Source organism: Pleurodeles waltl, chromosome 11 (assembly GCF_031143425.1).
Source record: "Pleurodeles waltl isolate 20211129_DDA chromosome 11, aPleWal1.hap1.20221129, whole genome shotgun sequence".
Taxonomy (NCBI): Eukaryota; Metazoa; Chordata; class Amphibia; order Caudata; family Salamandridae; genus Pleurodeles; species Pleurodeles waltl.
This window is the reverse complement of record NC_090450.1, coordinates 435,691,998-435,764,086: the sequence shown is the minus strand read 5'-3', so window position 1 is coordinate 435,764,086 and position 72,089 is coordinate 435,691,998. Positions and strand designations below refer to the sequence as shown.

The window sequence follows — 72,089 nt, the reverse complement described above, 5'->3', positions numbered from 1 at the left end:
GGGTGGGAACCAGGGCTCACTTATAAGCCACACCCTGTGCCTCTGTAGTTGGGCCATCACATTTGGGATGCTGCTATTCCTTAGGTCTAAGGCATCCTGCACCGACCCAGGATACTTAGCATTGACATGGGAGATGTACTGGTCCACCAAGTACACCATCTGCACATTCATGGAGTGGAAACTCTTATGATTCCTGAACACATGTTCATTCTGGCAGGGAGGAGCAAATGCAATATGTGTTCCATCAATTGCCCCAATTATATTGGGGATATGACCCATTGCATAAAACTCGGTCTTCAGAGTGGCCAAATCCTCAACCTGGGGGAATGCAATGTAGCTACACTTGTGTTTTTATCAGGGCAGACACTACTCTCGTCAGCACTATTGAGAACATTGGCTCTGACATTCCTGCTGCCAAACCTACTGTCACTTGGAAAGAACCAGTTGCCAGGAAATGGAGTACTGATAGCACTTGCACAAGAGGGGGGATCCCAGTGGGGTGACGGATAGCATATATGAGGTCAGGCTTCAATTGGGCACACAGCTCTGTGATTGTGGCCCTGTCCAGTCTATAGGTGAGTATTATGTGCCTGTCCTCCAGTGTAGTCAAGTCCACCAGGGGTCTGTAAACGGGGGTATGTCTCCATCTCCTATTCGTCCACTGTGGTAGGAATCTATGGGACAAAAGAGTGACGAGCCTGTCACAAACTGAACAATGGAGCCACAACAGTAGTTTGTATTCTGTAAACATGTAATGGGTCAGTGTGATTTGTCCAGTATGTGCCTATTTCTCCTGTGACGCAGCATTATTCCATAGGGCTGCTCGCCCCTGAAATGGCGTCCGCCTGTCCTCTATGGAGGGAAAGGTGGAAGTGAGGTAATTCCGCTGACGTTGTGCGCCGTGGTGGGAGGCGGTCAGGAACAACTCCTCTTTGGTTAATATTGGGCCCTGTGGGGTACAGTGGCCAATGGTGATCTACGCCGGCGATGACGGTATGCACCACCACGAATGTGACAGCCTTTTTCTATCATATTCCTCACTTGTTACCTGACCTTCCAGAGGAGAGGACCTACACTGCATGTGATGCTGTGACCTGTGTCTGGAACCTACCATGGCCCGTGTGACTGGGGAAAGGGCCCCAGCCTTCCCTGCTGAGGAGTTGGAGCGACTGGTGGATGTGGTCCTACCCCAGTACTGACTGCTGTATGGCCCTCCAGACCAACAGGTGAGTACACTGCGGCACAGCATGTGGCATGGATGCATGAAGATGTGTGTTAAGGCATTGTGTAAGGGGGGGAATTATCTGTTGGCGGTGTACATGTTGTGAGCTGGGCTATGTATGTGCCATTGGTGATGGAAAGGGGTATGGTGGGCCATGTGTGTCAGGCTGGACTGTGTAATGGTGTTCTCCTGTCTGTATTGTCTCTGCAGGTCAGCACCCATCAAAAAAGGGGTATATGGCGTGCCATCGCTAAGGAGTTGCGGACCTTGTGGGTCAATGGCAGGTGGAGCACCCACTGTCATAAACGGTGGGAGGACCTGAGATGCTGGGCAAAGAAGACCGCGGAGGCTCAGCTGGGGATGGCCTCCCAACGAGGAAGGGTGCCCGTCGAACCCCGACCCCCCTGATGGCCCACATACTGGTGATTGCCTATCCAGAGCTGGATGGGCGCTTAAGGGCAACACAGAAGCCACAAGGGGGTGAGTACAGTGGCTATCATTAAAGCTTGCGACTGGTGGGGTGGTATTCGGGTGGTGGTTGTGTCGCAGTGGGTGCAACTAGGTCAGGCCAGACATAGCAACGTAGGTCCTCTGGTGGCTAGGGGTCTGAAGGGAAAATAATGGCTACCTGGCTTGTTAGCATCCACTACTCGCCAGGGCTGCGTGGGTCCTAGGTGTGCTGCAGTTGGCGGTGTGTGCCCCTCCTCATGACTTGGTGGCTAGCAATATCATTGATAGTGCAATGCATAGTGCGTAGGCCTGTTTCATGTGTGTGAGGGTGCTGTGTACGCCAACGGTGGTGTTGGTACGGTAATTGACCCAGGGTATCCTTTGTCTCTCCCCACTTTCTTGTTTTGTCATCCTGTCCTTATGTGCATTAGCATCATCTGGCGGAGGAGCAGAGGCACAGGCAATGGAGGGAGCTGCATCCCACAGGACCCAGGAGGCAGAGTCCACCCACGCTGAGGGCACCTGTGGGTTGGAGGGCGAGGGGAGCACCACGGCGGAGACTGGAGGAGACAATACAGACTCAGATACCTCCTCCGATGGGAGCTTCCTGGTGGTGGTGGACACCTCTGTGACCACCCCAGCTACAGGTACAGCTGCCACCCCCTGTATCAGCACCGCCCTCCCAGCAGCCCCTCAGTGAGTTGCCCGTGCCCGCTCACCGAGGAGGGTGGGCGTCTCCTTCGCCCCAGGAACCTCATCCCCTGCCCGAGTAAACACTGCTGCCCTCACGGAGGAGGCTATTGACCTCTTGAGATCCATCTCTGTAGGGCAAATAACCATTGTGAATGCCATCCAGGGGCTGGCAGCCCAGATGCAACAATTTAATGCATTCCTGGAGGGCATTCACACTGGATTGGCGGCCCACCAGAGATCGATCCAGGCTCTGACCTCCTCTCTGATGGCAGCCATTGTCCCTGTTTCAACCGTCCCCCCTCCACCTTCCACTTCCACTTCAAGGCCCATTCTCCTCAGCCCCAACCCATCCCAAGCACACAGCCTGATGAGCATGCACACAAGACAACACCCAAGAGTGTCACAGGCAAACACAAGCACCACACTTCATCCCACAGGCATTCACACAAACACCATCTAGTTGCAGACACAACAACATCCACTATTTCCACTGTCTCCCCCTCTTCCTCCTCCTCTACCTCCCACCCAGTTATATCCACACTCACACGTGCATGCACTACATCATCATTCACTACCTGCATCATCACCACACCAGGCAAAACACACACCTCACTGGCTTGCACCTCCACAACAGCCATGAACACGTCCCCTGTGTCCTCTCCCACTGTGTCTGTCCCCCACCCCTCCTAAGGTACACAAACGCAAGCACTCAGATTGAAAGGATTCCGGGCCACAAATACAGAAGGGGAAGGAGCCTGCATCAGTCAACAGAAAGGGGAAGGAGCCTGCACCAGCCAGCAGAAAGGGGAAGGACCCTGCACCAGCCAGCAGAAACGGGAAGGAGCCTGCACCAGCCAGCCGAAAGAGGAAGGAGCCTGCACCAACCAGCAGAAAGGGGAAGGAGCCTGCAGCAGCAAGCAAGAAGGGGAAGGAGCCTGCACCAGCAAGCAAGAAGGGGAAGGAGCCTGCACCAGCAGCTGTCACAAAGCCCCCACCACCAACCGTGGTTGTGCAGCCATCAGTGAGTGCAGGGGCTGAGCAGGAGCCTCCTACTACCTCAACCACCTCCACAGTGCAGCCATCACAGGGTGCAGAGCCTGAGCAGGAGCCTCCCACTGCCTCAAACGAGACCACAGTGTAGCCATCGCAGGGTGCAGGGGCTGAGCAGGAGTCTCCCACTACCACCACCACCACCACAGTGCAGCCATCGCAGGGTTCAGGGGCTGAGCAGGAGCCTCCTTCTACCTCCACCACAGTGCAGCCATCGCAGCGTGCAGGGGCTGAGCAGGAGCCTCCCACTATCATCACCACCACCACAGTGCAGCCGTCACCACCTGTGGACGCAATATGATCCAGCCTCCATGGGCTGCTGTGCGCCTGTTCCCTCCAGAACCAGTGGGGAAGACACCCACCTGAGAGACTGTGGCCTTGCACTCCCCAGGACCAAGCACAGGGCGTGCTGCCCCCTCTAGAACCAGTGGGGAAGACACCCACCCGAGAGACTGTGGCCTTGGACTCCCCAGGACCAAGCACAGGGCATGTTGCCCCCTCCAGAACCAGTGGGGAAGACACCCACCCGAGAGTCTGTGGCCTTGCACTCCCCAGGACCAAGCACACAGCATGTTGCCCCCTCTAGAACCAGTGGTATTGTTTCCGCATACAGCTGAGGTGCCCCCCTCCCCCTGAGGTGCCTGCCTATTTGCCAGCTGATGCCCCTGCAGTGTTCTCCACGTATTGATGCAGGTAACGAGTGGGGCCTTGGACTTTGCCCTGTAGTCATGTGGCCCACGCAAACTGAGGACTGGGCAGTGACTCTTTTTTGTACATTTAAACATATTTGTTGCACTGACAAAATTATTATTAAGATTGTGTTGATCTTTATACAATCACTTTAGTCAATTCCGGTTGTCCTTCCATTTTTCAGCCGATTTACGGGGATTAACTTGTTTTCTTGTGCAACTGGTTGTGTGTATGGTGTGTGTGTCTGGGGTGTGTATGATGCGTGTGTGTGTCACTGTTGTTTTCCTCCCACCCTCCCTTGTGTGCTAGGTGGCTGTACTCACCGTAGTCGTCTTCGCTGGTGTTGTTCGTGGTGGAGCATGACATAGAATATAATCGGGAAAACTTGCAGGTCTGTTTCCATGGCGGTGTGGTTCCTCCCTGTATCTCCAATGGTGAGTCCCTTCACTTCTGTAAAGTGTTTCCGCCAGGCTTTTGATGGCATTGTACCGCCCCGGAAAAGGTGGCTTATTGTCTTGTCATAATATGGTGGGCGGAACCTTGACTTCCGCCTGGCTGTAGGCAGATACCGCTGTGGTGCCTGTTGCTTCCGCCCTGACGGTTAGTGTGGTGCATTGGCTGTCTTTCGGAGATCTTTCCACCATGGTCAGAATTTGGCGGTAGTTACCGCCTGTTGGTGGTATTACCGCCACTTTATCACCGACCGCCAGGGTTGTAAGGAGGGCCGGTGTCTCCATTCATTTTGGGTAAGGGCATGGCCATACGCATGGTGGGCAGCCTCCACCCCTCTTTAAAAAAAAAAATGTATATATATATTCCATGGCATTGACTAGGCTTTGTACCCCCCACCCCCGGAGGCAAATCGTGAGTAATTAACCACCCTCTCCCGGTTGGGGGGGGGAAGTCTTTGGTCCCCATTTATGTGGGGTGGAGACATGGCCATGCCCATGGTGGACAGCTCCCACCCTTCCTTTATTAAAAAAAAGGAAAATCCCTGCTGTCTAGTGGGCTTTCTGTCCCACCGGGGGGCATATCGGGGGTAATTATCCTATCTTCTCCCCCCACAGGGAGGTAGAAAGACTTTTGTCCCCATTTATATGGGGCACGGGCATGCCCATGCCCATGGTGGACATCTCCCCGCCACTCTTTTTTAGAGTCCAGGGAGGGGTAGCTTGTGTGGACTCCCCAACATTTTCTTACCAAGAATATCCTGCAAACCTCAAATTTAGCTAAAAATCACATTTTCCTTCACATATCTGTGTGGTATCACTGCACCAGCACAAAATTCCTACCACCCAGCGATCCCTTCAGTCTTCTGATAAAAATGATACCTCACTTGTTTATGTGGGCCAAGGGTCTCCGACAGGGAAGGACCAAAAATGTGTAGACATTGAGGGGGACCAATGGAGTCCACCACTCTTTTACAAAAAAAATAGATCCCTGGTACCTAGTGGGCTTTATGCCCCTTTATGGAGCAGATCAGAGGCAAGATAGCCTCCTGAGGTTCGAGGCAATGCTGAGCACTGAGGCAGTGAAAGTGAAAGTGAAATGAACTTTCATTTTCAGTGAAATGACATCAGTCCGCCGTGCACGCTGATCGTCATTTCACTGAAAACCCAGAACACCATCGGGAGCTGGGGAAGCTCTCCCCTAGCTCCAGAGGAAGTTTTGGAAAATCCCTCTGGTGTCCGCACCAGAGGAATTTCCAGTACCATGTGCACGGACGGCCGGGAGCCGTCTGACTCACATGAGCACTGATGCATTGGACTGCTCCCAGCCATCCGACACATCAAAGGGGTTTAATAATTTAAAAATTAACATATATATACATAGATATAGGCACTGGTTATGGTACTTCCCAAACCAAGCCAAGACCCATTGGCGGTACAATAAGTTAGATCCCTTTCCCTCCAAAACACAGGTTGTAAAATACTAGGGAAATCTATAGCCAACAGATTGATGTTGTGCTTGAGCAAGCACCCTGACTCGAATGGCTTAATCTTGGGCTGTAAAACATACCTGACTCTAAGACACCTATTCCATTTAATGGCAGAAGCTCCACAACAGGTGCACTGTAGACAGCGATATTGCTCAACATCAAGAGACCCTTTGCCACCCTAAGGTGGCCTTACTTTATAATGTTGCTAGAGAGAATGGGGTTGGGACAAGAAATTATGGGAGAGATAGGGCTAATTTACTCTGATCTGAGTGCAAGACAATGAGAAAAGAGATCTTGGACACCTTTGTCATAGCCAGAGGCACTAGACAGGGGTGCCCACTGTCCCCAATCATTTTCACCCTTGCCATGGAGCCTCTAGTTGGCCTATTCCAACAGAAGTGTTCGGAATGGGGGCTACAGAGTGGCAACCCCTGGAAAATCGTATTGCTATACGAGGACGGCACACTAGTTTACCTGTGAGATGTACAAAGGTCCTTTTGTCAGGTGATGGAAATGTTGAATGAATTCAGCAAATATTCTGGGCTCAGACTGAACTGGGCAAAAACATGCATATTCCAACTTAGGAGTTGCCTGAGGCTGACCAGGAGTCCCTGCCAAATGTAGATCCTGAATGACGACCCAACCCATTTCAATACTTGGGAGTCAATATATACCACACTGATGATGATTTCTTCCAGGGGGACCTTGGTTTGGTAATGACAAACACACAACATTCCTTGGCTTTCTGGAAATCCATGCCTCATTCCCCAATGGGTAGGATGGCAAATGCCAAGATGCGCATATTCCCCAGACTACTGTACCACTTTTCAGCACTTTTTAGCACTCCCATTGATACTAACTAAGCGTGTTTTTTTACTGACCTAAATAGAGTACTGACTGACTTGATCTGGAGGATGTGTTGGAAAAGAGTGGCTGTGCTTCAGCTATACAATCCCCTGTAGAGAGGCGGGCCGAGCGCTCCGCACTGTGAACTGTACTATGCAGCAGAGCAGTTGGAATGGCCCATGCTGTGACTATCGACTTCCCCCAAACCAGAGTGGACAGGTATAAGGAGGGAACTTAGAGGACAACCACTGATTGGTTGGTTGATGAACCTCAGCAGAGCAGAGAAAGTTGCAGTCAAATTGATCAGAGTGGCCACACATTGCTAGCAAAAATATGCAGAGCCTAAGAAGAACATCCCACTGTACTCCTTGTGACTTCCACTATGGGCACTTCGAATCTTTCACAAGATTCCTTACCAACACATTAGGTCATGGACAGAAGTGTGGGGAACACTACTGGGGAACATATACATGCACAGCCCACTAATGACCTTTCAGGAGATTAGGGATCAGTACAACATCAGAGGGGAACAATTCCTGACATATAATTCTCCGGTGAATACAATTCCTGTGGGATGGGAACTGGGACATAAGAAACAACCAGTAATCAACTCTCTCTTTTTAATTCATAGCCATGAGGGCAATAAGAGGTTTGTCACATTGCTATATGGGGCAAGACTTGGGACACACACAAAAGACTACGTGACACTTAGGGAGAAGTGGGTTCACTGCGTTGAACAGGAACTGACAGATAGGCAGTGGGTGTTCTCATTGGAATATGTTAAGAGGTTGTTGATGAACTCCCCTCTCAAATATAGTCAATTAAATTGTTTCCACCACACCTACATAACCCCTAAGTGAATCAACCACGTGTTTCTTGGAACCATGCCTAAATGCCCTTGATGCCCATGCCCAGAAGTGGACTTTGACCACAGGGTGTGGACTTGTATGGAGGTTGTTCTGGATTGAAACAGTAGCAACAATGGTGGAAAAAACCTAGAACAGTAGACCCAGATTCATGCTTACTATGTGCATTGCCACACACACAAAAAGAATAAATATGCCATGAGCTTCATAGTCTTCGCATGTGACCTGATCAAAATACAGATAGCAATGGCATGAAAGTCCCCCACGTCTCCTCATATGAGGAATTGGTTAAGGGACCTCTCTAAATAGGCCACAGCAGAGCTCAGTACAGGGTACCAATTAAGCAAGAGGGGAGAAAAAGGACCACTAAGACATGCCTGGGACACATATGGAAGCACTGGCAGCCAAATCAGGTGAAAAACCACCTTGAGCTTTCCCCACTAAGGGTAGCAAAATGGCCATTCATAGCAGGGAAGGAATGTGGTCTCAAGCAAGGATTGAGGTGTGGGTTTACGCCATGCTGGGAAGGGGCTAGTTTCAGTAGGATTGTGGTGGCAATGCCAGATTGCTGCCTTTCCCCTCTCACCTTGCTCATGATAGATCGAGGAGGAACCTCACTGCTTTTAACACATGCACTGGGAAACTGAATGTACCCCTCTCAATGTGGGACCCAGACCTCCACAGTACAAGATGGGTGAGACCAAGGAAATCACGGCCAACCTGCCATTAAGGTCTGGGATATGAAGTCCCTATATTTCAAGTTGGGCCCTAAGGCTCAGTTAATGATTATAGCTAACCTACACAAGTGGTGTCTGTAATAAGGTAGGACGAAACCCAACCTCATGCCCCTCAAGTAAACAAGCATTGCCTAACGTGGACAGGAATGATGGAAAATGAACACAAGAATACGTACAGGGTGAAACATGTTGGGGAAACCATATAACTGTACATTGTAAATGAAATGCTTATCTCTCCTAACATTGTTGTAATGAAAAATCACTGAAGAGCCTCTTGAAAAAAAGTAGGGAAAGTTTTGGATTTTGAAGGGGTAATGTTTACTATTCCCACTTCAACGTAAGCAACAGCAGTTAAAGTGCTGGTTTTTGGAGAAGTTAGATTTTTTATTCCCACTGTATTGTAAGCAAAAGTAGGGGAACTGGTTTACTTTGGATGGGTAGATGCATTGTTCTAACTCTTAACTCCTACCATTTTTTAAAGATCGAAATAAATAAAAAATAGCAAAATTAAAAATACTTTACATTGAAATATATTAAATAAATATAAATCAAATACAATAAACTACTAAAGAGCAATTTTTATATTACAAATAAATAAAAAATATAAAAAATAATACATATTTCAATAAATACATGTCTCCCCACTAGCCGAAAAACCAAAGCAAACTTTCCAAAATTAATTTTCGATAGTATTAAAGTGAAACATTATTAATATTAAATTAAGTATTAAAAAATAATTAAAACAATAAATATAACCTTAATGTGATCAATCTTATGATTCAATTACCTAATAAAAAATTACCACTTCATTAAAAAGTAACAAATAATTAAACTAATTAATCAATTAATCACATCACCATTCATCATTAATTACAATAAATTATACTGACAATTGAATATTGATTAAAACAATAAATTAGATTTTTAAAGCCTTCCCATTCTAATCACCTACAAACCTAACAACCCACTACTAAATTAAAAATCTCTAATTATACGTTCACATTTTTTAATTTCACATTGTGTGTTTTAATCCAACAGCACTTTTCACCATGTGACTTACAGTTCATCATTCTCCAATAAATATGCGTGCATCTGAAAACTGCAGCAGGCAAGGCAACTAGGTTGGCTAAAAAGGCAGAACTTGTAGAAAGAGTAGCAACACGTAGAGACGCATGGCAACTATATGTGAATACAGACTAATTTATGAAATTATGCATCCAGTAATAAACTCCCTTAGATGTTGTCCATAGTTCAGCTAGCTCAATTCCACCAAAGATGTGGCAGTTTATGAGGGATGTTCATATATATTGGGCCCTATTCAAAAAGGTCAATCAGCTGTAAACGTATGTAGCTTTTCTACACCGACCGGGAATTCACAAAATGATGCCCAGTAGACATAAGTCTATTTATGGGGCAAAGATCTCCACCATTACCTCCCGTCCCTCCCTCGCCTTACTTGTAACCAATGAGGCTCCTTGCCTCCCCATAGACCCATCCCTTCCCCTTAAAACCCCCTCCCACCCCCACCACCTCCTGTTCTTTTTTGTCTAGCCCCGCTAGACTTACCTTCTTCTTCCTCCACGGCAGGGCCTGGGGGTCATCGGCTTCACTCTTCTCGAGGCGCGGAGCTCCTCGTGGAGAGTTCCCGGCGGTCGCGTCTTCAGGAGGCAGGCGTTGCTGCCTTGAAAACGCGTCCTGGGAGTCGGCTGACGAGGTCGGTCAGCTCTTTGCGGCTGGGGCTGAGCTTCCGGATCTTTGGCTTGCTGAGACGAGCTGATGTGCCGGCTGTGATTTTTCTGCGTTCTTTGCGGTAGGACGGGCGTTCTGCCCGCGTTTTAGTAGTTTGGGGGCTAATTGTTACTGGTTTTTCATTTGCTGCTATTTTTTTTAGGGGTGGCTTTCTCCTTTATTTAAGGGGGTCTTAGTCCTCTGGCTTGCATTGTTTATTTGAATTATGCCGAAGGTTCCTGCCAAGAGACAGAGGATTGTTTCATCTTCCTCTTCTTCAGGGGAGGATGTTGAGGTTCCCCTCTCCACTCCTGGTGGTCACCAAAGATCGGTGGGGGCTTCTACACCTCTCATGTCCAGAGAAGAGGTTCAGGACATGATTGAGGTGGCTGTGTCTCGTGCACTCCAAGCAGGGGTGGCCAGGCCTGGACGTTCTTCGGCTGCCCGTCCTCCTGGGGCTGCGGAAGGGTCCTCTTCTTGTGATGATAATGATGCGCCTTCTACTTCTTCTGGTGGGAAATATGTCTCCAGGGAAGAGATGTGGGAAGTGATGTCTCATGTTCGGGACAATTTAGGATTTCCTGTTTTTCAACCTACAGGGCCGGATTTGCACTGGTTCCCTCAGTATCAAACGCCTTCAAGGTTTGCCATGCCTTTTCAGGGCCCTGTGAAGGATATGGTACTCCGGGAGTGGAAGGATGTGGACAAGTCTCAGGTTCCAAGGTTCCTTCAGAAATTATACTTGCTGGAAGGGGATGATGTGTTGCCACCCTCAGTTAAACTAGATTCCATTCTGGCAACCCTGATTGACAAGACGGCGGTCAATCCAGAGGATTGTGTGCCTGCTGATGCCACTGACCGTAAGGTGGATTCTGGTCTTAAAAGGGCATTTGTGGCGGAGAATTTGGCCCTCAGAGCGGGCATTTTTTCTGCTTATTCGGCACAATCTTTGGTGTCGGATTTTGACAAGCTGGCGGTGGCTGTTCAGGAAGGTTCAGAATGCTCGGAACTTCTGGCGATTATGGAGCAGCAGGCCAGGTTACTGGCGGACATGTCTTCTGATGTGGTCTGTACTTCGGCTCTGGCATCAGGAGCTTTAATTGGGGCTTGTAGGTCCCTCTGGTTGAGGATGTGGAAGGCGGATCCTGGGGAGAAATCTGCTCTCCTGAGACTGCCTTCTGAGGGGTGCAATTTATTTGGTGATCAGTTACCTTCCATGCTTTCGAAGGCCTTTGAGAGGAAACACGCCTTGCCTTACAAAGGTGGTTCTTCTTCTGGCAAGGGTTGGCAGAAGCATTCACGATCATCTCCCAAAATGGATTTCAAATCTTTTTCTTTCATGAAATGTTGTTTTCAGCCCCGTTTTTCTCCTAAGAAGTCAGCTCCTTCGAGACGGGGTGGATTCAAGAAGGGGTCCTGACAATCATTGTGGGCCTGGCATAGGGCCGGTTGGGGGACGGCTGAGGCACTTTCTTTCAGTTTGGCAGGAGAGTGTCAGTGATCGTTGGGTGCTGGACATTGTGGACAATGGCTATGACATACACTTCGAAGTGGTGCCTCCAGATTCCGGGGTGCGTCCCACTCCTCTGCCTACGGACGGGGCCCAGAGACAGGCGTTGTTGGAAGGGGTCCGGGACTTGCTTCTCAAGGGGGCCATCTCCCAGGTTCCTGTGGGAGAGAGAGGTCTGGGCAATTATTCCGTCTTGTTTCTGGTTCCAAAGGTGTCAGGGGGTTTTCGTCCTGTCCTCAATCTAAAGGGGGTGAATTCCTGGATCAGCACTGTGCATTTCCGTATGCTTTCTATTCAGGGAATCTTTCCTCTGGTCAGTCCAGGGGATTTCCTGGCATCTCTGGATCTGCAGGATGCTTACCTGCATGTTCCAGTGGCTCCGTCTTCTCAGCACTTCCTACGCTTTGCGGTGGGCCTGGACCATTTTCAGTTTTGTGTTCTGCCATTCGGCCTCAAGTCCTCTCCTCGCATTTTCGCCAAGGTGTCGGCCCCTCTGGTGGCTCATCTACATTCCGAAGGGGTGTTTATTCATCCTTATCTGGACGATATTCTAATCCAAGCTCCCTCTCAGGGGATGTTGCGGGGGCATGTGGCCCGGGTTCTGTTGGTCCTGCAAAACCACGGTTTTTTGGTCAACTGGGGGAAGTCAGATTTGGTTCCTTCCCAGGATCTAGTTTTTCTCGGGGCTCGATTTCTGACTCTTCAAGGCTTGGTGACTGTGTCAGAGAAGCGGTTAATGGGCCTCCAGTCTCTGGTGAGGTCGATCTTCTCGCAGCCTGCTCCCAGGACCCTTCAGTGGTTGCGTCTGCAGGGTCATTTGGCGTTGGTGATTTTTCTAGTGCCTTGGGCACGGTTCCATCTTCTTTGCCTGGTAAACTGGTTCCTTGTGCATTGGTCTCGGGGTCGAGTTCTCTTCGGCGCAGATTCCAGTGTCGCGGTTGGTATGCAGGGAGTTGAGTTGGTGGCTGGTGCCTGCTCATCTTCATGTAGGAGTGTCTTTGTCTCCTCCTCTCCCGGTGGTGGTGACGACCGATGCCAGCCTCTCAGGTTGGGGAGCATGGATGGGGTCGGCTCAGGTTCAGGGGTTTTGGTCACCTCAGGAGGCCAGACGTTCATCGAATTGGCGGGAGTAGAAGACGGTACTTCTGGCTCTGCTTCATTTTCAGGACTCCCTGAAAGGTTTAGCGGTTCTTATTCGGACAGACAACTTGGTGACCAAGGCTTACATGAAGGTAGTTTTAAGGTAGTTTTTAGGTTGATGCTAGACAGCCCGCATGAGCTGTCTCTCGACATGCTGTAATCTAATTCTGTGGGCTTTCACCATGCCCATCAAATGCCCATCACTTTCATTTGTTCCTTGGCATGCCTTTCAAAATTCCTTTTGTTTGTTAGGTAAACCCGTTATTTTTGTCCCCCCCTTCAGACTGTTTTGTTTCCGTCCTGGAGACTGACTGTGTTACATGGATTAGTACATGATCGGCCACATGTATATCGGCCATACACCTTAGTGTCGGACGACTACTTTTTTCTTTTGCCTCTCTGCTTCATGCTCTTGGCAGTGTGTTGTTTCTTCCTCTGGCATTTTGCTGTTTCTTTCTGGTGTCTGCTTCAAACAAAGGCTGCAAGCTGGAGAGGGATTCTTTTTTCTTTATTTATAATAGCTCGAACTCAACAGGAAGATTGGAGCGCTTTGCATGAGCACCGGTTAAATTTGCAGCCCGATTCCTAAATTCTTCCCAAGTTTAGCAGTTGAAAAATATACAAACTGGTGTCTTTTAAATGGAAACACACATGGGAAACCCACAACACATTTTTGCCCGTAACTCAGTCTGTGGTGGTCCTAGGACAATGGGACCAGCACCAAAATGTTCAGCACAATGTGCTCCTTTTGTTCAGCTCATCTTCTGAGTCCCCACACTAGGTTGGTAGGACCCCAAAATCATAAATCATAACCTTTCCCACATTCAATGCCTTTTTAAGCTCTCTCATGGCTGGAGCTTTTGCTTTACCGCTGGGAGTATTTTATGTGACTAAGGGCCAAATGTATCAAATGATTTTGCATTCGCTAACAGTGCAAATCGCAAAATTCCACCATTCGCGAATGCAAAATCGCCTTTCATGATTTATGAAAGGAATTTGCTGTGCAATTTTAAGGAATAGTAAAAATAGCGATTCCTTAAAATTGCGACTCCATTTAGGGAATCGCAAATTGCGATTCTCTGAATAGGAAAACGCAAATAGGGAATTCCTATCTGCGATTTCCAAAGCATATGTATCAAGCATTTCCTAAATGTGAATTGGGCATTTAGGAAATGCAATTACCACCAAATCCAATTTGGTGGTAAGCATGTACAATTTTTAAAAATGCATGATAAGTGCATTTTTTAAAATGACATTTAGCGCACACATGTCCCTAGGGCATGTGTGCACTTCACATGTCCACCAATATTTTGTGGGGGTGTATCAAAGGGGGCTATAGGCCCTCAGCACCCTGGGGTTTGCATTACCTAATTCGCGAATTCCTAACTTGAATTCACAAATTAGGTATTGCAAAACCATTCGCACCTATGGGCCTACAGGCCTACAGGGATGAATGAAGTCCCATTCCCTAATTGCGATTCGGTAATAGCGATTGCAAATTTTAGGAAAACGCTATTACCGACTCGCAATTTTCATACATCCCATTTTGCATTTCTTAAATAGCGATTTCTTAAAATTCGCCGTTTAAGAAATGCAAACCGGGAGCTTGATACATCTTGCACCAAGGGCCTTGTTTGTAATAATATTCTAGCAGGCCTGCCAAGCCTGAAAATGTGTAACACACTATGCCCTCCAGGGGCTGAAAATATGATTATACTGCAATGCTCTTTGTCCTTCTCTATTCATGTGGTTATGCCCTCTAGGGGCTGATTATATGGTTACATGACCATGTTTCTTCCAAATGCATTTTTATTGTGGTGCCCTCTAGGAGATGTTCTGACCATTAGGGTGTAATGCCAAGTGTATGAAGGAATGCACAAACACAGTTTATTTCTGATAAAGTAGTAATGTGCTGCATAGCTAAATACTTATAAGGTCCCAAAAGCAATACCTATTGGCGATGCCAATGCTTGTTACAGTAAGAGACCAATCAATGTTTGGAATTCTCCTTTCCTTTTAGGGTTGTTAGCTCTTCTTTGGTGAAAGCATTCTATGACTATATGTTAGGTATTTGGACTGGAAGGAAAGACGGCTTGCACCAAAAACATTCTGCCACCCCCATTTTGTCAAAGATAAGTTGTTCTGTGGGTGGGGAAAATGAGAGCTGGGGGATGGATTCAGAGGAAAAGAATGAGAAATGTCAAAGCTTATACATGATTTACTCAAAATATTCATGTGGTTTAGTACTGATAATTATGGATGTTTTGTTAAATGAAAGAAACATGGGTGCTTTATTACCTTTACATGAAATTAAAGACTGAAATTTATATTGTTGCAGGAAGCGTAGGTGTGTGAAACTGAAGGGCATAAGATCAAGTGGCAGAAATTGACTAAGAGATCTGTATACTCGGTGCTCCGTTGGCTTGTCAAGGGCTCACTATTATTTTCTGGGGCATAAAAAGTCTATTATTTGTAAAGTAGGAGACTGACAGATTATATAGTTAGGATGAAAAAATATGGTTCCTATACCTGGTTTGCACTATCTCATGGTCCTGTCATTGATGACTCTGAAGATTGCCTTATCTGCCCATATCTTCCCATTAGTAGTTACAGGCAATTATAATACAACATTAAGCAATCTGGACTGCTCAGGTGGAATGTCTTAGTGGTAATCTAGAAGTGGAATTGAGGGAATTAATGTAAGGTTACCATCTAAAAGAGTTTTGATGTAAGTTACATACTCAGAAATTATGTGCCTTATTGAAGAAAGTTGTGTGATATTCAGCCAGTCCAGGCATAGCTTCTTTGAAGTTTCTGATGATGCTCAAGGAAAGAAAGAGAATGCTGAGCTAGAAATACTATTTGATCTCTCATCACTGTCAGAAAGCCTGGGCCCACCTTTTATGTAGCCATTTTAGTTTTAGCTCCATGCACGCTATTTTAGCACACTAGGGGGCTCATTCTGAGCCCGGCGGGCGGCGGGAGCCGCCCGCCTGGAGGGAGCCGCCAAATGACCGCACCGCGGTCAAAAGACCGCGGCGGCCATTCAGACATTTCCTCTGGGCCGGCGGGCGCTCTCCAAAAGAGCGCCCGCTGGCCCAGAGGAAATGCCCCTGCAACGAGGACGCCGGCTCAGAATTGAGCCGGCGTAGTTGCAGGGGTGCGACGGGTGCAGTTTGCACCCGTCGCGGATTTCAGTGTCTGCATTGCAGACACTGAAATACACAGTGGGGCCCTCTTACGGGGGCCCCTGCAGTGCCCATGCCATTGGCATGGGCACTGCAGGGGCCCCCAGGGGCCCCGCGGCACCCCCTACCGCCATCCTGTTCCTGGCAGGAGACCCGCCAGGAACAGGATGGCGGTAGGGGGTGTCAGAATCCCCATGGCTGCGGAGCGCGCTCCGCAGCCATGGAGGATTCCCCCGAGCAGCGGGAAGTCGGCGGGAGACCGCCGACTTTCCGCTTCTGACCGCGGCTGAACCGCCGCGGTCAGAATGCTCGTGGGAGCACCGCCAGCCTGTTGGCGGTGCTCCCGTGGTCGGTGGCCCTGGCGGCCACCGGCCGCCAGGGTCAGAATGACCCCCTAGGTCTGCTTCTGTGCACTTTAACCTAGATATATTTTATACAGCTTCATTTTAACAATAGCCACATTTGTGGCCTTGTTTTATTTCTCTCTATCTAGCTGTTCTCTGCTTAGACCAGTACTGTGTTCTTAAACAAGCACTCTGTGCTTCTCTCAAAGCTACAGTAAGATAGGTTGCCGGTGGACGTGGTAACGCTTTGTCTCTGGTATTCATAGAAATGTACGCATCCTTACGTAGGGACATTTTCTCAGACCATCAGCTGTTTTATTATAAAAACACTTCCCTGTCCCATACACATTAGAGGGAGATTCCAGCCAGATGACCACGACTGTATGCTGATTGCTGAACGCTTCGCTACAGCTGCTTATGCAGACTTTCGGCCTTTGCTCAAGTATGGGGGATGATGTCTTCCCAGGAGAACCTTAAGGGCAGAACTAGAGCTTAACATGCTGTGTTCTATTATAGCCTAGGTAGGAATTAGTCTATTGACTCTAGTGACAATATGGTAGCGTTATTTCTATGCTTCACTCTCCTTGTCACAATTTTAATTTTGTCAAGCTTTATTGTCCTGGTTATTGAAGTACACGCTTTATTGTCTAGAATACAGTCGCTTCATTAAAACCTTATTGAAACATATACTGTCTCTGCTTCTCATTGTATATATGAGACTAATATAACTGAGAGAAACAGATGAGATCTGAGTGACCACAATGTCCCTGAAGAGTCAATTGTGTCATGTGCTCAGCTGCCCAATCATCGCTGCTCTTGTGTAGAGATGAGGCACTGCTAATTACCCAGAGCGAAACCCGGATTAGGGCGACAGGTGTCACCTGTAGTGGGTTAAGACTCAGTCTCCCACACTGCAGGCGATTCTGCCACTCAAACCCAGTAGTCTCATTAGAATAATGAGAGCCTACGCAACACACCATTCATATTTCTTTTGAGGCTTTACCCTGCCCTCTGCTTCATTGTTTGTGATTCCGTCAATTTCAGCTCATCTTGTAAGTGTCAAATCTGGATCTGATGCCTAACTGTCTTTTGTGCCAATCCCAAGCACAGATTTCTACCTTCTGACTTAGAGTCTGATTTACATGTTGGTGAAGAGGGTACTCTGTTGCAATGGTGATGGAGTTCTTAGTAGTCCGACCCGCAAATTTACTTGTGGACGGGCTTTAAATTTGGTCACAGCAGAGGCTACTCTGCCACGGCCAAACTTCAACAATGGAGTAAAGGCCGTCGGACAAATGGCTACATGGCCTCCCACCTAATCAGGATGGGTAGACATATAGCCATTTTATTTACTGTCTGTCACTGCCAGCGTTTGCTAGTAGAATGTAAATTATGGTCCGTTCATTATGGGAGATGACTCTCATGGTGAGGGGAGCATGAATATTTTATTTTCAAAAAGAAAATTCTTCAGGCACAGCCCTGCACCAAACAGTAAAATGCATTGACAGGAATCAATGTGATGGCGGTTCCTGTCAATGCATTATAAATGATCTCCTGATGTGGTCATTTGTAAGTTTGGTGGGTGGCTCCTCTTCCTGGCTAATCCCTAACCAATGGAGAAAAAGTTCCCAAGGATAATCCTACCTACGTTTGCAGCAGTTCTTGTGTGCCCTTCTGCAAACAATTTTTCAGTGCCCCTTTATGTCTAAATCCAAAACGATGAAGCCCTTCTCTCCTTGTTCATACCCCTTGTGACCATCCCAGATGTGTGCCCAGGGAAATGAGCAACCCTTCGTCTATGATAATTTCAACTCAGTTCTGGGACTGATCTGCCCCTTCTAAGACCAAAACTTGTCTGACTTAGCGAAAATAGAAGTGGCCTTTGCAGGTGTCATCTAACATCAGCCTGAGACAGGTAGGCCCCTTTGAAGGTAATCAAGTTCCTGGGCACTACCCATGATACCATCCAGCCAGAGGAATGGAAACATCTCCTCACACCCAGATCATTGTCGCTGCTCTGGGAGCAGTTTTCACACCTATTCAGGGCTTGAGAGCTCAGGTGGCTGCATCTGAGACTAATGCAAATTAGCCTTTAGAGGCTTTAGGCAAGAAAATATAGCTTTCTAAATGTACCTTTTCCTTAATATTTATTAAAAAAATCTAACTTCATCAGTCAATTGAGCTTCTAATAAGTATTACAGAGTCTAAGAACGACTTTTGTAGCTGTCTTCTAATTGCAGGTAGCATTATTAAAGGTAATAGTGCATCCCAGTGTTTCTCAATGGAACAACCAGCCTTGTTTCAATGAAAATAGCTTATTGGTGCTAGCCATTGTAAGGATATTTTAACTTTACATTTCTTCCCTGCCTTATGGGCTACACATCTTACATAGAGTGATTTCATTATATTTAAACAGGAGGTTTCCTTCTGTAAAAAAGGAATTATTTTGAGAGGTAAGGTTGCAGTTTTAAACTGAAGCTGCTAGGCTGCTGTGATATGCCTGGGTTAATGTTTCCCTGGTCACACTAGTGGATGGCACTGTAATGCAGTAGTCCATTGGTGACATTTAACTTTCCATGCCATAGACATACTTTAGACACCATATACTATAGACTTATGGAAAGTTAAATTGGCCGATTAAACATGTTTTCATGCCAGTTAACTGTTAACCGATTTGAGAGGTTTCAGGGGTTGGAGCAGTGTGCCCTGGGCCTGGTTAGCAGTATTCCAGTTCAAAGAGTCAAAAATCCAGCAGCATCAGTCCACAAAAGATAGAAGTGACCGTTCAAAAAGTAGAACATTCTCACTACATATAGAATTATAGATATGCATTCCATTAAATATATATTCCTTTGACTTTTTTAGAGAATTTTCAAATTGATAGCTAAGATTTCTGTCACTGGGCTTTCTTCGCAGTGCTATTTGCTATAAACTTAGTAAGGAAGCACCAACAAATGTAGTGGTTGCAAGCCATGTTATTGAATCCTGGCAAAGCAAACTCAGCCTTCCGTCATGAGATGGACTAATAGTGTACCATAAATTGGATAATAGTAAAACTTGTCATTAATAAAGCTTAGAGATTGAAAAAGTATGGTATTCATTCTACATGAAAAATATTTAAAATATTGTGATTGCTATTATTATTATTATTTATTTGTTATTATTATTATTATTATTATTATTATTGGACTGCAGCATCTCAAGCCACCTTATGGTTGTAAACAGACTCAACCATGTAACTAGATTCTTCCAGAACACATTTAACTGCTTCCAAACAGGATTCCATTGTGTTATCACCAGAAAACATGGTGTCAGGAATATGGAGGGGACCTCACTTCCCACTTCACCTTTAAAATGTCTTTAGCCTCCTTTCCTTGCATCAGTGGCATTAATGGTGCGAAAACAGGATTGGTCACTCCTAACTGGAAGCATCCCTTAATAAATTCTCTCATGTAAAACACTCTCAGCACTTGCCACAGCAACAGAATATTTTTTATAACTATAATTTCACATCAATAGCAGTAGTAGTCAATTGAAAGTCTCTTAATTGCTTGAAAGCTAGCTCCATTAAAATAAACACATATGTGGTAGCCATTCGTTATAGATTCCTGTCCAACTTGCAATTTAACTGAAAGTAATCTCAGGTTTACTTTTGACAATCTTACTTGTTCATGCCAGATTGCTACGGCGGCATCCACTTGCTTTTACTACATTAAGAGCCTCATTACGACTTTGGTGGTCTGTTGACCGCTATGGCGGTGGTGGCAGTCCGACCGTGGTCAGGATGGCAGTTGGGCAGCTGTATTATGAGTCATGTGGGCCTATGGAACAAAGACCGCTGCAGTTCCGCCGGCACCAGCAGGCAGTTCAGACCGTCATGGTCACGAGGCAGCACAAACAGGCCGGCGGAGCCTGTGTTGCAGCCGGACACTTAACAAGGTTGCACACCACTAATGTGACTGTGGCAGTCCAACCACCACTTCCCAGCAGGTTGAAACGGACAGAATAAAGGGAGACACTCACTTGCAGGCAGCTTTACACGTTCAACGCTGCCAAGGAACCCATCACACATGTCCTGCTGCTTTTGTTGATCATAGATGGAGCACAAAATCAAGGCCAACGTCGGCGCAACAGACCATAAGTACACATGCCTACCTGTGTAATTTCCCATAACAACAGATCATACCGCCATCGTCCACAACATATGTCGTCAAGCTACGGGCACCACATACAAATGTCATTGTGTACACAGTCCAAATCATACATAAAGATGGACACATTCACAGTCACAATACTCCCCTTTTAGTAAGGTCACTCACAATCCACAGCAGCAGTACACAGAAACACATCACCAACAACACACAAACATCACATATATAGACCCAACTCACACACTCACATTCCAAACAGGCTATGGACTGTTGTCACATACAACACACATATGTATGGATATGGCATGGAACACAAACACCACTCCCATGAAACAGGCCTGCAATGGACACACACATCACCCATATCACAGCACAACTGCATTCAAAAACCTATGTAATCCCTGTCACATGTATGTTGGGTATCCAATACTATAACAATAGTTGTTTGATCAATGTACCAAGGGTCTGCACCTTATGGTGATGGCTCTCCATATTCCCTTCTTTTGATGGGTATTGACCTGCATTGATGCAAAAGACACATCAAGAGATCATCTTCACAAGTCTCATCACAAATGATTAAATCACATATGTCAGTAACATCAAGTTAGACCTGCCCCATTTTTTAATACTCCCCAAGTGTGACACATACAAGCCAATACATACAGGGACATTACAACAGACATTAATTTCCCAATCTGCAGAACAACCCACCACCATGCTCAGGCCCTATAATGACAAAGCAAGCTTACTGAACATGTTGGACATGCTCTAGCAACCTGGCAGAACTATGAGCCACTGTGAGATACTTCACACTTATGTGGCTTCTAAAGGGTAAACTCCTCAGGCATGCATGAACAACACAGTCACATTCTGTGAGAATGACTGTCTGCATAAAGTCCCTACAGGTAACTTCCAGAGTACAAACTCAAAATTCACACATGGTTAACAATGAAGGGACTGGCATGGTGGGTTCAGAAAGTGTCTACCCTGTCCATGTGTTTGCAATAACAAATGCAGACTCATTCCACTTCAGGGGGTGTGGTTATGTACGATGTACCTGTACCACAGGACACTCCTTTGGGCATGTGTATCCATCCTACAGAGATGGCATCCAAATAAAAATGCCTGCATTGTACAGTTTCTGCTATGTAACCAAGTTACCAGGTCACATATCATAGCCTCCCAGGAATCAACACAGTGCCTTACTGTAGGAATCTCAGTTATGCAACACGCCTGCGCATGACAAATATGACCTGTGTGAAGGTGACAACAGGGCTGTGGACTAAGGGACCTGTCATGAGTCAGAGACACACATTGACAATGATGCTATGTGCACATGTGTGATAGAGCAGTAACTCACCTTTGTACCCATTCTTAATCTAATAAAGGAATTAGGCATTCTGGGCAGGCTATTACACCAGAGCCTCAGATTGCCCACATGACAGGATCTGCTGGGGTACATGGAGTGGGCCACAGTTGCATAGCCACAGGACCCATACTGGAAGATACATGTGACAGGCCCTGGTTTCTGCTGGTTGAGCAGACAGAACCTACATTACACTCCATTCCCATCACTTCCATGCATGACAGTACCTTACAATGCCCACAGCTAATTGCCATGTGTGTGGTAACCTGAAGGACAGAGAGAGTGATGATATGCCTTCCAAACAACAGTCTAGCAAGGGCAGATATGTGAAGAAATCTCTGTGTCAACCTACACATAAGCCCCATTACTCACAACTGACACATACCTGTTGTCTCACATATAATATAATCATGAGAAAAGGGATGTCAGTGGATGGCTGAAATGTCACCCCACCTAGTTATGTGCATACAACACAGGGAGGATCTAGGAATACAAAAACACACCCATCACAATGTGAATTAACTCAACATATGCCACTGTCCACCAATATCTGCACATTGACTCTCCTTGCTTATCCTGTCTTGTCATTTAGGTCCTACTACTCAACCACCATTGTAGTATGTTGCAGGGCACAGATGGCATTTTACAGTGGGACACAGTTCACCACCGTCAAAGGTCATTTTTGCAGCCAGGATATCCAGTCACATTTAGAGGGGCATCTGTGATGCACATATTTGTGATTGGTCCAGATACATGATGTGGACAAACCATGGGGGTCACATGTGACCCTTCTGTTCTTGGCAGCTGTGAAGTTTACTGTTTGCCATGTCTATCCCTATTAAAATGACTTGTCACATGCTATCGTTGACATGCATCATGTATGTAGCTGGGGACATAATGTCTAATGTCAAAACTAATTTCTTGTCATATGTAGGTATCCAGGGAGAGGGAGAATGCATCAATCACCTGTCTACTGTCCACTGCCAGCCCTTCAGAAAAAAGTGGTGCCTAGTATCTCTGCTGTGTGGTAAATAATTCGCTCTGGCTCCAGTGTTTGGCCTTGTAAATGCAGAGGATTGTGATGGGTGCCTGCCACTGCAACTTTGGACTTGTAATTCAGTCAGTGGTTGGTCACAGTGCTGTTGAGGCTGGAGGTTGGACTGCCTATTTCCTGGCCTCCACATTGCTGCCGGTCTGCCTTTTTTGGTTGGTTGATGACAGTCCTGCCTGTGTAACTCACAATAGGATGGTCTGTAAGACCACCAACATGTTGGTCTTTTTGGGACCCCCAACATGGCGGTCTGGCAATCTGGCGGTCCGTCCAGCAAACTCTTTGTTAGGCCCTATGATTCCAAAAAGATCTTGCTTTTTATTCAATAGGTTCCCAATTTTACAGTGATAAGGGCAGCTATGTGATTGAGTCAGGAACATTGCAACACACTCCGTCTTGGACTGCCTCAATAGCAGATCAAGAAATTTCAGCTGATGTAAACATCAGCCAAACTTATATTAGGACCATTGCATTGCACATATATTTCTTCTCACTTGAAGCATGGCCTTCCTCTGAAGAAAAGATCCAAATTTAATAGTCTTTTCATCTGTTATAATTTAAACTTTGGTAAGAGTCCATCTTTTATCCATAAAATACATGTATGCAGACCATGGGCCCACCACACACTCCCTCTCCCCATTGAAGGGTCGGGCCCATGGAGACCACGGCACACTCCATGCTTCCCGCATTCCTTCTCCCTCCATTTTTATATTCCTGCCAGAGAGAGCCTACCTGTGTACCCCCTGCATATCGTCCCACCCATCTTTCCTCCCTCTTTCTGCCCCCTGCAACTGCCTTTCACCCTCTACTAAGAGATTGTATTTGAGTTGGAATGCTGGGGCATTCATCTGATTATTCACTGTATAATATTACTATTGTGTTTTACAGTATCCCACGGCATTGCTAAGCTGTACTTGTATTTTGTACCTTACACTTTTGAATTCAAAATAAAGAATTAAAAAATGCATTCATGCAGTGTTTCTTTTCCTCAGTTAATGTTAAGGCACGGAATACACTTCTTATTATCCTATAATCAGTTTCCGATCATGTACAATTCAGAAGTTCTCTACATAATTTCCAGCATGATCTGCTTTGCTCCATAGTATCATTTGTGTCACAATACCTTTTGTTAGGGTGGCTCTACTGACCTCATTTTACTTGCATTTTGAGCAAATTATTACACCAAATTCACCAATGAGGACACCCACAGAAGAAGAACACTTTCAAGACAATCAACCATGGCATCAACCCACTGCTGGACCCACCAATTCCTCACGTTAATAAAAAGTGCAATGCAATCAACCTCTTCTTCAATGAAAATATATAGACGCTCCAACGCTGACAATACCAAACCTGCTTATATTTTTCATGCCCTTCCACCTCCATAGATTCCTGCAATGGTCATCCTTTAAAGTTTTTCTATTGCAGATCTTCCTTACATACTCAACCACTTTTGAAAAGACGTCATGCACTCATCCTTCATCAAAGGTCTATCTGAGACACTCTCTTACCCCTGCCCACCAGTGTCAAAACTAATCTTACTCAAGGAATCTTCAAAAAGCTCTAGAGACAGGCCACATCCTCCAACTTGTAGATAAACCTATACTGGTTGTCATGATCTCCACAACCTCTCACCTGCAATTATGCGCAAGATCATTGAAATCACAGTCTATGTTCAACTCCAAAATAATGTGAATGCTAACTGTTTCTTGCACAACAACAGTCTGGCCTCAGATCACCTTGCAGCATGGTGACTGCTACCTGATTCATTGTAAATGATGCCCTTCTGACCATGGATGAGGATGACTCTTGCCTCCTGATTTACGTAGATCTCTCAGCTCCCTTCATTACAGATGACTATCCCTTCCTACATATTCACCTTGGAGTCTTGAATGAGATTTACCAGCAATGTCCTTCAATGGTTTCCTCCTTCCTTTCCTGGCTACGGTTTGTTCACATGAGCACTTCCAGGACCCAAAAAGCCCTATCACCTGCAGTCCTTCAGGATTCCATACGGTTGCCGATTATCTTCAACCTCTATGTGGAGCCACTTTGTACTCTACTCACAATTAACAGTATCACAATTCACTAGTACACCGATGACACACAACTTGAAAGTCTCCTCTGTTTCAGACTTGTAGCACCGTAAACACTGCCTGCACATCTAACAAGAAACAATACAAACGTGGCTGGATGACATTAACTTTGATGGTTTTAAGTCCCTACTTTCACCAAAAGCCAAGCCACTTGGATTGACCTTGAACACCAATCTCACCCTCAAGGAACACATTGCCATAAAATAGAGACAGACTGGTATCAGCTCTCTTTTCTAAAGAAAGTGAAACTTTTTCTTCCAGAAAATGACTTCAGAGTTTCTGTCCACTCTCTCATACTCTCACATTTGGATTGTGGTAACATCCTGCTACATGGCCTACCAGACTTAAAATGCCACCCCTCAAGGACCTTCTACATTCTGCACTACTTCTTATCCATGGCCTGAAGAAATGTGATCACATCATTCCTGTCCTGATGACACCTCATCAGACCGCAGACTGAGATGTACAAAAAAAGGAAAAACAAGATAGCCGGTCTTTCCCATCCATGCACCCTGGTCCTACAACAAAATCCCACCCCAATGCTGTTTCAATTTATTTAGGAAGGAGTAGAAGACTCAGGTCCATAAAGAATACTGCATCACAATGCACTAACTGTTCACAAACAAGCTACCTTTCCTATCACTGGTTGATTTTATGGGTGAATGAGAAAAATATTATTTAAAAAATATCGAGTTGCATGAATATCATGTAAAAATATCACCAATGCATTTTTATGGTAGCATTATTAATATAATAGTTTTATTTTTTTAAGTACAGATTGCAATTTTTGATGTGTGATTTTTTATATTTCATTAATAATTTATAATTTTAGAGTGGATTGTGGGGTTTGTAAGGAAATGGGGGAAGTTATTTAAATAATACATTACTGTTTTTTCCTTTACATTATTTTTTATGCTAATTTAATTTGTAATGCATTACCTAATTTGTAATTGATTAATAGTGATTTTAATTATCTAAGTATATTCTTTTTATGTTTAAGTATGATTTTATCTTTCTATAGTCTGATTACTAATTTGTAATTTAGTAGTAGGATGTCGGGTTTGTATGGGAATTGGGTGGGAAGGTACTTAAACTGTATTTCTTGAAAATTATTTTTTATGACAAATATTTAATTTGTAGTTACTGTGTAAAAGAGTGAATTGATTATTATTTAATTAATTGTTATTTTACTTGTAGGTACATGCATTAATAAAACTTTGTAAAATCCATTTTATATTTATTATTCGTTTTGTTTGTGTTTCCTTTATTCAATTACTATTTTATTATAAACTCTAATCCTGCCAAGTCCCACATTTTCCTTTTGTTGTTTGGATCGGAATGGGAATAGTAAACATAACCATACCAAAATCCAACACTTCCTTCCTGTTGCTTAAATTGGAGTGGGAATAGTAAATCTAACCCATCCAAAGTCCAACATTTTCCAGGATTTTGCTCATGTTGGAGAGGAAATAGTGAATCTAACCTTTCAGAGTTCAACACTTTTCCTAATTTCTCTTACTTTTATGTAGGAATAGTAAGTCTAACCCCTCCAAAGTCCAACACTTTCCCTTACTGTTGTTTAGATTGGAGTGGGAATCTTAAATCTAACCCCTCCTAAGTCCAATACTTTCCATGTTTTTGCTTACATTGGAGTGGGAATCATAAATCTAACCCTTTCAAAGTCAAACCCATTCCACAATTTAGTTTAAATCCAAGTAGGAATAGTAAATTTAATCCCGCCAAAGTCTGGTAGTTTCCCTAGGTTTGTTTAAATTGAAGTGAGGATTGTAAATCTGCTCCTCCAAAGTCCAACACTTTCTATGAGGTTGCTCAGGTTGGAGGGGGAAGCATCAGTCTAACCCCTCTAAAATTCAACACTTTCCCGTAATTTTGCTTACTTCAAGGTAGGAATAGTATAACTAACCTTTATAAAGTCCAACACTTTCCCTACTGTTGTTTAGATTGGGGAGGAAATCATAAATCTAACCCTCCAATGTACAACACTTTCCATGATTTTGCTTATGTTGAAGTGGGAGTAGCAAAATTAACACCTCCAAAGTCCAACACTTTCCCTTTTTTTGCTTATTCTGGAGTGTGAATAGTGATCTAACCATTACAAAGTCCAACAGTTTTCCTACTTTTCCTTAAATTGGAGTTGGACTATTCAGTATTACTCATTTGAAGTCCAACACTTTTGCTAGTGTTGTTTATTTTTTATTGTTCTTATTATTCCTTATTTTTTCCTTTCTCATTTATATTATTTATAAAAATATGTTTCAATTGAGTGTGATATATATTTTTTGTAAAATATGTGTTATTTTAAATGTTAAATTATTGTTAATATTATTAATGGAATTATTTTTAAATTGATTAAATTCTGCACTTATATTTAAAGTATTCATATTTATTTTGTTTATATAATTAGGAGCTGATTTATAAGCCCTGTGGAGCAGATCTGCACAGAAAGTGACTTTGCTGTGCTGCTCTGTGCCACAGGGAAAAGGCAGAAATGCACCATACCTACAAAATACGGCGCATTTCTGTCCTCTCCCCCTGCACTGGTGCACAATGGACTGCCTAAGTCCGACGCAGGCACCATGGTGCAAGAATGACTGTGCCACAGGCAGGATTGTTTTTGTGCAGGAAGGGACACCTTCCTGTCCAAAAGCAATCCATGGATGCGTTTTCCTCTTTGTATGTGTGCTGCAGAATTTCTCCTCGTTGTGCCTTCCCTGAGGAGGCGTAAGATTGTGGCGAATTCCCAGGTTGACAGATTCTTTTAAATCTGAGAATGTGTCAAAACCCATGGGTGTTGCATGGGAAAATCCACAGCAATGCCCATGGAATGCCTCCATGACGCAGTGTAAGGGAACTCAGCAACTTGTGCTGAGTTGCTTTACACCATATCTACAAGGCCATGAAAAGCCACTCATAGTGGCTTTGTGTGGCCTTGTAGAGATGGGCCTGCACTATGCACCACTGGTGCATAACAAAAGTGGCACACCTGCTGCGCACATTACTTCCAAATAAGCCCCACAGTGTACTGCATAATTTAAAAAAAAAAACATAATTACTGTTTATATTTAAATTAGAGTACATATTTGCTTTGGTTATGCATTTTGTTTATCTTTATTGCAAGTAATATAATTATTTTTAATATATTTTGGACATAACGTTAAAATATTGTTTTAATGTTTTTAAAGGGCATGCACATATGTGTGTGTGTGTGTGTGTGCAACTTAATTACATATTAAAACGGTTTATTTTGAATTTTGGTAATAGTTTGAAGTTTAATATTTTAAATAAATTACTTATAATGCTATGTATATTAATGTTTTAATTTTCTTACCTGTTTCTATGATGATGTGAAACACGATATATTTGACATTACAAACTGTTATAAACTCTATTTTTTTTACACAACATTTTGACACTATTTCCGGTATGCTGATATTGTTGTTCTCAATATTTGTCATACAACCAACGTTATGCTTGTCTTTGACACTGTACAGCACTCTGTTGCCTTTTGACTAGATTTGGTCTGTAAAAATACCGCTTATATACATAAATAAATACATGTAAAGTAATTGTGCATTCTATAAATTTGCTAAATTAAATAAATAGTGACAGTATTACATATTAAGTGTAGGTTTACTAGTCTTGACTCCACATCTACATGCCTTGATGCATATTGTCAAGGTTACATACATATGGAGTAATGTATATAAACCTATATTTATCTAGACATGTATATTTCCAAGTTAATATGCTAGTTGATGTACTAATATTGATAATTTTGCATGTCGATATTTAAAATTTGATATTCTTGTAACATACCTTCATGTTAATCGGAGCCAACATATGATTGCTTGTCCTCCTAGCAAGATTCTGCAGTGATTTATAGCACATTTTTACTGAACCGTAAAAAGCAGTGGTTCTTATCCTGCGATCAGTAGACCCATGGGGGTCTATGAAGCCTACTCAGGGGGTCCACCACTGCTTAGAAATGTATATAATATTCCTAGATTAATAAAGTGTATGTAAGTAAAGAAGCAGAACATTTTGAGACATTATGTAAATGTCAAGAAATATTTCATCATTTGTGTACTTGCTGGAACAATGCTTTTTTCGGCATTCTTTATGCATTTTATGTGGTTCAAATCATTGCAAATACTTAGGATGGAGTCCCCTGCTTCTAGCTGTGACTCAGTGAGGGTTCCCAGATTCCAATAATGATTCACTGTGGGTACAGTAATGGATAAGTGGGGGTACACAGATATACAACAGAAAAAATACACAGAAATCAAAAGGCTAGTTAACACTGATCTAAAGCATCTATAACAGAACCATGACTCAAAATGTCTGGCTTGGGCTCTTGAAGGTTGTAATATTAATCAATAGGAAAGACTTTACTTGGAGGTCTCAAATATTAAGATTAGATATGGGTAAAAGGTAGTGCCATCTGATTTATCAGTGTAGTGAACACTGTTTGGACATGTAAGATAGATCTTACTTAATGCCACTGGTGTGTGCACAATAATATTATCATTAAATAGGGCAGAGCGTATTAGATGTTGCTGGACAGAATAGTGCCCTTGGCTATGTACCTTGGTATCTGAATACTTATTAAGCATAGAAATAGAAGAAGGGCAGTGGAGCTGATAGAACAGAAGCAATTTAGTTGCAGCAGAAGCTGTCATGTAAAGAGGCTTGTGAGGCACCCATCAAGTTACGTGGTGTAGGGGACTGATAAAAGACACAAGCCCTCATTATGAGTTTGGAGGTCCAAGGACCGTCATGGTGGAGGTGGCGGATGAACTGCCACAGGCCCAACGGAGAAGACTGCCATATTATTAGCATGGCGGTGTTCCCAACGGGACACAGCCAATAGACTGCCAGGACCGCATTGGCCGGCGGTAGGCATCTCCAGTCCGGTGGGGATTATGTTACCACCCAGCATATCATGAGGTTACACACCGTCAGGATATCCCGCGCGGTCGGACTACCACTAAAACCCTGGCAGAAACGACCAGTATAAAAGGAGACAATCACCTTCAGGAAAACAGACACATTCTGAGCCACCATGGAACCTGAACTTGAAGTCTTCCCACTGCTCCTAATCTCCCTACGACACCAGAACAGCTGACGGCGATGAAGACAACAATTATAAGTACATCCACCTAGTACACACTGGAGGGAAAGGCATTACTACACACCCACACAAAACCCACACATCTGGGATGGTGAGTGACGACCACACACGCAAACTAACACCCGTACCAACACACAAACACACACCAACATAAATGCACGCACACACAACAACCACACAATGGCACATAACACCATCACAACACATCACACCTAGTAGAAAGCACAAGGAAACCACACAACACATGCTGCAACGCAATCACATCACATACACAAAATACACATATGCCAAATCACACAAATACAACACATCCATCACAAAGGAAAGGCAGGACAAGTATGTCTCCATTGAGACCAACAGGCAGTTGGCCCATATCTATTAGAAAGACAGATATAAAATGTAAAAAAAATGAACAAATAGGACCAACTGGCCAGTCCAAATAGTCCACGTGCCATCAGGCACATATGGCAGTTGTCAATGCCCCAACTTGACTCCTGAGTGCAAAGTGGTCACCACATGGTAGGGGCATCAAGGGGGCATGCAGACACCTCAGTGGTGATGTGGTGGTGGTTGAGGGTGGGGTTGGGGTTTAGGAGGGGGGCCCTTTGGTTTACCCTTGGGTTTGGGGGGCTGGGGGTTTGGGCTTCGCTTTCGCCTTAGTTTGTGGCTCCTTAGGTTTGTCCTTGGGAGGGAAAAGCTTGGGTTGTGGGGTTTGTGGCTCCTTAGGTTTGTCCTTGGGAGGGGCGCGCTTGGGTTTGGGGGTTGATTTTTGGAAGGGGGAGGGGAATGGGCAACACCCGGGGGGCAAAGGAGGACTGGGAAGTGGAAGGGCTATGGTCGGAGAGGGACAGTGCATTTTGGGGAATCACCGGATGAGAGAGTGGTAAGGAAGAGGGAAAATTCATATAGGAACCTTTTCTTAGGCACACAAGGGCAGTCAAGGGAAAAGCATGTGGGAGTGGAGGGAGAGGGAGTGGTTGTGAGGTGTGTTCATGTAGTTGTCTTCGATGCAGGTGTGTGGGTGAAAGGCATGTGTATGCTGGGTGCCTGTTGGGTGGGTGTCTGTTGGGTGTGTGACTGCGGGCATGTAGGTGTCTTGGGAGGAAGGGGGAGGAGGTGCAGGGAGATGCTATGGTGGATTGGTGACTGTCTGTTGGGGTGGTGCCTGCAGGTAAGCTGATTGTGCTGCATGTGGGGGTGTTGGTAGTTGTGATGAGTGTGCATGTGGTGAATGGGGTGGATGTATGCAGGTCTGAAAGTGTGGTGACTGTGGGTTTGACAGGACTGGTGGCTGGATCAGGGATTGCTGGTGTTGTGCCAGTAGGTGTGAGTGGTGTAGTGTCTGTGAAGGAGTGGGTGGGGGAGGGGTTCAGTGTAGGGAGTGGATATTGTCATGTGTGGAGGTGAGTGCTGCCTGTGTGCATGGCAGTGGTGGGTCTTGTGGTGCTTGTGTTTGTCACTGTGAACCATGTCTGTTGAGGTGAATGACTAGCGGTCGAACTGCATGCTCTCGATAGGTGTGGGGAGAGGGGCATGGGATTGGGGAGGGGTAGCAGGATGGGAGACGGAAGAAGGGGGGACACTGGCTGCCGTCAGAGCCTGAAAGGATCTCCTCAGGCCAGACAGGGCACTGTGAGTGCCTTCCTGGAATGCATTGCTTTGCTGTACCTGAGCTGCCAGTCCCTGGATAGCATTCACAATGGTTGTCTTACTCACAGAGACGAACCTCAGGAGGTCAATAACCTCCTCACGGAGGGCAATAGGGCTGACTGGGGCAGAGGTGCCTGTGGCGAAGGAAGTGCCCACCTTCTTGGGTGAGCGGGCACGGGCAACTGGGTGGGGAGCTACTGGTAGAATGGTGCTAGTAAGGGGAGTGGCGGACACAGATGTTGCAAGAGTGGTCCCCAATGGCTCCGCCACCACCAGGGAGTGTCCACTGGAGAAAGAATCTGATGATGATGTTGAAGAACCGGTCTCCCCGTGGCACTCCCTTCACCCTCCATCCCACTGAGTCCCTCGGACTCGCTGGATCCAGCCTCCTGGGTCCCATGGGGTGCCTCATCCCCATTTGCCTGTGACCCTTCTCCTTCACCAGATGATGCTGATGCACACAAAGGGAGGGAAAGAGCCGGGGGAGCGAAAAAGAGAGGTAGGGAAATGGTCAAAATCTAACTCTCATTAACATATATGAACATGTACATATCACACTTTACATCTCATGTCAGTGAATGCCATTTCCAAGGCACTCCAAGTCCGCCAATACCTATTGCTCATGCAAAGCTGTAAGTCTTAGTTTATATCTTTTGTGCACATAGCTAGGAATATGGACATGTGGAGGCAGTGACTTTGCTCTACTACTAGGATATACCTAGAACATATGAAAATTCACATGGAGTCCTTAAGTTGTCACATCAGTTAGGTCCCTGGGCCATCATCTGAACTAGTAGCACTCCACTTTAGCAAGGCCTAGTCAACACACTGACATCAAAATGAGCAGCACTTGCTGTACCATCAGCCCTCATCTTAGAGCCATTAGCAGTATCCCATTGTTGTTTTACAACACATGCCTCAACTCTGACAGTGAGGCATGATTGCATCGTCAGCTATCAGTCCAACACTTCAGTCCCATTGAAGCCCTTCTTATGGAGGGCATGTTAAGCCACACCCACATACAGTCAATGGCAGCGACTGTACCATGCCCATGCAAAAGCAGGGGCTTACGTAGATGGATAGCATTGACAGCTCTGATATAAAAATGGATTTGTTTGGAGTTGGTCAGACAGAATGAATAAGGTGTTAAAACAGGCCCACCTCTGCCAAGTTTGGAAGTACACTTCACTTGCACCATTGCCTTGTCACACTTACTCCATGGTTACCCTGGCAGAGTCACTGATAAACATTGTCGATGTGCACCTTACAGTGTACACATTCACAGTATGCCAGTATGCACACACCCAATCCCATTCAAGGCCTGTCAGGTGCCAGTTTACAGTCAGTACTTACCCCCTTGTGGCTGCTGTGCTGCCCTCAAGTGTCCATCCACCTCAGGGTAGGCCACTGCGAAAATGCAGGCCATTAGGGGGGTCAGGTTCTGATGGGCACCCCTCCCTCAATGGGTGGACATCCACAGCTGGGCCTCTGTATTCTTCCAGGCCCAGCATCTCAGGTCCTCACACTGCTTTCTGCAATGGGTGCTCCACCGGCTATGGCCCCCCAGGGTCTGCACTTGCTTGGCGATGGTCCTCCAAAGCCCCTTCTTCTGATGGGCACTGACCTGGATGGGTAACACAGACAGGAGAAAAATGTGATTAGGAGTGGCATTATATCGACAGTAATGGCCTACATACACCACACACACACCGCTATCCACATCTATCCAAAGGGGTCACACTCCATATATTCATGCCCCCAGCATGCATGCACACTCTGGCCGGTATAGCACTGCCACTCACAGTGACACACCCCTATCACACACTGCAATGGCATGGGGCTCAACTGTTCCTCTGGTACCCCATACAGCTGCCCATACAGGGGTAGGACCCCTTCCACCAGTTTCTCCAGTTCTTCCTGGGAAAAGGCCAGGGCCCTATCACCTGCAGGATGTGGCATAATGGCTCCCAGAGACAGTAACAGCAGCTCAAGTAGTGGAGGTCTTGCTTGCAGAAGTGTCAGGAGTCAAGTGAGAAATTTGGCAGAAAATGGTGGTCATGGCTGCCCCATACAGGACTGTCACCACCGGCGGTGATCATCATTGGCCCCAGTCTCCCATAGGCAGCAATGGCAACCAATAAGAAGTTACAGGGGGGTTACGACCACCTACCGCCATGACGGCATACACCGGCAGAATTAACTCTCTCCAAACTGTCCTGTGCTGCTGGACAAGTGGCTGCCATTTTATGTACAATTAATGGGCTTATCTGAGAATTGTAAGTGTGTCATGGCACTGAAATGTCCTGATTAGTGCACAGGCCCATGTATGTACATCATACATGGCCACATGCATGTGGGATACAACACATATGTACATTAAGTGAATATGCCCCTACATGATGGCCAGTTGGCTTTTTTGCTTCCTACATCACTGTCATATGTACATGCATGTCCCGTGTGGGACACATATGTGCACATGACCTGCACCATCACACATGTATTGGTTGACAAATACCATGTACAGGACCAGTTATTGCCAGCATGCATGCCATTAATGACACTCCTACATATCCTATGTAGTTACTGTCACCCGTTCAGTCATGTCTGCATTGTTTAGTATGTATCACAATATATTGGACTGATAACATGGTTGACCTGCACATCACATGAAACAATATTTCCCTCTCTATCCTACATACCATGTAATGACGAGAAGTACCTCACCACCTTGGAGGAAAGACACATTGTGCATATCTACAGATTGAATCGGTTCACCATCATGGAACTCTGTACTCAGTTGGAGGCTGATCTACTGCCTGCCATGCGCAATCCCAATGCCATCGTTCCCATGGTCCAAGTGTTGTCGGTGCTGCACTTCCTTGCCACAGGGTCCTTCCAGTTTACAGTGGGCTTGGCTGCAGGGATGTCACAGCTCATGTTCAGCATTGTGTTGTGGGATGTACTGTCAGCTTTCCAGAAGCACCTGGACAGTTACATCCGGTTTCCCCAACCTGCGGAATTGGCCACTGTGAAAGCTGACTTCTATGAGCTAGGACACATCCGTCATGTAATAGGGGCTATTGATGGCACCCATATTGCTTTGGTTCTTCCAAGTGCTAACAAACAGGTCTATCAGAACCTGAAAAGCTTCCACTCTATAAACGTGCAGATGGTGTGCTTGCCAGACCAGTATATCTCCAAGGTGACTGCCAAGTTTCGGGGATCTGTCCTTGATGTCCTACATAATGAGGAACAGCATTATCCTAAACATGATGGCACGTCTACGAGAGAGGGCTTGGCTAATTGGTAGGTATCTGTGTGGATGTGTCTCTCTGTTCTTGCACCTGTCAACAATATCTTCCATGTGCCTGTATTTGGTTTCCAACAGGTCCTGCCTCTACTCACACAGGAGACTCTGGATACCCTAACCTTCCCTGGCTGTTGACACCAGTGAGGTACTCTGTCTCCGATGCAGAGACACATTACAACGAGGCCCATGGTAGATCGAGGCGTGTGATTGAAAGGACATTTGGCCTACTCAAGGCAAGATCTAGATGTCACCACGTTTCAGGAGGTGGCCTCCTCTACAGTCCCCAAAAGGTGTGTAAGATAATTGTTGCCTGCTACGTGCTCAACAAACTGGCCCTCAGACGTCGCATCCCATTACTGGCAGATGGGGAGGTGGCTGCTGGACCTGTGGGTAGTGATGGACACATGGAGAGTGATGAGGAGGCAGATGAGGATGATGCAGCGGAGTCTAGGACGGAGTTGATCAATCAGTACTTCCAATGACCTACAGGTATGTTGTCTGTGTGATTTTACAACTGACATCTTAGCACTTGGATACAATGAAATGTCCATCCTGGCCAGGTTTATCAATGGGGATGCCACATTTGCCCTTCCCATATGTGTCTGATGAAGGATGACTGATTGTATGTCTTGAGCAGTGTAAGTGGTCAACACACTGCCATTTTGACCATCTATAGCAGTGGTTCCCAATCCTTTGACTTCTGTGGACTCCCACTTTATGATTACTGGAACCTGGGGACCCCCACTGGCTCAATATTGGAGTCCAGGGACCCCCCAACTAAGTCATTACTGAAAGCTGGGGGACCTAATCTGTTAATATTGTTTAATTTTCTAAGCAGTCGCAGACCCCCTGAGGAGGCTTCGTGGACCTCCAGAGGTCCCCGGACCACAGGTTGGGAACCACTGATCCATAGGTTGACAGGTTTATATATACTTTGAACAATTCTGTTATGTGCAATGTGTCATCTCATCTCCTGTCCAGAAGTGAGGCAGGGTATAGACTGGGTGATTGTATATCCTACCGGCTGGTTGAGGCATGATAGCAAGTTGTGTCTGCATACAGTTGGAGAAGTTGTTTACAGCCCTTTCCAAATGTCAGCTACATGTTTTTGGTTATGAAAATATTGTATTTTTTATTGCATTTTTTATGTAGAGGTGCAATGTGATGTACCCTGTTTCCTAGGCATATGACAATGGCCATCAAAGAAAGTTCCTGCATATGTACATAGGGTGGCACCTTGACTCACATCCTGATTTGTGTTTCTTTGTTGGTGTTTTTACAGATTGGACTACTGGGTCTACTCTGGTGTGTGGCTGGGCCACTGACTCCTCCTAGATGCCACTAATAAGCCATTAGTGGTGTTCTAAGTTCCCTGCAGAGGATGCATATCTCTACTGTGATTTGCCCTAAATTTGGCCTGATGGGTAGGACAAAACATACCATTTAAGTTTGTTAACATTTACACATCATACAATGAAGACACATATGCATTTTCTTTGCTCTTCAGTGTTTATTGTGCATATCGGGTTCAACAGTTGATGAGTGGAGTCATGATGGATGCCATGTGTTTTCCTCATTCTATGCATCCAGATCGTGTGAGGGGTACAAGGGTTGTACATGAAGGTGTTGTATTGTACAGTCCAGTTAACCGGTTTTTGCAGTGGATGTGCAGGTGCATTGTGGGAGTCGTAGTGTTTGTCATTGGCATTGCTATACGTGACCTGTGGAGGGACTGTGTCGGCATTGTGGCTGAGTGGTTATGTTGCATGCAGGGGAGGGGTATTAGGTGATTGGTTGTGAGGTGGAGTGGTTGATAGGGTGATTTGGGGAGTGATAAGGTGGTGAGCAAGCATGCTGGGCAGGAGTAGTTTGTGCCAGGGGGTGTTAGTGACTCATCAAACTCCAGTCCTCCAGGTATTCCAGTCAGGCCCTCTGGATGCGGTATTGCCAAGACCTTCTCCTCCCATGATGCAAACCCTGAGGGAGAAGGTGGGGTCCACCCCAGGTTTGTGAACGGCGATCTGGTGTTGTGATGCCATCAACGCACCTTCCCCCGTAGGTCGATCCACCTCTTCCTGATGTTTTCCCTTGTGCATGGATGGTTGCCCACTAAGTTGACCCTGTTGTCAATTCTCTGCCATAACTCAATTTTTCTGGCAATGGAGGTTTGCTGTACCTGTGCTATGAACAGCTGTGGCTCTACCCTGATGATTTTATCGACCATGACCTTCAGCTCATCGTCTGTGAAGCGTGGGTGCTTTTGACATGTTATGGTGGTTGTGTTGTGGGTGGTGGTATGTGTTGTGTGCAAGGGTGCTATGTGTGGTGGTTGGTGGGGTGAGGGGTGTTTGGTTATGTGCGTTGTTGGTATGTGGTGTTTTTGTGCAGTGGCGATGTGTCTACTGTGTAGCTAGTGCAGTGGTGTGGTGTGTGATGTGTGTATAGTGTGTTGGTGGCTATAGTATTGATGTGCTGTGTCTTTCGTGTGTTCGCTCCTCTCTGTCAGTGTGTGTTTCTCTGGTTGCAAAGATTTGTGGGTGTGTTATATGGTGCAGTGAGCAGGTGTGTGTGGTGTGTGTATGTGTCTCAGGTGTGGGGTATTGGTACTGTCCAATGTGGTGTTGTGTTCTGGCTGAGGTGAGATTTTGAGGGCAGCAGTTCGGACCGCCAATGGTTTACTGCCGTGCAAATACTGCTGTGCTGTGCTGCTGTGTCGTAATATAGAGGGCAGCATGTGTTTGATGTGGTGGTGCTGGTTGTGGGACTGCCTCTTCCTCACCCTCGATTGTCCTGGCGGTATTTGATTTGTGGCTGCATTTTGGCGGTCTTCATTCTGGACTCTTAATACAGCGGGCAGGATACCGCCAAGACTGGTGGTCTTTAGGTGCCTGCAACCGCGGCGGTCTTGCCAAAAGACCGCCAAACTCGTAATGAGAGCCACAAACATTAAAGGGTGAAAGGGTTTGTGAGCATCACACAGAGGTGCGAACTGGAGTAGGTCTGAGAGCTTTACTTTCACAAAATGCAGAACCATGTGCTAATATGATTGTTTCACTCCTTTTTTGTGTCTCTGAAAACCAGGTGAAATTCCTAGCAAAACTTGGATAGCAGAGCCCAATGCCATCTAGTCAAAACCTTGAAAACAGCAGATTGTGGTGAAAAGGAAGATTTGTGAAAAAGAATGTGGTGAAATGGTTCTGAGCGTGAAATTTCGTGCAAACATATTTTACTTTTCTCTATTTTGCTGAAACTTCACCACTAAACTGGACATGTTCAGTAGCGGGATTTTTGTGTGCTTGTTGCCAGTGCTCTTACAATGAGATTTATTTTGGAAAATAGCAAACATACCTTTCCGAAATTATCCCAGTATTCAATAACCACAAGCTTCACGGAATCCTGTTGGAAAGCTAATTGTGTGGACAATAAACTGGATCAGTAGACCACCCATCATGGCAAGCTTGGCTTAGCTGCAGGTCATCTAAATTATCCAGTTCAAGATGTTCACCCTCACAAAGCAAACCCTAGACTGTAATCTCCTTGCATCCAGCACCAAGACCCAACAAAAGGGAATAGCAGGGAGCAGTTCAGGTATTATTTGTGTTACACTAATTTGTGTTAAAAGTGCTATGTCACCATATAGGGATCGAGAAAAACAATTTACAGCACATTGTATCCACAATATCGACTAAATACATGTTAAAGGTAATTAGAAAATTGGAATGATGAAAACTCCATTGAAGACAATGGAGTGACTCTGGGCTTTTAAAGGGTGGCATTAGACTGGAGCACTAACATTCCAATGTTTTTCTTAATGTTTCCTCATCTTTAATTTAGAACATTCTACCCTTAGTGGGTGGAATGTTCGAATAGCCTTCTAGCCCTTCTGTCTCAGGGTATACAGGTTGTTGAAGGCCCTCTCCCTTGTCATAACCCCTTGCCTGTGGCACGGGCCTATAATTCGGGTTCAGGGCCTTTCACAGCTTGCATAGCCCTCAACAGCGGGCTATAAGGTTATGGTATCTACAGCGAACTATAAATGTACTAGCTTCAAGTCTATGTATGTTGACAATACACTGGTAAAAGGAAAGCAATATTTTTGTCAGTTGATATTCCAACCTTGATTTAATGACATTTCCCCCCTTCTTAATTTAGGAAATACCACTACTTAACTGCGATATTTAATAGCAAACATTTTTTTTATATTCATGTTGTGGCTTTATGTTCTGAAATTTGTGCCTTACCAAAATCAAATTGAAACAAAAACATTATTACATACACAAGGCTTGCTTAGTCAGTAATATTAAAGTCAATCAATTAATCAATAATCACGATTGACACTCCAAAATAAAACATATTTTTTAATAGTATCACTTTGCTGTCAAATGCATCCATGCATCTCAGATGTGTAGTCTGTTGTTACCTTAACATGGAACCAGTCACAATAACATAATGTAATTGTGTCAGTATCATTTGGTGTCCTGCTGAGCCAATGAATTTGTTAACAGGGCATTTGCTGACCTTGTTCTTTCAGAGACTAAACTTTGGTGAAACTGTACTCTCATACAACCAGGATCTCAGCAGGCATGTCTCTAACCTGCTGTGCACTCATTTCTTGAATTATCGAATTTCATACCTGCTTAGTTTAAGCTTCCCTCTGAAAGTGTGTCAAACTAATGTCTCTGTAAAGAAAGTGTTCTTCACTTCTGGAAATTGTAATATGCTAGGTTATCCATTACACATTAGTCACTAAAGTGTAATATTTGTGTGAAAGTGTGATGTTTCAGTAGTATCCATGCAATGTGAGAAGAATTGAGTTATAAATAGTAAACATAGACTTAACTTACAAGGGAGGGATAGGTCGATGTAATGGGTAAGATATTTTGTAGGCTGATATTGTCAACCTCGATATATTGACAAACAGACCCCATAGGACGTGATGCTTTTTCTTATGTAAGCACCCTGTTTACTCATAAATAGATCTGGTGTAAGAAGTTCAAGAAATGTTTAACTCTCTTCATCAACCATCCGATCCTTTGTTGGATGTGTGCAAAAGGTGATTCAATGCATGTAAAACTGCTTTTGTTAAAGGCAATTATAATATAGTTAAAAACAAAATAGAATTCCACAATTCATGCATTATCTACATACGGTGTGCATTAAGCCCATGTAATAAGGAATAATGGCCTAAGGCATTATTTTTGTGTTCGTATTGTCAGGTTGTATATGCAAATCGCAATATCTGCCATTTGTTTGGGTTTATGGGGCTGGGGTATGTCAGAGTATATCCAAGCCTTGTTGGGACATGGGCCTGATCATTGGTGTTTATTCTCACATATCCAACCCCCTTGCTCATGTCCGATTGCCTTTTACTTGTTGAATGTACCCTGGTGTCCATGCCTGCAATCACCCTCGCACCAGTGTTCAGGCCTTAGAATCTGTCACTAGCCCTGTGTCTAGAAACAAGGGCCAGATGTATCAAACCATTTTGCATTCCCAAACGGTGCGAATCACAGAATTTGGCCGTTTGCGAATGCAAAAACGTGGTCTGCGATGCATGAAAGGCATTCACAGCCCAAAAATAAGGAATCGCAAAAATTGTGATTTTTTTGCGAAGCGACATGGTTTTGCGTGTCGCATTTTGCATCTCGCAATTTGCGACATGAGATACCGAATCGCAATTAGCATTTCGCAAATTGCGAGTCGGAATAGCGACTCGCAAATACTGATTCGGTATTTCAAGTCAGAAATTGCGAGACGCAAAATGCGACTCGCAAAACCATGTCGTAATTCAATGCATCAAAAATTCGCAAATTGCGAATTTTCGCAGAATGGCCTTTTGCACATGCAAATTACCACTGAGTGAAACCAGGTGCAACCTATATGAAGAGGCCCAGAATGCCTAAGACTCTTTTCCACAATGGCTGCACTCTACGTCATGGCGAGGAGAATGAGGATCTTGGCAGATTTGAGGAGAGGGAGGAAGAGAGAGGAGCGCATTTTCAGAGTGCACATTACCCTTTTTGACCAGACTGAGGAGGAGATATATGATAAGTACAGGTTGAACTCAGCCATGATACTTGACCTGATAGCTGAGCTACAACCCATACTGCAGCGCACAACACACAGGACAAGTAGCATACCCACCCATATGCAGGTATTATGCTCCCTCCACCTACTTGCCTCAGGGAGCTATCAAGCGGTCATAACAGCAGCTGGAGGAGTATCACAGAGTGCCCTCTCTAGATTTTTCAATGCATTTATCAACGCCATGCTGAGTAGGATACACCAGTACATTAGATTCCCCAACACCCCACAGGAAATACAGCAGAGAAAAATAGATTTCTACCAGATAGCACAGTTCCCCCACGTCCTAGGTGCCATAGATGGGACACATGTTGCAATCTGTCCACCATCGGCCACAGAGTATGTGTACCGCAACCGTAAATATCAACATTCAATGAATATACAGGTGATATGCAATGCCTCCTACATCATAACTGATCTCGTGGCCAGGTACCCAGGGAGCACACATGATTCATACATCTTTCGTTACAGCGAGATTCACACAAGACTGCTAGATGGGGAGTTTGGAGAAGGATATCTACTAGGTATTGTCCCTCTGTACACTGGTGCATTGATGGCGTTGTGACATTAGATGGCTCACTTACTTATTATGCCCTCTGTTCCTTCCAGGAGACAGTGCCTATGCAGTGTGCACCTACATGATGACACCCTACCTAAATCCTACAACACCAGCAGAATGGAGATACAACTCAGCACACAGGGCAACCCGCAATGTGGTGGAGCGCACCTTTGGCCTGCTGAAGAGTCGCTTCCGGTGCATCCACAAAAGTGGAGGGGTACTACAGTACAGCCCGGAAACGCCCTGTAGAATAGTGGCTACATGTGCAATCCTGCACAATATAGCTACCACCAGGGGCATACCTGTGGAAATATCTGATTCAGACTCAGATGAGGATGATGATCCCATACCCCCCCTACAGCCAGCAGACAGGACCAGTGCAGCAGAGGGTAGGCAAAGGCGTGCAGAAATCACACACAACCATTTCATATGTAGGTAATAACAACACAACTTCACTCACATGTCTACTGGAAGTTGGAACCTTTATTACCTTAATGTCAGGTAACATAAGTGTCACTAGCAAAAAAAATAAACATGTGTCATAAAATAAGCAGTTAACAGTGTCTCACTATTTATTCATAGTTCACTTTAAAACAAAAAAAGCAGACAGTCCCTATTGACCATTACAGTCACTTTTTACGGCCCCGCAAGCCACTTGAGTGCGCAGTGGCCTCACCGGCACCTCTGGTATCTGCCTCAGTGGCAGTGCTGTGCCTGGCACTGCGACGCCTAGGATCTGTAGTGGGCACTGCTACGTTGCTGAGGCTAGATGAGTCCTCAGTCTCCCCTAGTCCAAGTTCACTGGGTGTAGCAGAGCGGTTACCCAGCATAGTATCCAGCACATTCGTTATCTGGACCAGTCCCTGGGCTACATCCCTACTGCTGTGCGCTGCCTCCACCTGTGCGGCCACAGCACGCCGCGATATGAGGGCCTTTGATGTTGCAAGGCGATTGACCAATCGACAGAATCCACCAAACATGCCCATAAATCGCATCTCATGCCTGCGGTGGCTGACTCTATCATGCCTTAGCTCTGTGCAGAGTTCCCTCACTGCATTGGTCAGCTCCCTGGTGTTCTCGGAAGCTGTGTTCTGTCCCTCATGCAGCTTTGAAATGTTAGGATTAAGGCACTCCAACTGCCGAAGCAGCCCCCCCATGTTGGCATTGTGCGCCTGCATTTGCCTATGCATTGCCGTTATCTTCTTATTTTGCAGGTGCTGCAGTTTCAGCATAGAGGATTCCAGGCCAACCAAGATTGATGGGCCCTCTCCTGCTTCCACGTGCTGTGTGCCTGCATACTGAGGCCTCCTGCAGGGTGCTGAGTTACGCTGGGGTTGGGACTCCTGCATTACAGTGGATCTGCCGTCTGGATATTGTGTGTGGCCGTCATCCGCATGTCATCTGAGTCCTGGCTCAATTCGGGGAGCGGTACAGCCCTTGCCCTTCGTCTGATAGGCGCAATATTCACTGACTCACTGGTGTTGGAGTCTGATGGAGGGTGGGTTTCAGCATCCCCCACAACGGCACATGCTGATGCTGCTGGGCCATCTGCAACGACAATGTGCAGCATGTCATTTATGTATGTATCACCAAAGGTTGCACAATGGTAATAAATGTACAGTTACATCATATCACTATGTAGTGGGTGTTGTGTTCTTCTGGGTGTCGCTCTACTTAATTACATTCTATGTGCTACTTTCAGCTCTGGGTTGTGGAGTACCACTCCCATAAGGCATTGTTGTGCCACTTCTAAGATGTGGAATGGACTACTTCTTACAATGCTTTGCACTAATTTCTAATTCCTAAGGGGCATTTGTACATACACATTTCAATATTGCACTTACCTTTACTGGGCTTGGTGTGCCGGATGTGTCTATATTAGTGACCCCACTGACAGCTTCTGGGAGGAGTGTCGACTCCACCAGGTCTTCCATGCGGGTGGAGGGTGTCTCAGTGAATGGTCCGCCTCCTGTCCTCCTTGCCTCCTGTAGTCTTCTGGCCACCCTCTCGTTGGTACAGGAACGCAGGTCGTACCACCTCTTTTTGATCTCCTCCACTGAGCGCTGCGCAACCCAGACAGTGCAGATTTTTGTTTGTATGTCCACCCAGAGTTTGCGCTTCTCACTCTCAGGGACCTGGCATGAGCTCTTCCCGAACAGCCGGTCATGGCTCCTTACCACCTCCTCAGTGAGCACCTCCAGTTCCTGCTCACTGAACTTGAGTTTTCTTTTCCTCTCTCCCTTCTCCTTTCCATTTGCAGAGTTGTCCATGCTGATGTGCAGTCCTGCCATGTTCACATACTTGCTCCCTGTGGCTGGGCTGTGTCTCTCTCACTGCTCATTTGGGTGTGGCACCTGCAAACTGCCTGGGATGACTCACTTCCTGCTTGTGATGTCATCAGGCTCTGCCAGGTGTGCGTTCTTGCAATTTGCAATTTTCAAATACCGAATCGCAATTTTTTTGTGATTCAATATTTGGGCATCGCAAATAGCGATTTTTAAGAAATCGCTAATTCCGAATTGCAAAAATGTTACATTGCATATTGTGACTCAGAAATAGCACTTTCTTAAAGGGGTTTGTTCATACATCTGGCCCCAAATGTTTGTAGCACAGAGGTTGTGTGCCAGTATCTGAGGTTTGGACTCTGTTTTCCAGTGTCAGTGTCTCAATGTCTATTCTTCATTTCTGTGCCCAGAGACTGTGTCTCAAAGTCAGCAACCAAGCATCCATGTTACAGTCAGTGGTCAGTGGCCCAGTGTCTACGCTCCTTATCCCCTGCCATGGTGTCCTATCACTATTCCTGTGTCCCAGTTCATCTATTGAACTATCAGTGGGTTCCATGTGTTAAGATTTTTTTTCTACCCTATGCTAAGATAGATACCTTTTCCGAATGATATTTTCCTCAAATCTTGATTTTGTAGATATTACGGCCATGGTTGGGTCTCCAACGAGTAGCTTGTGAGGTACTAATAGCTCCTGAACTACCCATAAGAAGCTCTCCTGTGTGTAGCCCAGCCTACAATACTGAAAAGTTTATATTTAAAACAAACAAACAAGCTGTCTGATATGGTCAGTATTAAAATTCTAATAATATTCGTAGCTCTAGATGATTTTCACCAACATAAGTAGATTTTACTACAAAAAAAGGTTGGAGACCAGAGTTTGTGTTGCATTTGTGTACTTTTTTAATGAGGACCAGACACAAAGGGCCTCATTTTGACTTTGGCAGCCCCACCATGGGACCGCCAAACCCGTGGGGAGGACACTACCAACATGGCACTATTACAATGTTCCCGGCAGTCTGACCAGCAAGAACATTGCTTTAGAGTGTTCCCGCTGATCAGACTGTCAGGAACAGTGCTACGAGATAGCACTTGGCTCACTTACAGAAGAAGAATGCTATCTTGTAGCACAAAGGGAGCCAACCAGCACCCTTGGAATGTGCACTGTCTGCAAAGCAGGCAGTGCGTACTTCAATGGTGCTGGCCAAGGTGGGGCCTGCACTGCCCATACCATAGGCAGTGCAGGGGCCCCCCTGTGGCCCTCAGCACACCCTCACCGCAAGCCTTTCCAATGCAGTGAAACCGCCATGGAAAGGCTCGAGGTGAGAGGAGTTGTAATCAGCCAGGCGGCGCTGAGTTCAGCGCCTTCCTGGCTGAGTACAACTCTGACTGCCGCCATGCCATCAGGAATCATGTTTCCGCCAGGTACGGCGGTCCCCTGGTGAGTCGGCCCACCAGGGTTGTAAGTGGGTGGTCAGACCGCCAGGAGTGCGACGGTCCGACCGTCTATGTGAGTGTGGCGACCCTCAAACTTCCACACTTGTAATGAGTCCCAAAGTTTTCTGCAGGGATGTACAAACCAATACAAATCATGATTTGCATTGGTTTGTAATGAACAGTAATGTTATGCAGCACAATGCTCAGCCTTGTGTTATTTTGCATTAAGGAAACATTTCATGGGTGTCACATGAGCGTTCCCGTGCAACCACCCATGAATTTTTACGCTAATACATATCTACTCAGACTTGTAGACATGGGTTTATGCCAAAATCTTGTGTGTTCCTGAGGCTGACATGATGAGGAGAATTATGTGTTGGACAACAGCACCAGCAATCTGACTACTGAGGAGGACGAATATTGGGGTATTCCCCAATCTAAGGAAACAGCGTTTTTGCCCGTTTCCCGTGTTGCATCTCAGTTGTCTTCCCTTTGTCTGAAATACAGCCTGAGAGAATGTAACGGCTGCACTAAATATGATTCAGAGCGATCCATCACTTTCAAGCGAGGGCTTTCCTTTAGTACTATCGATTATATTCTGGTGGACATTAGGCTATGGTCAAGTTCACTGGACATGGAAATTTTACCTCGCTTGGATAGAGATCATAATCCTCTGTGCCTTGTACTGACCAACCATGCATTTTTAAGAGTCCAGCACATAACGATCACTAACGTTCCACTCCCTTACATGAATCATAGACGTTCTTGGGTCTGCTGGCCAAAGGTTGAATCCAACCCGTATTTGATTGGGGAAATATATTCATCATTTTTAAAACTCTTTGCAGATCATGAGGAACAAGAAGCCTCTGATATTCCCATTATGGCTATCCACAATAAATTGGTGGATTCCCTACAGGGTATCTTCTATAGGGAAATCCCTTCCAAACCGAGACCTGCTGACACCCCTCGTAGGGATTGGTATAATCAGGATTGTGTGCGAGCAAAATCTAATTTAAATGAGGCTGTAAAAAACTCTACCCAAGTGGCTATTAAAGAGGCCCGACGTAGGTATGTTAATGCCCTGAAGCAAGCAAAAAAAGACTGGGATAATGAGATATGGCAGAAGCTGCTTGCCGCAGTCAAATACAAAGATGATAGTTCCTTTTGGCGGCTGTTGACCTCTAGTTCAAAAAGGGGCAATGATGACATTGGTATGTACATACAGCCCGAAAGATGGGTGTCCTATTTTTCTGGAATTTATGCTCTGCCTGCCCCGCAAGCTCTGGAGGACCCTGGATATGATGAGTGTTGGGCTGTTAACAAGACTTCAAATTGGAGCATTGTTTTTACCTTAGCCGAAACAACAGCCGCAATTAATTCTCTGAGGCCAGCCAAAGCCCCTGGCCCAGATAAGATCCCAGGGGACCTGTTTAAATCAGAACCTAAGATATGGGCATGGTACATCAATTTATTGTCGAATGCCATAGCAGCTGGTAGCCCTATTCCAGATTCTTGGCGTGGTGCAGAAATAATACCTATTCACAAAAAGGGTGATGTCGGTTCACCTGTAAATTATCGACCAATCAGCCTTATCGATATCCTTCAGAAGACGTTTGCTAAGCAAGTCTTAGAAAGGCTTACCGATTGGATCCAAGACAACCAAATTTTATCCCCCTTACAGGTCGGTTTTCGGCCTAAAACTAACACCATGGACCAAGTCTTCAGGCTGTCATTACTATTTTGGAAGTATGTCACCCTATCTAAGCAAAAACGTTATGTTGCTTTTGTAGATCTAAGATCTGCATTTGATTTTGTCCCAAGAGAGAATCTATGGGGAGTATTAAACAAAATCGGTATCCCAGGAAACTTAGTGCATTTAATTCAAAGATTACATGAAAAAACATTTGCACAAGTCAGATGGGGTAATCAGGGGGAACTCACCGACAAAATAGATATTAGAAGAGGAGTGCGCCAGGGCTGTGTTCTTGCCCAAACGCTATTTACATTGTTCATCAACGAGGTGGTGCAAGTCGTTACCAACTGCCAAAATGATGCTCCATCCTTGAACAACCATAAAATTCCAATTTTGCTATTTGCTGATGATTCCCTCCTGATCTCCAGAACTCCTATGGGTCTCCAGGTACTGGTGGATAAGTTTAGTTCGTTTTGTGGTGACTATGGACTTGAACTCAACCATAGCAAAACTAAACTTATGACCCTGGGCTGCGGCTCCACTAAGAGATACTCAATTTTCTATAATGGAACCCTCCTAGGTATGGTAAGCTCCATAGATTTTTTTGGGGGTGAGAATTAGCAACAATCTGCATTGGGGGGGCCCAAATCGATAAAAGTTTAGCTCTTCTGGCACAGAGATCTGGGGCCATTTTACGCTTTTACAAGTCTACATCTGAGAGAGTGATTACTCCAACTATTAAAATTTACAGAGCAAAGGCACAGAGCGCTGCGGTCTATGGGGCAGAAATTTGTGGGTCCTCGAACACTGGCAAGCTTGCAGTGGGGGAAAACAACTTTGTACCGTCAACTTTGGCCTGTCCTCGCAGTACCCCACTGCTGCCAATGTTCTGGGACCTTGGCCTTTCACGCATCTCAGATGTAATTGCCCTACGACCATTGCTTTTCTGGGTCCGTGTATGGACCACCCCTCAGCTATCCACATACAAGGAGTCTATTCAAGACATTCTAGATAGACCAAATGTACTTAGCATTCCCTGGTTTAACCACATCTCAAAATGGTTTCATAGATTGGGTCTTAGTGAGTTTTGGAGTCATCCAGTAAGTATAAGGAAGGATCAGAAGAATCATTTGAAAACTGTTTACTGGATATATGTCAGGGAAAACTACCTGCTGTGCTCAACACACGGCAGACTGACTTCACAATTCTTTGATTTTAAATGGTACCCGTATCTGGAACCATATATGGATACAATTCTTGACCCATTAAGTAAGAGTCTATGGCCCTCATTCTGACCTTGGCGGGCGGCGGAGGCCGCCCGCCAAAGTCCCGCCGTCAGGTTACCGTTCCGCGGTCGAAAGACCGCAGCGGTAATTCTGACATTCCCGCTGGGCTGGCGGGCGGCCGCCTTCAGGCCGCCCGCCAGCCCAGCGGGAAAGAGGCTTCCACGATGAAGCCGGCTCGGAATCGAGCCGGCGGAGTGGAAGCTGTGTGACGGGTGCAGTTGCACCCGTCGCGTATTTCACTGTCTGCCAAGCAGACAGTGAAATACTTGTAGGGGCCCTCTTACGGGGGCCCCTGCAATGCCCATGCCAGTGGCATGGGCACTGCAGGGGCCCCCAGGGGCCCCGCGACCCCCCCTACCGCCATCCGGTTCCCGGCGGTCCGACCGCCGGGATCTGGATGGCGGTAGGGGGGGTCGGAATCCCCTCGGCGGCGCAGCAAGCTGCGCCGCCTTGGAGGATTCAATGGGGAGGCGGTACACTGGCGGGAGACCGCCAGTGTTGCCGGTCCGACCGCGGCTTTACCGCCGCGGTCGGAATCCCCATTGGAGCACCGCCGGCCTGTCGGCGGTGCTCCCGCGGTCCTCCGCCCTGGCGGTCTTTGACCGCCAGGGTCAGAATGACCGCCTATATATTCAGTTCAGATATGGTTGTCTGCCTCTTAAATCCTATGGCAGTACGCGGAGTGTGACTCCAAGTCCCGATCTTTGTCCGTGTTGTAATCACATTTCAGAATCTATTGTACATTTTATGTTTATATGCCCTGCTTATTTGACTGCGCGACGGAAGTGGTTACGACCTGTGTGCAGGAATATGGGGGTAAGACACTGTATTGTTGCCTTAAGGATCATGATGAGGGAAACTTCTCTCCCTCTATCCTGTGCGGTTAGCAAGTACATTGTAGCGCCTTGGCATATACGAATTAATTTTCTGGGGAAAAATGATGATGTGGAACTAAAAAAAAAAAAAAAAGTGTTTTAGTTGCTAAATTTTAATCATAGACCTAGACTGAAATAAAACCCCATGTTTAATTTAAATGATAGGTATTAGGGGGTTAGGTGCATTTTTAAGGAAAGTAATGTTATGTGTTTTAAGGCTGAAACATATGTTTTTATTTTATTCTTATCACTTTTTAAACTTAATTCCTATTTCCTTTTTTATTCAATTGTTGGTTGTTTTGCTTTTATGGTTGAAAGTAACCGAATAAAGCTATGTGTTGATGATGATGATGATGATGAGGAGAATTAATTTTTGGAAGCCCAGATACAAAGAAAATGCCTTTCAACATATTTTGTGGGCAGGAATGGACTCCTCATCCCACAAAAAGTAGGCTCATCACCTTGTGCTGCATAAAGCACACTAGGGCTGGGGAGAGAGCTGAACAGTGTCCTATATTTCAATATATGGAGATGGTCTGTTTCTTCGTATTCACGGAAGGCAGGCACCAAGGGGCAGATTTGAGAAAAGTGGCGCTGCATTTACGCAGCACCATTTTTCTTGTGCCCCTTGGAGCCCCCCCCAACACCAACATGTGTCCGCAGTATTAAAGATGTGGCGCACATTGACGGTAGTTAGGGAACTAGCATCAATCGTTTGGACGCTAGCTTGGCGCTTTGCAGGATTAGCATAAAAAATGTTGACACTAATCCTGCAAAGCACATTGAGGCCCATTATAAATAATGGCTTGCCTCCTTTTAACACCTGCTCTGTGCAGGTGTTAAAAATGCTGCATAAAATGGTGCAAACAAATCTTTTAGAATTATTTGTGCCATTTTTTTGGCCCCCTAACGAGGGAACACCCCTCTTGCATTCATCATGCCTGGCACAGGCATAATGTGGCGCAAGGGGTTATAAAGTATGGCGCGGTGAGTTGGGCCTCGTTGAGCCACATTGGTGTACAAGAAATTACGCTAATGTGGCACAAGGAGGCACTAGACCCTCTTAAATCTGGGCCCAAATTAACTTGCAACTCTGTGTTGCATTATTTATTTTTAAATCTGGGCCTACGTTCATTTTACTTCTTTCTACGATATTGACCTTCTCATAATATGGCTTAAATTAATTTAAACTGCATTTTATTAATGACAGCAAATAAACAGTTTTCCCGGTGTGGGTATAGGTGGGGTGCTATTTAGTGGTGTGTTGTGTGAGGTGCGTGGAAGTTCTGTGGGTATTGGTATTGTGTGACTGTGGATGCTTGGTAGTTGACTGTGGTGTCTCTCTCTCGCCTTCTCTCTGAATTTCTGGTCGTAGGGGTTTGTGGGTGATGTGGGTGTGTGTTTTATATTGTATTGGGTGTGTGGGAGTGGTGTGTGCATGTGTATCAGGTGTGTGTATTTCGAATAGTCCAATGTGGTAGTGTTTTGTACGAGTATGTGTATTTCGACCGCAGCGGTGAATACCGCCAATAGAATACCGCAGTTGAAAGACCGCCGCGTGGATTCGTGGGTCGTAATGGCATGGGCGTATTTCTGTTGGCGTGACGGTGGGGGTTTGGTCATCGCCAGTTTATCGCTGACCTTTGGTGTGGCGGACTTTTGTGGATGTCGGAATTTTGGCGGACGGAGGGGACGGAGGGGACGGAGGGGACGGAGGCCCAAGGAAACAGGGGACGGAGGCCCAAGGAAACAGGGGAACTGGGAGGGCAGCTGTGCGACAGGGGGGGGACAGGCCAAGGGAACCCACTCTCCACGAGGCCCTCTCCTCCATCATGGGAGCATACCACCGCTCCAAGGAGACGATGGCGACGGTACTGGCCGGGTTTCAGGAAATCCAGCTTCTGCAGGAACAACAGTATATGGGGTTCAGGGAGGAACTGAGAAACACCAGTACCGCCATGGGTACCATCGTAGTGGCCCTGAATGAGTTAATCTCCACATTGCGGACCACTGTGGCACCTCAAAGGGCCCCTGACACTAGCATGGACCAAGAACAGGCTACCACCTCGGCCGGCGCTAGTGGACAGGAGGCCCCGACACAAGACCAACAGGCCACCAGAACCCCACCCCCTGCAGAAGGAGAACCACCCCGCAAGCGGGCCCTGAGATCCAGGAAGAAGACAGAGTAACATGTCGAGACCCCCGCCAGCAAAGGATACCGCTCTGATTGTCATCCCACTGTCCCACATTGTCACCCTGTCCAACCTTAAACTGCCCCTGCTCCACTTCCCACAGGCATTTGGACAATGCACCTGTGAACCTGATAGTCTGGACTCTGCCATGGACAATCCTCCACCATCACCCTCACTGATTTGCAACCACCCATCCAAATTAGAGCACTTGAATAAACACACTTATTGCACATAAACAATCTGGAGTCTGTCTGTGATTTTAACAAATGTATTAGACATGACAGTGCCAAAATTGTTATTTACATTGTGATGCCAACAAACCGCTGTCACACAGCTGTATTCCATGGGGTAACAAAGCAGATGTCACGCAGTGGGGCCCACAGCTCTGAGAACGGTAGGGAAAGTCACAACACAGTTACCATACACTGGGGGAAAAAGTCAGACAGTAGAGAGGTAGGAGTTTTAAAGTAAATGTAATATGCTGGTGTGTACTCTTACCTGTGTGTCACTGAAAATATTGCTCTATTACTGTGTTCCTGTTGTCTATGTCGTCCTCTCCGGCTTCCTCTTCTTCACTCTCCACAGGCTCCACAGCTGCTACAACACAACCATCTGGACCATCCTCCTGCAGAAAAGGCACCTGGCGGAGCAAAGCCAGGTTGTGAAGCATACAGCAGGCCACAATGATCTGGCACACCTTCTTTGGTGAGTACATTAGGGATCCACCTGTCATATGGAGGCACCTGAACCTGGCCTTCAGGAGGCCAAAGGTTCGCTCGATCACCCTCCTAGTCCGCCCATGGGCCTCATTGTAGCGTTCCTCTGCACTGGTCCTGTGATTCCTCACTGGGGTCAGTAGCCATGACAGGTTGGGTTAACCAGAGTCCCCTAATAGCCACACCCGGTGCCTCTGGAGTTGACCCATCACAAACGGGATGCTGCTATTCCACAGGATGTAGGCGTCATGCACTGACCCAGGGAACTTGGCATTAACATGGGAGATGTACTGGTCAGCCAAACACACCATCTGTACATTCATCGAATGATAACTTTTCCTGTTCCTGTACACCTGTTCACTCCTGCTGGGGGGTACCAAAGCCACATGTGTCCCATCAATGGCACCTATGATGTTGGGGATATGTCCAAGGGCATAGAAATCACCCTTCACTGTAGGAAAATCCCCCACCTCAGGGAAAATGATGTAGCTCCTCATGTGTTTCAGCAGGGCAGACAACACTCTGGACAACACCTTGGAAAACATAGGTTGAGACATCCCTGATGATATGGCCACTGTTGTTTGAAATTACCCACTTGCTAAGAAATGGAGTACTGACAGCACCTGCACTAGAGGGGGGATCCCTGTGGGTTGGCGGATGGGTGACATCAGGTCTGCCTCCAGCTGGGCACACAGTTCCTGTATTGTGGCTCGGTCAAGCCTGTATGTCAGTATGACATGTCTTTCCTCCATTGTCGACAGGTCCACCAGCGGTCTGTACACGGGAAGATTCCTCCATCTCCTCGCATTGCCCAGCGGACGGTGCCTAGGAAGGACAACAGCGAGCACAGAGTCAATCAACCCACAGGTACGTTCCCACAGCCTGCACACAACACGATTCACTATGCATTGAATGGTTTGTATGAGTGTTGAGGAAAGGCCTAGGTATGTGTGACGCAGTAGAAATTAAGCCATGTGGGCCCTTGAAATGGCAGCTGCCTGACCTGTGAAGTGTGACAATGGGATGTGAGGTCAATGCGCTGGCGTGGCACACCGTGGCGGTAGGCGGTCGAAGACCGCGGCGCAAAGCCGCATTGGTTAACATAGAATCCTATGGGGTACACGAGCCAATGACGATGTGCGCCAGCGGTCGCGGTACGCACCGCTGCGGTACGCACCGCCGTGGCCGTGACCGCCATTTGCTATCTACTTAATCACTCGATACCTAATCTTCCACAGGAGAGGACCTACACTGCAAGTGCTGCTGTGACCTCGGTCTGGAAGAGACAATGGCTGCTGCGACTGGGGAAAGGGCCCCTGCCTTCACTTCTGAAGAATTGGAGAAACTCGTGGATGAGATCCTCCCCCAGTATGCGCTACTCTACGGTCCTCCAGACCAACAGGTAAGTACACTGGGAGCATGCTTTGTGGGCAATGCCTGGGTTGAGTCGGGTGGATGAAAGATGGTGGGGAGGGGAGCGATTGAGGCATGCATCAGACGACAGATGAGAGCATGTGCCACATGGCAAGGGTGGGGATGGGGGGCCACTCACATCAAGCATGCAGAAGGTGATGATTTTTTTTCTCCCCCTGTACATGTCACATAGGTCAGCGCCCACCAGAAAATCGCTATTTGGCGTGCCATCGCCAAGGACGTCCGGACCCTGGGGGTCCACAAAAGACGGGGCACCCACTGCCGGAAGAGGTGGGAGGACATTCGACGCGGGAGCAGGAAGACGGCGGAGGCTCTGCTGGGGATGGCCTCCCAACGTAGGCGGGGTGCCAGTCGTCAATTGACCCCCCTGATGTCCCGGATCCTGGCGGTGGCCTACCCCGATTTTGGATGGGCGCGTGAGGACATCACAGCAGACACAAGGGGGTGAGTACACTCTCATTCTGGTGACTTTGTGCGCAGTGGAGGTGTCTGGGTGGGGGAGGTGGGCTGTGGGTATCTCTAGGCCAGGGCGATTTCTGTAGGCTAGGCCCCTCCGTAAGGCATGGCCCTGTGCCCCCGCCCCCACCTCTGTAGGGTGCCAAGTACAGCTATTCATGGCCCTGTGTCATCTATGTGTGCAGTCGTCGTCCATGGGCTTGTAGGCCATGTCCCACGGATTGCGTAGTGGACCCCAAGTGCGCAGCGTAGTGCAGGGGGCTTCTGTGTCTGTCCTCTCCGCCAACGGTAGCGGTAATCCATGCACTCAACATGTCTTTCTTTCTCCCCCTCCCCTTTTTTGTGGTCTTCCTGTTCATGTGTGCATTAGCATCATCAGGCGGAGGAGAAGTGGCATCGGAGCACGAGGGAGCTGCATCCCACATGGCCCTGGAGGGCCATGCAACGGACTCTGAGTACACCAGTGGGACGGAGGGCGAGGGGATCTCCACAGCGGGGACTCGTGCTGATGTCAGTGGCAGCGACTCGTCCTCTGAAGGGAGCTCCCTTGTGCTGGCGGCAACATCCGTGCCCCCCGCAACAACAGGTACAGCCGCTACCCAGCGCACCAGCACCGCCCTCCCAGCAGCCCCTCAGCGTTTGCCCTGTGCCCGCTCACCCAGGAAGGTGGGCATCTCCTTCGCCCCAGGCACCTCAGGCCCTGCCCCTGTCACCCCTGCTGCCCTCAGTGAGGAGGTCATTGACCTCCTGAGGACCATCATTGTTGGGCAGTCTACCCTTTTGAATGCCATCCAGGGTGTAGAAAGGGAGGTGCACCGGAGTAATGCCTACCTGGAGGGCATTCATTCGGGTCAGGCTGCCCATCAGCGATCGTTCAACGCTCTGGCCTCAGCACTGACGGCAGCAATTGTCCCTGTCTCTAGCCTCCACCCTCCAACTTCCTCCACCCAGACCCAATCCCCTGTACCTCTGCCTATCCCAGACACACCTACAGACCAGCCTGCACACACCTCAACACCCAAGGGAAGCTCATCCAGACATAAGCACCACACTTCACACAAGCATTCACACAAGCAACATCCACATGCAGACACACCAACACCCACTGCCTCCACTGTGTCCCCCTCCTCCTCGTCTCACTCCTCCCTCCCTGTGACGTCTCCACTCACACTTGCATGCACAACATCTTCAGCCACTACGTCCATCACCAGCACACCCACCAGACACTCCGCACACGTGCAGTCACCACCCCCACTACCATTTACACGTCCCCTGTGTCCTCTCCCAGTGTGTCTGTCACCCCATCTTCCAAACCACACAAACGCAGGCAGCCACCCACCCAACAGCCATCCACCTCACGACAGCCTCCAGCCCAAGCACCTGCACCCAAAGACACCAGACTTCACACTCCTACAACCACATCCTCTTCCTCCACTCCCATACCCACTACACCTAGCCGTCTCTCTCTTTCCAAATTGATTTTCCTTTCCAAACTTGACCTCTTTCCAACAACTCCCCCACCCCGTCCATAGAATAAGACGGCAATCAGCACCTCAGCCACCACTAAACCAGGACCTATCAGGACTGTTGTCCAAGGACTGTGGAGTCCCCCACCCTCAAGGGCAACTAGTTCTGGTAGGAGCCAAGGCACGGCCAGCCCACCCCCGGAAAAATACCCAAAGATCACCAGTGCCCGGCGCGAGAGGCCAAGGACACCAGGGACCAAAATCCCTACCCTGGCTCCGCCTGGAAGTGGGGTGCCACCTGCACATCGCCAAAGGTGGGAAAGGGCCACAGACGACCAGGGAAGTGCAGCACGCCCGACAAGTCCGGCAGCAGGCCAGCTGCCCAGGAGGGCCCCACCAGCCCCATCCCAGCTGCCCAGGAGGGCCCTGCCAGCCACAGCCCAGCTGGGCAATGAAGGAGCACCAGCCACAGCCCACCGCCAAGGCAAGCACCGCTGAACAGGGCAAGGACCGCTGAACAGGGCAAGGACCGCTGAACAGGGCAAGGACCGCCAAGGCAAGCACCGCTGAACAGGGCAAGCACCGCTGAACAGGGCAAGGACCGCCAACTCAAGCACCGCTGAACTGGGCAAGCACCGCCAAGGCAAGCACCGCTGAACAGGGCAAGGACCGCCAACTCAAGCACCGCTGAACTGGGCCCTTCATCTAAAGCACCGCTCCGCTGGGCACCGCCGTCTCAAGCACCACTCCGCTGGGCCCTTCATCTCAAGCACCGCTGAACTGGGCCCTTCATCTCAAGCACCGCTGCACTGGGCCCTTCATCTGAAGCACCGCTCCGCTGGGCCCTTCATCTGAAGCACCGCTCCGCTGGGCCCTTCATCTCAAGCACCGCTCTGCTGGGCACCGCCGTCTCAAGCACCGCTCCGCTGGGCCCTTCATCTTAAGCACCGCTGCACTGGGCCCTTCATCTCAAGCACCGCTGCACTGGGCCCTTCATCTCAAGCACCGCTCCGCTGGGCCCTTCATCTCAAGCACCGCTCCGCTGGGCACCGCCGTCTCAAGCACCGCTGCACTGGGCCCTTCATCTCAAGCACCGCTCCGCTGGGCCCTTCATCTCAAGCACCGCTGAACTGGGCCCTTCATCTCAAGCACCGCTCCGCTGGGCCCGTCATCTCAAGCACCGCTCCGCTGGGCCCTTCATCTCAAGCACCGCTCCGCTGGGCACCGCCGTCTCAAGCACCGCTCCGCTGGGCCCTTCATCTCAAGCACCGCTCCGCTGGGCCCTTCATCTCAAGCACCGCTCCGCTGGGCACCGCCGTCTCAAGCACCGCTGAACTGGGCCCTTCATCTCTAGCACCGCTCCGCTGGGCCCTTCATCTCAAGCTCCGCTCCGCTGGGCCCTTCATCTCAAGCACCGCTCCGCTGGGCACCGCCGTCTCAAGCACCGCTCCGCTGGGCCCTTCATCTCAATTACCGCTGAACTGGGCCCTTCATCTCAAGCACCGCTGCACTGGGCCCTTCATCTCAAGCACCGCTCCGCTGGGCCCTTCATCTCAAGCACCGCTCTGCTGGGCACTGCCGTCTCAAGCACCGCTGCACTGGACCCTTCATCTCAAGCACCGCTGCACTGGGCCCTTCCTCTCAAGCACCGCTGCGCTGGGCCCTTCATCTCAAGCACCGCTGGCCCATTGGCGGAAGGGGCAGTGCCGCATCTGTGTCGGGCAGGGCTGCACGAAGCACTCTGGGCACCAGTCCCCCTCCAGAACCAGTGGACACTGTCATCCACTTGAGAGACTGTGGCTTTGCACTCCCCAGGATGGTACAGTGGGCAAGCCACCCACTGTATGGACTTGAGAGACTGTGGCCTTGCACTCCCCAGGATGGTACAGTGGGCAAACCACCCACTGTAGAGACTTGAGAGACTGTGGCTTTGCACTCCCCAGGATGGTACAGTGGGCAAGCCACCCAGTGTATGGACTTGAGAGACTGTGGCTTTGCACTCACCAGGATGGTACAGTGGGCAAACCACCCACTGTAGAGACTTGAGAGACTGTGGCTTTGCACTCCCCAGGATGGTACAGTGGGCAAGCCACCCACTGTATGGACTTGAGAGACTGTGGCTTTGCTCTCCCCAGGATGGGACAGTGGCCATGGAGGCCTCTCGTGGATCTGGCGTCGTGTCCTCATGTGGCTGAGGTGCCCCCCTTCCCTTCCCCCTGAGGTGCCTGTAGTTTTTCTATCTGATGCCCCTGCAGTGTTCTCTCCGTTGGTGTCAGGTATCCTGTGTGGGCCTTGCCCATGTGATTTGGGCCCAGTGGTCCACGGACAATGACAGCAAAAATTTTCGGACTTTTAATATTTATGTATATATTAGTTTTAAATGTGTGATATTTTTATATGCCGATAATACAATATATTCGACTGTTTATGATCATTTCATTTTGTCTTTGCATTCTTCCGGGGGGTTTGGGGGTTGTAACAGTGATGCATTGCTATGCATTGATGTGTGTGTTGTAGTGGGTGAGGGTGGTGGTGGGTGTGTAGCGTATGTGTGCCCGTAATATTTTCTCCTCCCCCCTCCCCTGTGTCGTAGGTGCAGTACTCACCGTAGTCTTCTGCGCCGGCATTCGTGCTCCTGGTAGAGGAGCAGGAAGACAATGGCTGGTAGGATGTGTAGTTCGGGTTCCATGCTGTCTAGATTCCTCGTGAGGTGTATGGAGGTGAGCGTTTTCCGTTTGAAATGTCTGCTTCCGCCGTGTTTTTATCGGCGGGGCTACTGCCCCGTAAAAGGTGGCGGATTGGTGGATTGTGATAGGGTGGGCGGTACATTGTCTCCTGCCTGTCTGTTGGCGGTGACCGCCACGCTGTTTGTTTGTCCTGCCGTGGCAGTCGGAGTGTTAAAGTGGCGGTCTCTGTTGGCGGTTTCCGCCAGGGTCAGAATTCCATTTTTTACAACGCCAGCCTGTTGGCGGGTTAGCCGCCGCTTTAACACCGACCGCCAGGGTTGGAATGACCCCCATAGTAATGTGTTTTATAGGTCCTGACAGTGAAATATTGCTGAATTCGTTTTTCACTGTTGCAAGGTCTGTCTCTCTCATAGGTTAACATGGGGGCTACCTTTAAATGTGATTAAAGCGTAGATTCCCTTTGGGAGCAGATATACATGTGGACTTTGGGGTATCTGAGCTCACAATTTAAAAATACATCTTTTACTAAAGGTAGTTTTGAGATTGTGTGTTTGAAAAGGCCACTTTTAGAAAGTGAGCATTTTCTTGCTTAAACCATTCTGTGACTCCATCTGTTTGTGGATTCCCTGTCTGGGTCAGTTTGACAGTTGGGCTGTTTGTACCTCCCTCTAATCAGTGACAAAATGGAGCTGGGGTGTAGCCTGCATATCCTGATGAGCCATCTGTGCTAGGAGGGAGGGGAGGGGTGGTCACTCACACGTGAAAGGGTTGTGCCTGTCCTCACACAATGCAGTCTCCAACCCCTGGTGTGTGTCCGGAGCCTGGCCTGGGCAAGGCAGGATTTCACAAACAAGAGAGACTTTCCTTTGAAGTAGTCTTATTTCAAAGGCCAAAATGGGTATAAGAAGGGCACCCAAAACCACAGACTTAGATCACCTCTGGACATCAAGAGGAACCTCTGCCTGGAGAAGAGCTGAAGAGCTGAGGAGACGTGCTGCCCTGCCTGTGACTGTGCTTTGTGAAGCTATCCTGCAGTTGCTGCTTCTGTCTGTGCAAGGGGACAAATACTGGACTTTGTTGTGCATTCCTGCTTGTGAAGAAATCTCCAAGGGCTTGTCCTGAGATTCCCTCCTGTTGTTGAAGTCTCAGGGCCATCAAAGACTTCGCCTGCCAGCACCTGGACTCTCTGCTGAGACTCCTGCCCAACACACGCAGCTGGAGAAACGACACGCAACACCCGCTGACGGAGGCTGATGATGTCGCAACCCACCTTGCGCGGTTTTGCTGATACCGTGCGGCAGGATTTTTGATGCAAACCTTGCTGGGTGCAGAAAAACGACGCACCGTCTGCCCGGACCCTAGTGCTTGCCCAGATCGTCGCATCGCTCTCCTGCAGAGAGGAAAAACAACGCACACCGACCCGACCAGAGAAGGAGAAATGACGCTCGGTCTCACTTGCGGGTGAGAAATGGACGCATCAATAGCCATTTTCGACACACACTCCCCCGTGTGTGTTATGTTGACACTACCCAGGATTTTTTCAGTGCTAACAATGTTTTTACTGTCTATCATTTTTGCTTTGAAAATTAATAACTTGACTTGTGTATGTTGGATGTTTGTCATTTTGGTCTTGTTTTGTTTAGATAAATATTTCCTATTTTTCTAAACCTGTTTTGTGTCATTTTGTAGTGTTTTCACTGACTTACTGTGTGTGTTGGTACAAATACTTTACACCTAGACTCTGAAGTTAAGCCTGTCTGCTTGTGCCAAGCTACCAAGGGGGTGAGCGGGGTTAACTGAGGGTGATTCTCCTTTACCCCGACTAGAATGAGGATCCTTGCTTGAACAGGAGGTAACCTGACTGCCAACCAAAGACCCCATTTCTAACACTCAACGTTCCAGTTCCTATAGGGTAATTTTCAAAGAAGAGCTTTAAGGTGGCTTAGGACAGCCGTGGTGAACCATATGCCCATTTAGTGCTGGCTCCCGAAAGATTACCTTGTTAGCCACTCTCTCTATCCCTATGCCATATATTATTCCTTTATCAGCCTGTTTCACCTGCTTCGATTTGTCAACAATTGCAGCTTTCACATGACAACTAAGGTCGGGTAAGCAATCCACAAACGAAAGAATACGTTCAACAAATTCTTTTTTAGAAAAGTTTATCTTTGTAGTGCCAATACAATTAGATTTAGAGGAATAAATGTACTGGACTACTTCATAACACACAATGACGCATAATTATTAAACTCTATCTTTTTTGTTGTACCCCATTTCTATTTAAAAGACCATCTTAGACACTAGAGAGAAATTGGAGAACACACAATAGACCTCCTTAGTGAATCCTTTCCTTTGACTTCGGATATTCGTAATACACAATGACATCCCATCATGATCTATTACCAAAGGTTCTTCTTGTCTATCCTCACCTCAATAAGCCACATTCACCAATGCTGTATGTGGACTATCCTCAATTTAATGAGACAATTATCTGATGTATCCAGTGATTGCATGGTGCCACTGGTTACTTTTTTCACTCTTCACTGTGCTGACATTTTATTAGATTGAGCAATCAATCCTCCATGTGATTTGAATACAGTGTGGTTCTATTTTAAGCTATTTGATTATCAATATGAATGTGAAAGTCCCTCTAGTTTTATCCTGTCAGACACAGCCACCTGTCCTCCCCTTGACTTGAATACAGCTTGGCCCTCTTCTGTCAGTCATACAAAGCTTTATTCAATCATTGAACCATCAAAGCAACAAAACAAGAAGCACCACATAATTTACAATAATAAATACAGTGAATAAAAACCAAGATAAAACAAAAGCAAGGGAAGTAAAACCATATCAGACCACAAACCCATGGCGCTGAACATACATAATTCCATACTTAATAGCATGATTCATTAAAATTTAAATAAAAACTAGCATGCATGAGGGATTAACACAAGTAATTAACATAATTCATTTACAGTCTTTTAATAACAAGTGCATATATGCCATGCAGCCACAAGGAATTTGCCAACTGCCAGCACCATAGCAGAAGAAGTATCACTTTTTAAGATCCTAGAAGCAGTGGCATTTTTCCTAATGCCCAGGTTCCCGCAAATAGGTACTATCCATTTACATCGAGGGAGAACATAGGCTGTGCAAAAAAGCAAAAAATATTCAATGGTTTCAGGGACTGCACCACAGGCCGGGCAAATGTTTTAAACAGATGTTGCCCTCCAGCTACGTGTTAAGGACATTAATGGCAAACACCCACAGTGAAAACAAATGTATGAGCTTTTAGCAAGGGGATCAAGAATAATATCTAGGAAGGGCTCATACCGGGGGTACCACTTGATGCCGAGAAATTGATTGGTCAGTCGCCCATGAGTTGTGAGGAAAAGATGATTGCTCCTAATATAAGCCCAATAGGCTGATTTCAATGATAGCATTTGGGCTTTTCTTAATCGCGAAGGATTCTCCCAAAAACTCCAAACACCCAAGATACAGAACTAATTTGAAACATGCTTGAGCCATGGGATAGGGGCTACATTAGGTCAATTTAAGAAAGCAATAAGTGAGTTTCTATAAGTACCAAGTTCCGGGGTGGTCCATATCGCTATCCAGTATAGCAAGGGTTTTAAAACTAGTATGTCTAAAATACGATTAAGATCAAGATCAAGATAAATAAGACCTAAACAAGTGCTGCGTGGGCATGCATGTAATACTCTGACAAAGTTGTTCCCGCTTACACACAATCTATGAGCCTCACAATAGCCTCACATCTCAGCACCATAGGTAGCAGCATTCTGTGATTTTGCTGTATAAATCTTCAAGGCCGGGGATACAGCTCTAGTGCTGGTACTCTTATACAACCACAGAATGGCACCTGACCTATGTTGCAGGCTAAAAGTGCTCTCACCTAACTGATCCTCCCATTTAAAATTATTTGAAATCCTGACACCAAGATAGTCTATGGAACCAACTCTGTCCAAGGGGATACCATCTATAGAAATTATGCATCTCTTGGGTGGTCCAGGACTAAGCACCATCAATTTTGTTTTGCTAGCATTCAATTCAAGTTCATAATCTGTACAAAAAGCTGTAAACCTATCAATAAGTATCTGTAGCCCTTTCGGAGCTTTAGAAATGAGGAGGGAATGATCCACAAAGAGTAATATGGGAAGTTTTTGAGCATTTAAAGTGGGGGCATCGTTCTGGCAAAAAGACAAGACTTGCAACACCCCATTTATCTACAAGGTAAATAGCAAGGGTGCCAGAACACAACCGTGTCGAACACCCCCTTTTATGGGGATGTGGTCAGTTAATTCCCCCCGTTTACCCCTCTCACCTGGATGCATGTACCTTCATGGAGCCGCACTAGGAGGGGAATTAAGTTCCACAGTATACCCACTTTGTCTAGAAACCTCCCATAGTTTCCATCTGGCAATCAAATCAAAAGCGGACCGAAGGTCCATGAAAGCAATATACAGACTTTGTTTAGCAAGTGTTACATATTTCCAATGTAAAAGAGCTGGTCGGAAGACTTGGTCTACAGTACTAGTTTTGGGCCTAAAACCTGCCTGAAAGGGGGGGGGGGACACATGAATATCATCTACCCACTCTGAAAGTCTATCCAAGACCTACTTTTCAAATTGTTTTTGTAGCTTATCAATGAGGCTGATCGGTCTATAGTTAGCAGGGGAGCTCACTTCTACCTTTTTGTAGATAGGTATAATTTCAGCACCCTTCCAACTAGCATGGATAGGGCCATCTGCTGCTACAGCATTGGATAACATATTTACGTAACTACAACAGATTTTTAGCTCGGATTTGCCAGGTATTTTATCAGGACCAGGGGCTTTGGAGGATTTCAGGGAAGCAATTACAGTGCTAGTTTCTTCCAAGGAGAAAACAATGCGGTCATCAGGACTACTATGGCCCACCCCGGGCCCACCTGGCAATGGGTTCAGTTTGATCTGCCTCAGGAAAAAAGAGTCGCCACTGATTTCACCTCAATGTGAAGCATAAAGGTTGGAAAAAATGGTAAACCCAACTCTCTGGTTGGATGTAATAATGATTAAAACTGCTTCCCTTGTTGTAATTTTGGGAGAGTAACTTCCAGAAGGACCTATTGAAATGTGAATTGATTGCTTCAAGCAAGTTCTGCCAAACAGTATCACCCCAGTTTTTCTTCGCCTGCACTAACGCTTTATTACAGACAGCTCTAGCAGACCTAATCCACCCCTGTGAGCAAGACACGGCCGCTGTCTTTAATGCTGATTTAGCCTTTAGACAATTTTTGTTGAACCACTTATTATTATTTTAGTGCGTGTAGAGACAATCCTCTTGGTAGTAGTCTTACTATAACAAATACCCTGTATTTAAGAACCAGGGTCTCATGAATACCAAGAATTGGAATATTTTCAACCTCAAAATCCTCATAGTAAGATAAAACATCAATAAACAATTTATAGATCTCCTTGCACAGAAAGGGGTTTGCCATCACCTTCGGCCAGGTAACACGTCTATAACCACTGGTCAGTAGTGGCTCAGGCACCAAGGTAGAATGATTATTTTAAGTTCTCATAAATACATCACTGTGCAGGGTAAGAAGTAAGGCATAATAATCGCTATCATGGCTAAAGTCAACCTCCATGTCCTTCAACCTGGGCCACAATCTAACATCAACTAAAAAGTAATCAATAATGCTCGTCTGCTGGCAGCGCTTAAAGGTAAAAGCGCTGCGCTGATCAGAGAGCGTACAGTTATTACAGGCCCTAAGCCCTTGCTTAAGACACAGTGCTGTTAGCTGAAGGGCGGCACGCAACTACATAGACAGTCGTTTTCCCATCTGTAGGGTATACCCTTGTGCTCATCCTCATCTGCGATCAAATTGCTACTATAAGGAGAGGGTTCAAAGGAGCAATTAACATCACCAGTGAACACTAGATTAATAGGGTGGTGCAATGCATCTGTAAAATCAATCAGCTGGGCCAAGGTTTGAGACTTTACACCCCGTGGCACTGATCTAGCATACAAGTTGATTATAGCAAGCCTAAAGCCTCACTTAAAGTCAATCTGAATGCCTAATAGATCTGGTGAACCTATTGTTAGAGATGAGTGAATACACTGCAAAGTTTTATTTATTAATGTCAGAAAGCCACCCTTAGCCCGGCCGCTGCCACCACCAGCAGGTTGGGCCTCTACATGATAAGATAGAAAAACATTAAAGTAGACTGGGGACAATGCCCAAGTCTCCTGGAAAATGCATATATATCGTTTATTAACATAAGCTACCCACTCGGGTCCATTAATTTACTGCTCAGGCCTGCCAAATTCCAAGACGTGTTAGATAGCCTCGGTCATTTCTCCCTAATATTAGACCTAAAACTCTGGACTTCCTCCCCTGTCCTACGATCATCAGGTCCAACCAACAAGCCTTCCTTACACACAGGGGCTTCTATTGGAATTTCAACATGAGAGTTATTGTATAGTCAATCAATAGCATTCAAATCAGAGGGGTTACTATCTACCAGAGCAGGTACGCATGGTTGGCTGGGAACAACCTTCTAATCGTCTATTTCCCTGGAAAGTCTAGGTGTAGTAATAACAGGCGTAGATAGTTTTAGCCTGATGCCCACCCCACAAGGATTTCTAAGATAACAGGTGTGCAACTCAAAGTCTATGAGGTTAGTCAGTAACAGCGTGTCATTAAAAAGAATAGAGATGAAATCAAAATTTGACCCTGTATCTTATAGCTTCTGTAATATCTGCTCTGATAACAGAGAGACATTTGCACTGTACTCTCAGCCAGTAGATAACTTTGTTCTTCAGGGAGTCCTGAGTTTCTGAGTTTCCAGGAATCCTAGTGATATCTTTGGCACCGCAACCATAAAAATAGTTCTACCTAACTTCCCCTTTCCCTGGGCCTGTTGCTGTATTATTGATGATCTTACATCGGGCAAATACTGAGAACACCCTAGTGGTCTTCTCTCTTGCACCCTATGTATAGCATCCCCAACAGGCACCTGGGCACAAGCCCCCCCTTGAGGGACCTTGAAATGGGCAGTGAGAAAGGGCTCAGTGTGGTTGCCCTGCTCAGCAGGAGAACTCCCCTTTGCATCTGAGTCGTACACACACCTTCTCACCCCAAAAGAGGACTTTATTCCTTCAGCAAGAGTAGCAGGTTGTCTGATAGGGGCCGGGTTAGTGGTCATGGTAGACCTCAGGGGCTGATCATCAGAACCCTCTGGTGGAACAGTGCTAGGGATCCCTCCCCCGATGTGGGGAATGCCCTCTCCACACACACAGCCCCATGCATCTGCAGCTGGAAGGCTGGACAGGTACCCCATTACTTTATCCAGCAGCAACAGCACCAAGTTCTTGACTTCCTCGACTTTCAAGTGTAAAGATGTCAAGTCGGGACAGCAACTGGGTGTCAAAGGGCTTCCTTGGTCCAAGGATGTACTGGCCGAGAGTTTGCCTCCACCAGCCTTCCCAGTACACACCGAGAAGGCATTATCATGAGGGCCCCCATTTCCTCTAGCAAGGTGTCAATATCCTCTCATTTATTGTTCTCCTTGAAAGCTTTGTTAATTGAGCGTTCCTTGGATTTCTTTCGGCCACATGTATAAGCAGGAGCATCTGTTGCTTTTCACTTAACCATGGGTCTAAAACTATACAAATGTTGCCAGAGGTCAAAGCTATTAAAATCATTGCTGGTGTCCAGGAAACAGTGGAGGCTGGGGGATGTTGTCCCACACCAGTGTGGCCCGCAACAGTGAGGGATTCCCTTAGTTGAAAAAATGCCAATACTATTGTTCTGTGCCACCTTTGGCACCAGTCCCTTGGACCTCTTTATTTGCTTCTTTTTAGGTCGAGCCTAGGCAGCCCACATGCACTGTCTGGCCATACATTCTGTATTCAGTCTATGGGCTTTCATCACACCCACTATTGCCATTCGTTTTTTGTTGTGCTTGTCTTAAAAAATGCTTCCTTTTTATTGATGCATTTTTCTAAATGTCCCTCCTTTGAGTGCTTAGTTCCCTCCGAGACGATTTCACTAAGAGAACAATTTTTTGGGCCATCACACTACGTTCATACACGGTCATGCTTCCTCCTGTTACATCGTGTGATGGCCCCTCCTCCTTTCTGGTTTTGGGTTTGCCTCTTCTGTTTATAATTGTTAGAGTTTGTGAGGATTTACTGGCCCATTGGAAATGCTGCATCCATTACATAGTATTTATTCTGCACCTGCTTGTTTCAATTTCTTATGTCGCCTTGTTGCTAAAACATTAAATTGGTTTGTTATCAGGGATATTTTTGAAACATTTTGTAAGGCTTGCCTGTGTTCATGCGAATTTATAAACCTTGGGGGTCATTCTGACCCTGTCGGGCGGCGGAGGCCGCCCGCCAGAGTTCCCCCTCCGAAATACCGCTCCGCGGTCAAAAGACCGCGGAGGGTATTCTAAGTTTTTCCCTGGGCTGGCGGGCGGTCGCCAAAAGACCGCCCGCCAGCCCAGGGAAAAACTCCCTTCCCACGAGGATGCCGGCTCGTAATCGAGCCGGCGGAGTGGGAAGGTGCGACGGGTGCTGTTGCACCCGTTGCGTATTTCACTGTCTGCCAAGCAGACAGTGAAATACTTGTAGGGGCCCTCTTACGGGGGCCCCTCGACCCCGCCTACCGCCATCCGGTTCCCGGCGGGCGGACCGCCGGGAACTGGATGGCGGTAGGGGGGGTCGGAATCCCCTCGGCGGCGCAGCAAGCTGCGCCGCCTTGGAGGATTCCAAAGGGCGGCGGTACACTGGCGGGAGACCGCCAGTGTTGCCGGTCCGACCGCGGCTTTACCGCCGCGGTCGGAATGCCCTTGGGAGCACCGCCGGCCTGTCGGCGGTGCTCCTGCGGTCCTCCAACCCGGCGGTCATTGACCGCCAGGGTTGGAATGACCCCCCTTGTGTTTACATGTGCTTCCTTCAATTTATGTCCTTGTTTGTTTGTTTCATGCCCACTGGTGCCCGCCTTATAGGGCCATCAGAAGCACTATTCCGCTTACAATTGATTGCGTTTCACATGCTTTATTAGCCCCTGCGAGTGCTGCATGTCTCACCTCCCCAGCCCTGCTGGCCATTCTGAAGCAGCAGTTTCCTATATGTGACTGTTGTTTAAGTGCTTGCTTCAACCCCAGGCCTACCGACTGGTTAGAGGCACTGCTTTTTAAAAATAGTTCACTATCATACATGTGGCTTCATCCCCAACCCTACTGGCCTTTTAGAAGTATCAGTGTATTATATGCAAATGTTTTATAAATTCCTGTTTTGTATCTAGACCTCCATCTATATTTTTTTAGCAGTTTTATATACCGCTTACTTGCATACAAGGCATTGGAGCACTTATCACACAAAGACACTTTCATTTATGGTTGGTTTGGGGAGATTAAAGGATTTGCCTAAAAACACATCATGTTAAGCCATCACCAACACTCTACTGGGTTACCATGTTCCAAAATTGGCTACTCTGGCCGTTAGTCCACATACATGTGATTAATTCTGTTTCTGTCCTTTTAGAAGCAGTGGTGTATTATATGTGACTGCTTTATGTGCCTAGTTTGTATCCAGCTGTGCATTTGTTATTTTTATAGCAGTTTTATACACCGCAAACTGGTACACAAGGTATTGGAGGTCTGTATATGAGCATCAGTTATATCACACAAGGGCACATTCATTTATAATTGGGATGGGGAGATTAAGTGAGTCGCCCAAAAACACAGCATATTGAGCCAACAAAAAGACTCTATTGGGTTGAAAGTTAAAGAATTGGCATCTGGGGCCATTGCCACATACATGTGAATCATTGTGTTCCAGCCTTATGAGTGCCTGCTTTATCCCCAACCCTACCGAACATGCAGAGACACAGTTTTTTATTATTATTGCACTAGTACTCAATTGGCTTCCTCCCAGTCTTTGCAAGATGCTGCATATTTCACATCACCAGCCCTACTGTCTGTTTAGCAGCAGTTTCTTAAATGTACCTGACTTTTCTTGCTAAGTCTGCCCAGCACCATGGGCCCATCAGACATACTATTCCGCTTATAATTAAATCACTTTAACTCGCTCTACCGGCCCTTGCAAAATGCTGCATGTCTCACATCTAAAGCTTTACCCAATATTCCGAAGCAGCATGTTCTTAAATGAAACTGCTTTATAAGTGCCTTCTTCATCACAAACAAGTATACAAATCACATAGGAATCACTCTAAACTAATACAGTCACCTGCAATCTACACTACTATACAACACTCCACACTAAAAAAACTTCTCCACCCCACACAAACATCCATCAAATAACCAGCAAAACATTAAAAATATTGGATTAACACAAACAATATACACTTAGGCCCTCATTACAACATTGGCGGGCGGCAACTGCCGCCCGCCAAGTTGTAACCGCTGTGCGGCTGCCAATGCGGCCGCACTCCCGCGGTACCCATTATGACATCCCCGCTGGGCCGGTGGGCAGAAACAGAGTTTCGCCCGCCGGCCCAGTGGGGTTGTGGGCCACAACATGGGAGCCGGCTCCAAATGGAGCCGGCGGTGTTGCGGCTGTGCGATGGGTGCAGTTGCACCCGTCGCGCTTTTCACTGTCTGCATAGCAGACAGTGAAAAGCCGCATGGGGCCCTGTCAGGGGGCCCCTGCACTGCCCATGCCAGTTGCATGGGCAGTGCAGGGGCCCCCAGGGGCCCCACAACTCCCCGTACCGCCAGCCTTTTCCTGGCGGTTCAAACCGCCAGGAAAAGGCTGGCGGTAGGAGGACTCGTAATCCCCTGGGCAGCGCTGCTAGCAGCGCTGCCCTGGCGGATTACTACCGCCGGGGCCATTGTGGCGGGAAACCGCCGGCCCCGGCGTTGCAACCGCTGCGCTTCCGCCGTGGTTGTAATGACCCTGGAAGCACCGCCAGCCTGTTGGCGGTGCTTCCGTCATTTCAGCCCTGGCGGTCCTGTAACGCCAGGGTTGAAATGACCCCCTGAAGTCCACAGAACTACTCTAGCACATATAAAACAAAAATGAAACCTCTTGCAAAGGCGAGACCTATTGGCTATGCAATGCATGTTACTTCCTGTGTCTACTATGCTCGTTTAAGCTTCACTAGAAGGACAATCTTTGAGAACATCAAAAAACCTTTATCCATTTCAACACTACTCACCTTGAGTGTCCAACTATAGGTTGTATCAGTACCTCACAAGAGCCCTTCTTAGCCACATCTAAACAAAGCCTAAAGGTTAGAAATGGGGTCTTTGGTTGGCAGTCAGGGTACCCCCTGCCCAAGCAACAGCCCTCACTTTAGTCAGGGCAAAGGAGAAACACACCTGGCTAACCACCACTCACACCCTTGGTAGGTTGGCATGAGCAGGAAGGCTTATCCCCAAAGCAATGTTTAAAGTATTTGTACCAACACACACCTTAATACAGTGAGAACACTACAAAATGGGCACCACACCACTTTTGCAAAATAGGTAATATTTATCTAAATAAAACAAGACCAAAACAACAAAAATCCAACATACACAAGTCAAGATTTGAGTCTCACTCCATAGAAAACAATGGAAACGTTGATTTTACACAAAGTAGCTGGTTAGCGTAAAAAATAAAGTGTCATGGGCGAGCGTGTGTCGGAAAAGTCAGCAATGAGTCGTTTCTTTTCCTGTCGGGTCAGCGATGCGTTGTTTCTCTCCCTTGCAAGAGAGCGATGCATCAATTTCCAGACAGGGTATCTGTGTCATTATCAGCAGCCGCAAGCGGGTGTTGCGTGTCGTTTCTCCAGCTGCAATGCATCAATCTCCCAGCCGCGATGCAGATGGAGCATTGAATTCAGACGATGGTACGTCGTTTATCAGCCACGTTGCAGATAGAGCGTCGTAAATTTCCCTGCACGGCGTTCTGTGCCTGGGTTTCAGCTCCTGTTCTGCAAACTTCACCTTTCATGGGCCCAGGAACTTGATAGGACACCACTTGGCAGGTCAGGAGTCTCAGCAAAGAGTCCAGGTACTGGGAGAGGAAGTCTTTGATGGCCCTGAGGCTTCAAAACAGGAGGCAAGGTCAGCTCAATCCCTTGGAGATCCTTCTCAAGTACGAATGCACAACAAAGTTCAGTCTTTGTCACCTTTCACAGGAAGAAGCAGCAACTGCAGGATAGACCAACAAAACACAGTCACGGGCAGGGGTAGCACTTCTCCTCAGCTCTTCTCCTTGACAGAGATTCCTCGTGATCCCAGAAATAATCTTGAAGAAATCTAAAGTCTGGGGTTTTGGGTCCACAACTTACACCTCTTTCTGCCTTTGAAGTTGACAAACTTCAACGGAAAGTCTTTGTTGTACACAGGATCCTGCCTTCCCAAGGCCTGGCGCCTGACACACACCAGGGGGTTGGAGACTGCATTGTGAAAGGGCAGGCATGGCCCATTCAGATGTAAGTGACCACTCCTCCCACCACTCTAGTACAGATGACCCATCAGGCTATGCAGGCTACACCACAGCACCTTTTGTCTCACTGTCTAGATGGGATTCACAAACAGCCCAACTGTCAGTCTGACCCAGACAAGGAATCCACAAACAGGCAGAGTCACAGAATGGATAAAGCAAGAAAATGCCCACTTTCTAAAAGTGGCATTTTCAAACTGACAATTAAAAAAACAACTTCACGAAAAGATGTATTTTTAAATTGTGAGTTCAGAGACACCAAACTCCAAATTTCTATCTTCACCCAAATGGGATCTGCACTTAAATATGATTTAAAGGCAGCCCCTATGTTAACTTTTGGGAGAGATGAGCCTTGCAAAAGTGAAAAACGAATTTAGCAGTATTTCACTGTCAGGACATGTAAAACACACCAGTACATGTCCCACCTTTAACATACACTGCACCCTTCCCATGGGGCTACCTAGAGCCTACCTTAGGGGTGCCTTACATGTAGAAAAAGGGAAGGTTTAGCCTGGCAAGTGGGTACACTGCCAGGTCAAATTGGCAGTTTAAAACTGCACACACAGACACTACAGTGTCAGGTCCGAGACATTTTTTCAGGTCTACTCATGTGGGAGCCACAATCAGTGCTGCAGGCCCAGTAGTAGCTTTTGATTTACAGGCCCTGGGCACCTCTAGTGCACTTTACTAGGGATTGACTAGTAAATCAAATATGGAAATCATGGACAAGACAATTTACACAGGCGCACCTGCACTTTAGCACTGGTCAGCAGTGGTAAAGTACCCAGAGTACCAAAAATAGCAAAGACAGAATCCAGCACACAGTCAAAACACTGGAAGCAGAGGCAAAAATGACACGGGAGACCACGCCAAGGATGCCAGGTCTAACACTAACATTCTCTGACTCAGAATATTTAGTTTTCATGTCATACATTTCTTAATGTTATCCTGTACATCGAACAAGCCATGGGGTGAATCCAGTTGTCAGCAAACCTTTTCAACCTGTTTGGCCTCTGCATTAGCAGGCGGGCAGCCAGCATTATCACTCAAAACGCACAAGATCACCACCTTTTACTGACAGTGTCTTTGGAAGAGCTTCAGCCTGAATCAAAATGACATTCAGGTTCTCACAGAGCCAGCAAGCAAGCTATTTTTGGGTTTCTTTACTGTGCGGTCTTTGACTAATTGATAGAAACTAATGGTGAGCACACAATGAATCATGTGCAGTTATACAAAAGCCCCAATGCCCTTTTTCATGTATATATGTCTGTGTCC

At 46.7% G+C, this 72,089-nt stretch overlaps 1 protein-coding gene across 1 annotated transcript; it reads left to right on the top strand.

Moving 5' to 3' along the window:
• The first annotated feature begins 34,648 nt into the window (after positions 1-34,648).
• Positions 34,649-35,661, top strand: LOC138265110 (putative nuclease HARBI1). The gene is made up of 2 exons (XM_069212652.1): positions 34,649-35,144; positions 35,258-35,661. The coding sequence occupies exons 1-2, from the start codon at positions 34,649-34,651 to the stop codon at positions 35,659-35,661; spliced, it is 900 nt and encodes a 299-aa protein (XP_069068753.1).
• Positions 35,662-72,089: the final 36,428 nt, after the last annotated feature.

What these genes read in the sequence shown, in the direction of transcription:
- LOC138265110 (XM_069212652.1), top strand. Translation starts at nt 34,649, where the DNA reads ATGGAACTCTGTACTCAGTTGGAGGCTGATCTACTGCCTGCCATGCGC. An exon ending in GCATTATCCTAAACATGATG is followed by an intron (nt 35,145 to 35,257) that starts GCACGTCTACGA and finishes GGTTTCCAACAG; the next exon opens with GTCCTGCCTCTACTCACACA.